Consider the following 72089-nt stretch of genomic DNA (forward strand, 5'->3'; position numbering starts at 1 on the left):
GCTTTCTTATAAGGGGGCAAAGGCACATGCCCAGACTCAATCTGCTTGATGTCTTCGACGAGATTCTCGTAATGCAACTTCACCTCCTCCACGGTCTTCCCTCCGACAGCCCTCGCCAGCTTGTGCCACCGGTCCGCTGTGTCCTTGTCGTAGATGGCCAAAGCGTTCTCAAACAACTTGTTTTGCTTTGGCGTCCAGCTCGAACCTGACGCCATTGCAGAGACAGTAATGAGCGAGATTAAGGGTCTGAGAGAACCTCAAAACAGAGAAAGAAAAAAAATAAAAGATTGTATGATCCAAGTACTGTGAATTCAGGCCTTTATATAGAAGAAGGAGAGAGAGAGAAAGAAGAAAGAAAGAAAGGAAGGGTTTTGAATGGTGGGCCGGTGAGCTTGTGTCCATTATGTTGCTGTTGCTTTCCATTGCAAAAACAGTTGACTTCGTAAAAATTTTTACATATAAAACACATTGCTTTACACTAGAATTTTGCAAAATCTGCTTTGAATTTGTTTAAACATTTAGGTAAAAGGGTATCTACATTAAGAAAAAAAATATCTTCCAAGTGGAGCTATCGAAAGTACATTCGGCGATAAAAGTTAAAGTAGCAAAGCAGATGAGCAGTACAATGACGATGTATATATATATACAGAAGTATAAACACCAAGCTTCATCAGGTGGGTCCATAGTTTAAGCATTCACGGATTCACCATTGCCGACCAGTGAAAAGCTTCAAAGTCGAATAGTGCTGTCAAGCTGTAATCAGAGTAAAATCTCACTCATTTTAGTCTTTTGCCTTATGTTTTGTTGTTACTCTATTTCTGGACAACATTCCAAAACCTTTTTAGCTGGCTTGATCGATCTTTTTCCGTACAACTTTCAGTACCTTGTTCTTTTTTCCCCCTACTGAATAAATCGATAGCTTATCTCTCTTTTACAATGTATAACTTCGGAACCATCCTAAACATAAATTTATAAGAGATTGGGCAATGAAAAAATCAGCCGCTAATATGATGAGACAAGAGTGGTAGCCATGTGGTGATTATACCAGGCAAGCCATGGATATTGTACTTGGTTTACAGTGTGAAACCAAACATATGTCTGACATATTTTGCACCTAAACTCCATGGAAACCTCATCGATGATGTCCCATAATTAAATCATTGATCTGCCTAAACTAATTATAGATTTGGTCTTAAGCAAGTTCAGTAATTGCAGCTGGAGGTGGACCAGCCAGATGTGTCACTTTTGAATAACATAATCCAAGTGCAAAGCGAGGGCAATCGAAAGTAGCCGGAAAGTAGCCGCTTGATCATATGTAGAATTCATCAAAATGAGGGTGTATTGGTACCTCTTATAAGCTTACTGTCAAACATGACAGGCTGCAACACATTATACTATTTTCATGGGGGATAAAAGATTCTTTAAAAACAATTTTACTGAAAATGAATCGGTTTAAGTACATTAGTACTTATCAATCTACTTTGTATTGAAATGGCTTCTCAGTTTAAATGCGAATTAGCTATATAAATTATCAAATGACTTACCTGCAGCTGATATCATGGGTCTGAATTATTAACGTGGTAGTTTCATTGTTAACTTTGAAAAAGATAATATGGGTACTTTGTTTGGTAGTAAAAGCCTGAAAGATGCCATTTACAACTTGGTTTGGACATCAACAGGAGCAAGAGAAGAGATTGTTCCAACTTTTTTGGGGAAAATGTAGAAAGAAGGTCCATTTCAGGCACCTGTGTGTCTTGTTGATGGTTATATAGAATATTCCTTATCATAACCACGTCCACCTGGATGCATGCGTCTTCTTTGCCTTTCAATATCTTTTTGAGGCCACAATTTCCCTTTTCCCTGGGTAGCCTAGCACTAATTGGTCTGCAAGTTGGTGGCTCGGGTCATGAAATCCACAACTTTTTTTTGCAGAAGACAAAGGGTCGCCATTTTTGCACTATGGCTATCAGTATTTAGCATCCTAAGCTTTAATGGTGGTCCTTTGCATTGCTGAATCAAGGGAACCTCAGAGATCACTAAAAAATAACTGGTTTTAAACAGGGAATTATTTAAACCTATATATTACTATTGGAATGCTAATTAAAATTCATCCGGAAACAAAACTGTCTTTCCATCCATGTTATACTTGTCGATAATGTGATGTCTACTGGTTACCATTTTCCTGTTGTCATTATAGCTTTGAACAATGTATATCATATATATAAAAACTTATTGTTTTTAGTGAAACAAAACCGTGAAGCTCATTGCACCATGCTTCAAAAGAGGAGCTAGATTTCGGTGAAGCTCAAATATCGAATATATATATATGTAAGATTTATCCATACCTTGGAAATGGATTTCAAGCAAGTATGCTTCAAAAGTTGATCGATGGACATGGATTCAAATGCGAATGATGAAGTTGGATTTCTTAAGATGAAGATAACGTGAGGAGGAGTGATAAGATGAGTGGCAAATTCATCCAGGCCGTAAAGAGGATGAGCGGAATCTTGAGATTCAATCAGTGATGAGATACAATAATCAATTGGACCTCGTATGTGACCTGAAGATTCTTCTTGCTTTATGTTGTTTTCCGGTAAATGTCACCCAATTATAACAGCAAACACATTGGATGTCTTGTGTTCAGATCATGCAAGAAACCTGGTGTCAGTATTTAGAAAATTAATGTACAATATCTTTTTCTTAAAGTGATGTCAGTACTTGTTCAATTTGTGCTGTTTTTTAATTTTAACATTATATATTTTATAATAAAAAAAAGCGAAGCGTCATCTGACATCAGACATCCCTATCTTCAATGTGGCTCAGCCACCGGCTATACGAGTCTACAGGGTACCCGTTTGTTTGATAGGGCTTTTGTCTTATAATGAAAGCCCATTTTATAATTCCTGCAATCGTCTCCAGATTGGCCTACTCCAGACCCATACATTGCCGGACTTGAACTTTATAGTACCAACTGTTATTGGCACCTAGGATAGCGAGTTGCATTGTATTTCTCATCTTTATTTCTCAATTTTAAACATATTTGCTTCTTATGAAACCAAACCAATTTGAATTTGTGATGAAAGTCGCATGAAATTGGATTGACGATAAAAAAAATTTCACTTCATTTCTCTTCTAATATTTTTATATATTTTATTTATCATCGATATTAATTTTAAAATGATTGTCAATCGATTATTTATTAATTTTACCTTTTTTTTTCCTTTCTAACTCGCCAATATTTAGGTCGAGTCCCAAATGATCCGTGACATTCGATTATAAAAGGAAATAGAAAGGAAGAGCTGTGGTTATGGTTTCGACTGCATCACAAACCTAACCTTGTTTCGTTTTTTTTCCTAACTATTTTACACTTACTCTTGCTGACGACAAAAGGAAAAAAATAACTCAGATTCATGTTCATGACTTGACCATGAAATTGCAAGTGGCTTTGTCTTGACAAGATCAATTAAGTGATTTTGAGGCGTGGCTTATATAACAATTAAAATTTCGAGTGATTTTAAATTTCAACGGAAACCCGGTCATTTCTGTTGGTTCAGGGCCGCGTGGGGTGAAAGTCCACGCAGGCGTTTTGATTGAAATTTCAACACAAATATAATGGTCACATGCCAACTAAGGTTGTGACCACAAGTGAGTAAAATTCAAGAATTTGAGTTTATAAGATCAAGTTACTCTAATCTTGGATTGAAGGAGTCCCTAAACTTTTTTTGTATAATATATATATATATATATTATACTGGTCACATGGGATTTTCAACACACTTGTGGGTAGGTCCGCATGCTTTTTTGGAAGCAAAAATTAAAGTCGTCTCCATTCAAATATCGCATTTTCTTCCTCCTTTTTCAGACTTTGCTTCTACCCTTATGGGCACGGGGCAGCCATTTGGATAAGGTCCAACTTCAATGCATGTATCTATTTTGTTTAGGTGAATCATTGATATATTAACAACGAACAATTTTACAAAAGATAAACCAAATGATAATATATTATAATAATAAATTTAATTTATATATTTTATATCGACTACAACTTTTTAATTCTATTTAACCGAACTTGGAAATTGCTTTAGTTTTATCATCGTAAACTTATAACCTGATTTTCTTTCTTACACAAATCTACGGTATACCTAAGTTTTCTGATACCCAGTTTAAAGTTATATCGTTAAGTTTTCATTCACTTATATGCATTGACATTCGTCTTTTGATTGTTTATTATTTCCATGCGAAAAATCATTTGTTACATAAAACACGGCTTGAAAAATCAAGGTTTGGTGTCTAATATTTCCCAATATCAGAAATAATCTTCAGTCATTGTCGGACAGTAATATTTCATATATTCAACCAACCTTAACATGGTTTAATAAAAAAAGTTTTTCCCCTAATAATTACCTAAAAAAATTACTTCAACTAACTAAATTTCAGGAAAATTAAAATAATAAGAGTAAAATATATAAATAGTCTCTTAAGTAAGACATTTGTTTTTTTAAGTCTTTGATTATAAGAATTTATAAAATGATCACCCAAATTAAAACCTTAAATAATCTGTCAATTAATAAAATTGATATTATAACAAATTTAACGCTTAATTTTTATATTTTATTTTAATTTAGTCATAATTCTTAAAAAAATAGCCATCAATATTCTGTCGATTTAATTTATGATCTTTTATATTTTATTCTCATGGTTCCAATTTCCTTTCAGTGAAAATTCTCCATTCCCTTATTCTGTTGATAGCCGTAGAGTCACCGTGATTATCAGCTCGTTGATATCTTAGCGATGAACGGCTTCAATATTTTAGTGTCCGACGGTGATTATGAAAATGAGCTTTTCAACTCTATTAGGAATCTGTTATTCCGTTTGCTTGCTTTTGTTGGGGTCATTGTTTCGGTAGCAACGACAACTCATTTGTCGATAGTGATCATTCGATGCTGCGGTTCCAATAACTCTTCGTCGTCTAAATTGCATTCATTACTCAAAATTTAAGTTGTTCATCGTCAAATTTTCGTTTTGTGCTATTGGTTATAATCCTAAATTAGTACTAGTTTCGATATGTGATTTACTAGTGCCGTCTTCTATGAATTAATGATGTTTTATTATGGTTGATTTTAGTCTACGAGAAAATGAGTCATGTGGTAAAAGACTCTCATAGTATATCAACGGAAGTTACTACCACAAGGACGTGGGCTGTAAATGAATTGAATGAACACGAATGAGGATATGTTCATGTTCATTCGTTTAATTTTAATCGAATAAACTAACGAACACGAACAACTAAACGAACGAAATTTCTAGTTCGTGTTCGTTCATTAAGAAATTCAACTTGTTCGTTTTCGTTCATATTTATTTAAATAATAAACAAACACAAACAAATGAACGTAAATGAACACAAACAAACAAAAGTAAACGAAAGTACATAAAATTAATTGGTTTATATTTGAGAAGAGCTTTTTCTTTTCAAATAATTTTAGGATTTATATATTTTTTAATTGATTTAATTACTTTTTATTTGAGTTTAAAATTAATTGAGTTTAAAAATATTAATGGACTTAAAATTAATTGAGTTTAAATATATTAATCGGTTTAAGGTAAAAATTTATTAAGTATTTATATTTTAAACAAATATGGAGAACATAAACACATATAAACAAACGAACACAAATCTTCGAACATAAACGAATGAATTATCGAACGTTCACAAACATAAATTAACGAATGAGTCTTTTGTTCGAGTTCGTTCATTTAATTAAACAAACATAAAATCTTGTTAATATTCATTCATTTAATAAACAAACAAACATAAATAAATTTCTCACCGAACAGTTCACATACCGTTTGCTAAACGTTTGGTTCGTTTAGATGGCGAAGGATGTTAATAATATATTTTGGTGTGAAGGTTGAATGGTACGAAAGTTGATGGAAAGAAAAAAATATTATTATAAAAATTAAATTGAAATAAAGTTTTAAATATTAAATCTTATTTTTTTAGAATTAATATAATATTAAAAAAAAATAAAACTGTAAGGTTAAAATCATTATCATGTCATATTTATTAATTATCACACTAACTTCAAAACTTTTAAAGAAAAAGGACTAATATTGTATTATTTTTTAAACTTAGATGACCTTTCTAATTTTTCAGGGTTGGGATGTAAAAAATGACATATAACTGAGGACTATTTACGATTGTACCCATTAAATACATATGAGTTGTCTTTGATCGTCTGTTTTGACCGACGCCATGAAAGCTTGCTTCCTGTAGGTTTCTCATTTCCCTTACTGCTGTTAGCTATAAATATATATCTTCCATGCAATTTAAAAACAAAAACATTGAAGAGATGAAATGGTTGTCTGAAAACCTTTAGATAAGTCTTCATATCTTTCTTACAGACAAACGTTTTGTTTCAATTTTTTTATTAGTTAATTCACATTAAAGGAACCAGTTTTCAATCCTTATTTTACAAAGTCAAAGTTGTTTTCTAAATCGTAACGAATAAGAAGAAGGGGGAAAATGAGGAGCGATGATGGGAGAGGAGCTTTTTCAGAGAACAATTCCGACACGGAAAGCATAGCAAGTGACAGGGCGGCGTTTAGTGGACCTTTGGTTTTAGGCGGCGGCGGCAGCGCTGTATCTAAAAAAAGAGCTTCGAAAAAGAGTGCTAGATTCAACCTTCAACCGGAAATAGCCATGGCCAAGACTAACTCAGAGGGAAGCGCTGCTGGTTTCGCCGGCGCAGCTGACAATGACGACGGTTACGTCGAAATCACCCTTGATATCCGAGACGATTCCGTGGCGGTTCACAGTGTTCAAGGCGCCGGGGGTGCAAGCGAAGACCCAGAGTTGGCTTTGTTAGCTAAGAAAACACTGGAGAACAAGTCGGCTTCGTTCCGTTCATATTTGTTGAGGAACACGTCGAATCAAATTAAACAAGTTTCTCAGGAACTGAAACAAGTCCTTTCGAGAAGACCATCTAACGCCGGGCGGAGATTCGATAGGAACAAATCGGCGGCAGCTCATGCCTTGAAAGGACTCAAGTTTATCACCACCAAAACAGGGGCCTCCGGAAATGGATGGTCTGCCGTCGAGAAGCGATTCAATGATTTGACCGCCTCTACAAATGGCATTCTTCACCAGTCCCAATTCGCCGAATGCATCGGTATGTACTTTATGATCAAAAGAACAAAAAAAATAGAAACATTTATGCAAAAATATCACAAAATTTCATCTTCTTTTTCAAATTCAACTACAGGAATGAACCAGTCTAAAGAATTCGCCATTGAGCTGTTTCAAGCGCTTGCTCGGAGACATAATGTAAGCGGTGACTCAGTCAACAAAACACAACTCAAACAATTTTGGGATCAGATGTCTGATGAAAGCTTTGACTCTAGACTCCAAACTTTCTTTGACATGTAAATTTTTCTCACTGTTCCACAAATTTCTCCCTCAAAATCTGATGAACTGAAAGAAAAATCTGGTTTATTTACTAAGTCTAAGCTCTAATTATGCAGGGTTGACAAAGATTCTGATGGAAGAATCACTGAAGAAGAAGTCAGGGAGGTAGGAATCAACATTTAACTAACTTGAAATGACAACATTTTTTTTACATTTACGTAACTTTTAACATGTTTTTATGAACTTTTTCCATTATATTCTAAGTTCTAACAATATGAATTATTTTACACTGCAGATTATCAGTCTCAGTGCTTCTGCAAATAAACTTTCAACAATTCAGAAACAAGCTGAAGAATATGCAGCTTTGATCATGGAAGAACTTGATCCAGATAATGCTGGGTACATCATGGTAAATCGACACTCCCAAAAGTCAAATCTTTTTCCTGTTCCATTCTGCCTTAGTTGCCTAATTTTACTTTTTCTTAACAGATTTACAACCTGGAAACTCTCTTATTACAAGCTCCGAATCAATCAGTTAGGATCGGGGATAGTCGGATTCTGAGTCAAATGTTGAGTCAGAAACTGAAGCCAACTCAAGAGAACAACCCTTTAAAAAGGTTGTATCAGCGAGCTAAGTACTTCATATTGGATAACTGGCAAAGGATCTGGGTTATGATGTTGTGGCTCGGCATTTGTGGGGGCTTATTTGCATATAAGTTCGTGCAGTATCGGAACAAGGCCGCTTTCGATGTCATGGGATACTGTGTTTGCGTTGCTAAAGGAGGTGCAGAGACTCTTAAATTCAATATGGCCTTGATTTTATTACCAGTGTGTCGAAACACCATAACTTGGCTTCGAAACAAGACTAAATTGGGCGTTGTTGTTCCTTTTGATGACAACTTGAACTTCCACAAGGTAAGCCATACTACTAACAATCAAAACTCTCGTAGAACTCAACATTAGTAAAGTTTTGTGATGTAATATATACATACTCGTAGGTTATTGCGGTTGGGATCACGGTTGGGGTGATCCTACATGGAGGCGCGCATTTGACCTGCGATTTCCCACGGTTACTTCATGCCACCGAAGAAGAATATGAGCCAATGGAACCTTACTTTGGGGATCAACCTACAAGCTACTGGTGGTTTGTGAGGGGAGTGGAAGGTGTAACAGGCATTATAATGGTGGTTCTAATGGCCATTGCCTTCACACTAGCTACTCCTTGGTTCAGGCGCAACAAACTGAACCTTCCCAAGTTTCTTAAGAAGCTCACCGGATTTAATGCTTTCTGGTATTCCCATCACCTTTTCGTTATCGTCTACGCTCTCCTCATCGTTCATGGTTATTATCTCTACCTCACTAAGACATGGCATCAAAAAACAGTAAGCACCGTCCTTGGTTTTATTTTTGTTCGATCTCTTCATTCATCACAAATATCATAGTTCAATTTCATTAACTCGATTTCCATACCTTAAATTACAGACGTGGATGTATGTAGCAGTTCCTGTTGTTCTTTACGCCTGCGAAAGGTTAACTCGAGCATTTAGATCTAGTATCAAGGCAGTTAAAATTCTCAAGGTATATCATGTGCATAGCTTACATTTCACTCAATATTGCAGTTGGAGCATTGATATTTCTTTTAAACAAATTCTGACATGTTTTCTTCTTTCTTTACCAATTATTGTAGGTTGCTGTATATCCTGGAAATGTATTGTCATTGCACATGTCAAAGCCCCAAGGATTCAAATATAAAAGTGGGCAATACATGTTTGTGAATTGCTCTGCTGTCTCCCAATTTGAATGGTTAGTACATTTTGATCTTAGGTTACTCGGACAAAGAGCATAGGTAGCTTCAATTCTGCATCATTTGATATTATTTAAGCTGATCCAACCATTGGCAATTGCAGGCATCCATTCTCCATAACTTCAGCACCCGGAGACGACTACATCAGTGTTCACATTCGAACTCTGGGTGATTGGACAAGGCAGCTCAAAACCGTTTTCTCTGAGGTTTGTCAGCCTCCACCTGCTGGAAAGAGTGGACTGCTCCGGGCAGAAGGAGCCAACACTAGGTAAAATCTCCACATCTTAAAAGGTTTCAATTGGGTGCAAGCTAGTTAGGTGAATGATTAATGTTAAACCGAAAAATAACGTGTATGAATCGGTGTACAGCTTTCCGAAGATTTTGATAGATGGTCCATACGGAGCTCCGGCACAGGACTACAAGAAATATGATGTGGTCCTCCTGGTGGGGCTCGGAATCGGAGCCACCCCAATGATCAGCATTGTCAAGGACATCATCAACAACATGCAGATGGAAGAGGGTTCATATCCAGGATCTAGTTTAGAGAATGGGAATTACAATCCTAAAAACAAGAACATCAACAGCAAAGGGTTCAAAACACAGAAAGCCTACTTTTACTGGGTCACAAGGGAGCAGGGCTCGTTCGAGTGGTTCAGAGGGATAATGAACGAAGTAGCCGAAATGGATGAGAAACGGGTGATAGAGCTCCACAACTATTGCACCAGCGTATACGAAGAAGGAGACGCTCGATCGGCCCTCATAACCATGCTTCAGTCGCTTCACCACGCCAAGAATGGCGTCGACGTCGTGTCGGGGACTCGAGTCAAATCACACTTCGCCAAGCCAAACTGGCGTCAAGTTTACAAAAAGATTGCCTTACACCATCCTGGCGCAAGAATTGGTCGGTATTTCTCACCCTTTTCACAAACCTTGTTTTTCGTCCATCAGCCATTGTTGATTAACTAATATTATCACGGTCGTACTCAATGAATGCAGGAGTTTTCTACTGTGGGGCACCCGCACTGACCAAGGAGTTGAGGCAATTAGCGTCGGATTTTTCACACAAAACCTCAACAAAGTTCGAATTCCATAAAGAGAACTTTTAACAATTATTCCATTACATTTTTCAGATACATCTCTAATTCATTAGTTTCAACTGGATATATCTTTCCATTTCAAAAATTCTTCCGAATACGTACATGCGTATTGATTTAGTTTAATAGACTTGTTTAGTACTATGAAAACTGTAATAAATTTTTCTGTATTATTGTTTCATGTAATGCAAGTCTTTTTCCAATACTTAATTTAATTGCAAGAAAATTAAAAATATATTGAGGCCTATACAAATACCAAATGATCAATTATACTATCAATCTAAAATTTAAGATAAGATATTTTATAATAAGGATTTCTCATTAAATACAAAAAATAAATGTTTGACTTAGTTGTGTGCGAACTAATAATTCATCAACGGCATTTTCCGTTGTCTGCCACCTAAAAGGACGGGACAATCCATATTTGCTTCCAGCTCAGAATCATTTCAGACATTTATTTTTATTCAATTGAATAAAATATATTTTTTCTGTTCCAAGGGAGGCTTGAGACTATGCTATGTATAATAAATTGAGAAAATATAAATTTGATGGGAAGATAGAAATGCAGGTGGCATAATTCCACGGCATTATATAGGTGGCGACACATTCTTTTGTTTCTTCTTCACGTGCACCAAAGTCAAAAGCTAGTCCCCACAAACCCATTATAACTTTAATAATAATCATAGATATAATATGATTAAAAGATAATGTATGATATAACTATCAACATGTTACAAAATGTTAAATCCCGAGTTTTGCCAAATATTAAACGTGAAATGCTGTTTATACGAAAAATAGCACGTGCCTGTGTATGGCCCCTTTAAGAGTGGCCTGCATTTCCAGTTTCACTCATTTTTCGTTCATCACATTTCCACTATTTTGTGCAGTACAAATGTAGAATATTAAACCTTGTCCCTAGTGAGTTTCTAGAATCATATAAAAAAATAACACATATTGTTGAGCGTATAACATTGAAAAGAAAAAAAAAACAAAAACCAAACTCCCAACTAATTTGTTATTTGTTAATTGAAACAGTTTACATTAGAAATTATGAACATTCTGACTGTTTTCAGAGTGCATGTCAATTCGTAGGTAAAACGCGTTTCAGATATCGCCATCAATCTAGAACGAGCTGTTTCAATATTTTGACCATCCGTTTCTTATACACATTAGAATTATTCTCTTCTTGCATTTGTCAACGCCGTGATGCCTTTGCATGTTGCATGCATGCAATTGGGTAGGTGATAATGACCCGCCTGTATTTTGGTCTGAGGTTAAAAATATTATCATATATCATTTATTTATTTTATATTTTTAAAACATCATATATGTCGTGAACCTTAGGCAGAGATGAATCGAAGGGACGGGTGGGACCAATATGATCATCCTGCATATGAAAGACACTTGAGGAGGTCACAGCAGCTGTAAACTTAAACATTATTTACAAGCTGATCTTGACAACGTAAATCTCTAGAACGCGGAAGTTAAATATCAGGAGTCTTTTGCAACTCTTCCTGTCCATATGCTGATCTTGACAACGTAAATCTCTTCCGAAAATGGTCACATTTCTAATATTACTCCGTATACTATTCCATACATTATGTATTTAACTCTATATTCTAATTTGATCAAATTTAATCATTATACTTTTCAAATCTTAAAATATTAAGTCTTGATGCAAATAATCAATGACGATGTAACTAAATTACAAATACCTAAAATAATCAAATACATAATATAAATTATGTCTATAACTTCCTCATAGTATAGAGACTAATAATAAATTTTGAATAAACATATTCAAGTAGCATTAGTTTATTACACTTTCAATTCAAGGTCAAATTGTTAAATTCAAAAAGTAATAAAAATACTAAATCAAAGCACAAACATGAAATCTACAAGTTAAGTATAATGCAAAAACATGAAATCTACAAGTTAAGCATAATGCAAAAACTAATTGACCATTAATTTATATAACCTTTTTTTACGCTAATTCTACTTTATTTATATAAACTTAAAACATACGAAACTTTACAATTCTTCTGCATGCTTTTCTTTCTTTCTTTGAAATATATTAACTAAAGTATTGAAATTGTTCAAAAGATATAATTTTAAAAAGATATTAATTTAAGCATTAAAATTCATCTGAAGGATATACAATTGAGTCTCCTTTGACAACTTTTAATAAAGTTTTACCGACTCCAGTTATGAATCTAAAAAGTTTATATCCATTAAAGGTTAAGGATAGGCACGTATACATCTTAAAATTTGAATTTTATTCGATTAATCATTTATATTATTGATAGTACTCACCCTAAAATCTGAATTTTTTCGATTAGTGATCTATTTCATTAATGGTTCCCATCTTAAAAACTTTATTTATGCTTACTTCATTCAAAAATTTTATATCGTTAACGATATCTGCTCACCCTAAAAAATATTTCTGGATTTTCACTGAATGTCTCATGTTACTAAATTAATGTTATTTAATGTTATAATGATTAAAAACATCATAAATCAATAATATAAGTGATTAAAATATTATTTTTTTTAAATTAATTACAAAAGGTGAACGCTTATAAAATAAAAACAATCATTTAATTTTCCCAAAAAAATACATATTATAAAAAAACTTTATTATAAAACACCCTTGAAGAATATTATCTATTCACTTTAGGTACCTATTTTTTAAAGGGTAAACTACACATTTAGTACATAAATTATCACTTTTATTCTATTTTAGTACCTAAACTTTCAATTTTTTCAAAACCGTACCTAAAGTTTACTTTTTGTTTCATTTTAGTACCCGTCGTTAAAAATTTAGATACTAAAATGAAAAAAAGTTAACAAAGGGTACTAAAATGAAATAAAAACTAAACTTTAGGTATGATTTTGTAAAAATTAAAAGTTCATGTACTAAAACATATCAAAAGTGAAACATTAGGTACTAAATGAGTAGTTTACCCTTTTTCCACTGTTATGACTTCTACTCCCATCCATTTTTTTCCATCAAAGTTGATGAAATGGCACTTGGAGGAAAGATCACGTGACAAACACTAATATTATCGCATGATAGTTAAAAAAAAGCTAAATATTTTTAAAACCAATAAGAATTTCATTTGATAATTTTTAAAATTATATATTCAATTTTTTTATTTTAAATAAAAATATAAAAAATTAAAAAAAATATTTTTGTAAAAAATATAAATTCTAATGTTTTTATTTATATCATTTAATTTTTTTTATATATATCAATTTCCCTATTCGATAACATTACGTGATCAAAGATAAAAAGAGGAGCAAGCGGCGCCAACCTCGTTGTTGGACGCCAAATGTATGTATTCCTTATTTTTCCTTTATTTTCTCATTTGGTATGTTAGTTTTTCGTTTGTTTTTAATAACTACATATTTATGGCATGTTTTTCTCTATTTATTTTACATGTTTTTGCACTTATAGTTCGTTTGGTCGTCCTGTTAATTTTTTTTTTAGATTTGATCTTGACACGACTGATCAAAATGTCGTTTATTTGTTATCATGTTGATATTTTCTACTTTGGACCCCTAGATTAGATTTGAATGTGATTTGTGTTCGTAGATAATTTTCTCACGACGTTTAGCTTTGATTTGCATTTTTCGGTATTTTTTCAATTGTTTGATCCCCTATTGTGGTTTATTTGGTGATACAGTAATATTTGTTCGTATATATCTTTTGTTCAAGTTGCTTTAGATGAGTTTTTTATCTTTTTTTTGTATGATCTCAGATAGTAATTTTCTTGGGTTGATAGTTAATAATGTTTTTAATTTATGATTATGGTTAGGATAAACTATGCGTTTAGTGCCTAAAGTTTCACTTTGGTACGTTTTAGTAGCCAAACTTTCAATTTTTACAAAAACATATCTAACGTTTAGTTTTTTGTTTCATTTTAGTATCTCGCTGTTAAAAACTTAACGAAAGAGCTGACATGTAACACTCGTAGCCCGTATACGTCTAGAAATATGAGCTAAAGATGTCACATTAACTTAACAAACGTTCATTGAATATAAATGCTTAAAATTTTATTTCTATTTAAAACAATTATTTTCCAACTTTAAAATCCTTTACTTAATCGTATAAAATCATAAAATCATATTTAATCATTGAAAGTGAATCCAATTTTTAGGCTTGTTTCCTAAACTATATAAAACTGCCTAAACTCTATTTCGTTTTAAAAACCATTTAAAACATAATATATATATATATATATATAGTTCATTCATAAATATGTGTTGAACTATGTTTTGATATAACAATTTATGGCAAAATGTTTTTGGACTTGAATTAAATTTTTTTTCAAAGTTTTCAAAAATAATTCAAAGTCCATTTAACTTGGAATTGAGCACAAAATGTTTTTATGTACAAGAAGTACCGATATTGTTCTTACAGTATCGATACCTCATGAACAATACCGATATTGTTTATATGATACCGATACCATAGGTAAGGGAAGTATCGATACTCACTAGGTAGTATCGATACTACCAGCATTGCTCAAATTCCAGAATGAAAAATGGTACTAATACCCAAAGGGGTACCGATACTACTTTACATAGTAGTATTGATACAGTCAGGCCCAACAACTAGTAACGACTAGTTTATTTAAAAATAACAAAGGTAGTACAAATACTCCCTATAGGAGTATCGATACCCTCTGTACTGAGCAGTTTTATTTTGTAGAGAAAAACATTCCCAACGGCTCCAAATCACTCCCAACGGCTAGAAACGGCAACAAACTCATTCCAACATATAAATACAAGCTCAAGACACTTGAACAAGGGTTAGAACACCTATCCAAGCAATCAAACACAAGAGAAGAGTTTTTCATTCCTATTTTACTTTCTCTTGTAAATATTTTGTTCTTATGAGCTTTATTTTGTAAACACCCTACCTTTTAGAGGTTTTATTTGTTTACATCTTTTTCCTTGTAAAAGGGGTTTTGGTTCTAGTTGAGCCTTTGAAAATCTAGGTAGTCTTGTAAAAGTTATCTCTTTATCCTTGAAAAAAAATAACAAATTAGTGAATTTGTTAGAAAATCATTAGTGAGGAGCTAAAGTAGTGGAGGTAGCTTAGTTGAGAAGTCGAACCACTATAAATCATTATGCCAAAATTGTATATCTTTTCTTTCTCCTTACTCCCTAAACAATTTTTTCCAATTCACCCATTGTGCAATTTTCGGTTGATCAAATTGAGCTTTGAAAATCCCAACAATATGTTATTAACTAACTAGTCAAAATAAAACAATCATAATTTACTATTACATACCATTTAATTCAAATCCAACTAAACAAATTGATAACATAAATATACATGCCACTACTAATCAAAAGTAACATTAAAGATGTCTTACTGATACTGATAATGTAGACAATCTCCAAAAAGATGCTCGGGAGGCTCCTCACTGCTCGTCCTTATCTCTAACATAACCTACGTATGAAAATCATCACGCATGAAAATCATCACGCACTAAGTATAACTTAGTGAGGCAGTAATAAGCTAAGGTGATATAAAACATAAAAATATTATAAATATGATAAAACGTTAAAATAATTTAAATGAAACGTTAAACTTTCAAATCGACTTATTCAAACCAATTTCTTCATTTTAACCTGAAAATCAACTTGTTTCATATTTATATAAAAATCATGATAAATAATAACAGATAACGTAAATATATCAAATTGTTGCTAACTTAATATGTTCATAACTTTCGTATTTCGTTTTCATAGCCCAAAGTATATTTAAGAGAATACAAGTTACGTGATTAAAACATAAGGTGCACAATAGGCACATCATGGTGCCAATCATAACATATCATAAGATGCACTCCAAGTGCAAATCGTAACATATGCACCAACAGTGTTAATCATGATGTACACGAATGTATCATAACTTGACTTGAAAGTACTTAACTTAATAGCATGTCAAATGTACCAACGACTCTCAATGCAACATACAGTGGTATTTAGATCATATTATAGTTATTTTTAATTCATCATCGTAAAAGCATAAATTTGGACAGTTCATACCCTAAATCATTCTTAAAACATTTATATAAACATTATGGAAATAATCCATAATTAAAGTGAAAAATATACTTTAAAAATAATATGAAGTTGACTAATCACAAGTCATCCTTGTTCAAAATAATGAAATAAATAAACTACACTCACCTTAGTCTCACTATCGAATCTTTATATACGACACTCCTAATCACTTGTTGTGTTATTTCCTTTTGGATCGTTTGAATCGCTAGATTTTTCGTGATCTAACAACACCACATATTAACACAAGGTATTCAAACTATATGTTAGTATCGTACTAACATAAGCTAACTTTAAGAACATAAAGATCGGTAAAATAAAATCGATAATAACTATAATAACTAAATCATTTTTCTACCATACTTCAAACTTCCCAAAATGATTATTTATTTCCATCAATATTTACTTTTTGTCACTAATCCTTCAACTTTTATTAACTTCATAATCAAATCATTAATTACGAATTGTTCTAGAATTCACCTTAACTTTTTCATTAAATTCATATTGATCCTTCACCGTTATGATCATTGCTTATTAATAACTGAATTTTCCAGCACCTTAATAAAATATCCAAATCAATACTCCAACATTCAAAAACTTGAAATTTCATCCTAAACTTTCGAATTCAACCTCCTAACTTGATAAACTTGGAATTTGATCCCAACTCAATATTTAAACTAAAAAAATTCAGCTTACTAATAAAATTTCCACCATTGCAATAATCTACCCAAATGATACTTCTACATTTAACAACTTGTAATCATGTCCCTATAATATTGAGACCTTTCGAAATCCACCCTCAACTTTACTAAAATTTGCAATTTGGTTGCAATCAACTTTTTAGCTTAAAATTCCAACATTTCAATGTTAAAAATTAACATTAAACACCCCAAATATCAAATTATTTCAATAATGTTCTACAATTCTCAAAACTTGTAAACTGGGCCTTTTCTATATCAAGCTTCCAAATTGATCTCCAAATCAAATGAAACGCTTCTAATATCAATTTTAGATCATAGGAAAATTTTCAACATTTTCCCCTATTTTTCCTTGTATGGGCAAATGCTTCATATTACCTAGGGTAGACTTTTTGTTCAATTTCAAGCATGAATTCATTTTCCTTACATTAAATACATGCTATTCATCATAACAACAAATTAAATCCAAATCCATCAATTCTTCATAAACCCTAAATTGGTCAAACCTAAATAAACAATTATAAATAATTTCAATTGTCATACATGCCTTAGAATTAATATCCAACTTCAAAAACATAATAAAGTTTCATCAAATCTTCAAAATCCATAAACCCTTCATAAATCCTAATCACCAAATCTCAACATTCAAGCATGTTTAACATGTATTTCTTATACCAAAGGTTAGAGAATTTGATGGAGAACATTTTTCTATAACAACTTGCTACAAAATCTTTCTAAAATAGCTCAAAAATGAAAAAGAATTTTTTTTCTTACCTTGTATGGGTTTGCGGCGGCAGCTGATGAAAGAAGATGTCTTGATTTTTCTAGTAATTTTCTTAATACACATGGCATTTAAGCTAATTAAATTGAATATAAAATTCAATTTATGAGAAATCCCTAATTTGCCATTAATGAATCTTGAAAATTACCAAATGTCATTGCATTATCTTCCATTAAAATATTCCTTAGTCAAAGATGAATCAACTTGGCTTTACTTTCTATTTTGGCCATGAAATTTTTGAAAATTTCATTTTAGTCACTAAAATTCCATTGTTCGGCCAAAACTAAAAAATTATACTAATATGTACTAAATTTATCTGATCTAAAATATGAATCTAAAATTCCATTGTTCGGTCAAAGATATTGAATTTTATCGCTTTTAACACAAATCACGTACCAAAAATCTGATTACCACGAAAATCATTGTTTTAGGCCAAATTGTTCATTTACGGGATAAAATATATAAATTTTCAAAATTATATATTTGGTTCCTAATTTTTTTCAAAGTTTATACTTTAGCCACCAAACTTTCAAAACTTATATTTTAGTCACTAGATAAAATTTGGAATATTACATGACGTGGCATGCTGTGATAATTTTTTAATAATTTTAAAATTTTCACGTCGACAATCAAATTTTATTTTTATTCAACCAATAGGTGTATCCACTCTATGAAATAAAATTGATACAATTATTGCTTAGTGTGGGAATTGAACCCGCGCCCTCCTAGAGAAAAGGAAAATGTTTAGCCACAGGCAAAAGATGGTAAGTATTACTTATTCACCACAAAAGATATTTAATTTTACTATATTACCATCACAAAACAAGATATTTTAATTAAAACTAGGACTCAAACTTAGGACTTCTCCCTAAGAAAAATCAGTGTTCAACCATTAAGCTAGTATATGAAATTGGTCATATATATCATTAGTTTTATATTTAATTTATATAATTGTTTAATTAAAGAATAAATAATTTAAAAAATATAAAACATTTTTAGTATAAACTAGATAAAATATTAAATCATTAAAATAAACACTATTTTTGAACTTTATAAATCCTTTATTAATTTAATATTAATTAAATAAAAATAATTTAATTGGAGGAAAAAACATATATGAAAGGATAATTTTATGATAAATACAAAAAGGAAGTTGAAAAAAGTGTGCAGGGAAATTTAATAAACGCAAAGAAGTTTCTTTATTAAATTACTTACTTTAGAAATTGGATTGTATAATGTCAACCATTGAACTGGTCAACCACGTCATAACTAAATCGTTCCAGGTCAACTCAGATAAATTTGGGTCAAAGTTGATAAGATTTTCCAAGGCCATAATCAATTCTGAAAACTCCTCGATTTATAATGTCAATTGAAATATGAAAATTAAAGGTACAAGCACGAATAAAGTGATTTCCGTGGTAAATGAATTATTGTTATTCTTGAAGATTCGAGTTTGAGCACTATAGATGTTATGTATGTGAGCATTCAATGCTGAAAGGTTAAGAGTTATCTTTGAACAAATAATGTCTTCTACTTACCTTAGATTATTAAAAAAATTAAGATACAAACCATCACCGCTTCCAAAAATATCTAATCTAGTTGTTTTTCATTCTTTCCTCATCATGTCCTACGTTTGATATCTATTTTAATTTTTTTCACTTTTTAAATATATGATACATCCGTAAAAATATGAAAACATATTTCCAAAACATAAGAAATATTATGTTGAAAAGGTTTATAATTGAAGTTACTGGACTGGACAACCGCAAGCGTAGTGAATGATTTACATAGGCCCAGCAAATTATTGTGAAATGGAATTTTGTTGAATCTATCCAATAACAATATTTGTATTAGAATTGAGCCTTATTTGCCTCATGAGCTCATCACTGTGTTCTATTTGCTTTTCTCTTTCTAATTTCGGCTCCTTGTTCTTCCATGGTGTGCAGAGACTAAATGCATGATTTTATGTTAGGAGATGAACTTAAACTTAAAGAGGATTAACTAAAATTTCAAGAGGAACGAACTAAAATACTGAGACAAAACAGATTTTCAATAAGAAATACATAAAAAAATTAAAATATATAGAATTTTAAATTTTCAGAAGATCATTACCCCCACCGTCTCCCTCGATCCATCCTGATGGTGTATATCCATGCAAATCATTATCATCTCAAGAAAGCTCCAATTATCGAAAGATAAACCATATTAATAGGTTATTAACTGAATTCCTCTTAATATTTCATTTGAGTAAATTGGAATCAATCATGATATTGGTGCTTTCAAACAAGACCTTCGTATAATATTCTGTCACAAAATCATGTTTTCTGAGTTGAACGAAAACACTTCATGCAAACATGTTTTGATCATTGTCTGGTTCTGTATGGATAAACATACGTGTTTCACTAACAACAACCTCAAAATTTATCCTATTATGCCTAGTTGATATATATATATATATATATATATATATATATATATATATATATTTGTTCCTTTGAGGATCCTTTGACATGTGATAATCGCATAGGGGTTTTAATCTATACAAAAATGAAATTCTTTAAACACTGTATTTTTTATATATAAGATTCAACCTTCAAATCTTACTTAAAAGATATCAATAATGATAACCACATGAACTCAATTGAATCGCTTATACAACAATAATTTATTCCAAGGTAATATATGTTCATAATTTTTTTTAATCATTAACAACATGCGTACCTTTACAGAAATAGTTGCTCAAACTTAAGACCTTAAGGGATAATAAAATATTTTATTTGTAACTACATGAAATCTTATTATTGGTTGATATTCTAGAGGAACTTTAAGAATAAAATAAAATAATTATAAAATAATTTATTTGTAAGTTATTCATTTAAGTTATAGTTGTATCTATTTTGAGGATAACATATTATCTAGTAATCTTAACCACCTGGGTCCAATAGTTTGATGAAAGATAGAGGCAAAGAAGGAAGGAGGGAAAAGGGCCAAAAAGGAAGAGAATGGGAACGAGAGAGAGGGAGAGGGAGAGGGAGAGGGAGAGGGAGAGGGAGAGGGAGAGGGAGAGAGAGGGAGATCTGGAGCTGCTAATCCCTGTAGCATCAATCTGTGAAGATGAAGCCTCCGAATCCTCCACCCCTCCCGCTATTCCCACCGCCTCCCACGGCCGGGAGGTGCCTAATTTCTTCTTTCTTTTTGCGTTTTCATTCTCATTTTGGGTTTCTATAGGGACATGCATGGGCAATGACTCGAGATGAAAATTTATTTTATATTATCCATTATGGAAGGTTACATGAGAGGATGCCACGGGTTAGGAGCTTTAGGGTCTCAATCCTATCATTTTACGAAAAATACAGACAGCGTTGTTTGAACCGTCGGTTAGGTTTGAAATTTGAAAAGAAAATATTGACAACGTTTTATCCTCTGGTGATTTATCACGTTTAAGATGAGAGTAAAAAATTCATACAGCTTCTTGTTTGTGACTATAGTTTTGGTTTTGTTTTGCATTTTGTCATAGGCCTTTTTAAAAGTCATCCGCAGCTGGGTTTGGAAAAAGTTTATGACAGGATGGTAAGTCCCTTTCATCTTCAAGCTTTTCTTCAACCTGAATATTTAACCTGAAAATGATCAGAATCGTCAAGAGTAAAACTAACCGAGATAGTTCGGATTGTCATTGTGATGAAATGATATATATATTACTTCTTTGCAGTGTCATACTTTTTCCACTAGGCATTACATTCTATGTTTCTTGGGGTTTAATTCACCTCGTTGATGGTTTCTTCTCCCCAGTATTCGATCATCTAGGAATCAATATTTTTGGTAAGCTGAATTTACATTCCTTTAATTTCTAGGATCATGCTTTAGCTTTTTCTAAAACATAACCTACAATCAATATTCATCATCTAAATGAATCCGGAGAAGCATTTCCATTCAAATTATACACGTACTGCTTCGAATGATTTGACAAAACACGATGCAGGTCTGGGATTTGCTACATCCATCGCATTCATCGTTTTAGTAGGCATTTTCATGTCGTCATGGTTAGGAGCTTCAGTTCTTACTCTCAGCGAATTGTTCATTAAGAAGATGCCTCTCGTGAGTTATATTTACAGTGCCTCAAAGCAAATAAGTACGGCGATTTCACCAGGTAAGTCTTCAGTCTTCCCGTACATTGAACGTTTATTGTCTGCGGTCCCCAAACTAACTCCAAAACCGATTTCACAGATCAGAATTCTAATGCTTTCAAAGAAGTGGCGATCATTCGGCATCCTGGTAAGGGGCAATACATGTTCGGTTTCATTACTTCTACAGTTGTTCTTCAGAAGGGTGTATGTGCAGAAGAACTCTGCTGTGTTTATGTCCCTACAAACCATCTGTATCTCGGTGATATCTTTCTCATTAGTTCAAGGGATATTTTGAGGCCTAATTTATCCGTTCGAGAAGGGATCGGTACGAAACTCAAACTCGAAACTTGAACACAAAACGAAGACCGAGTCTTCCCATTATCATTCAACTTTTTTTTGTTGCAGAAATTGTGATCTCCGGGGGTATGTCTGTGCCTAAACTATTCACCACAGTTGATGCGTCAGGCATTTCAACAAGAACAATCAACTTTGAAGGATCGATAAGAGAATGGAAGAATAATAATTAAAGCTCAATTCCTGTCCGTTATTTTATACATGCTGGATGAACCCTAGACAGTTCATTTAAGAAATCAATCTTTTGAGAACGAAAGGAAAGGAATTCTGATCTCTTGCAGGCAACGGAAATCCGAAGCGATTACGAAACCATATACCACGAAGACATTATATTCTTTATATACATATAAGGGTGAATAAAACTCGAGTCGAGTAGAAAAATCGAAAAAAAAATCAATTTTGAGTTATTCGAGTCAACTCGAATTATAAATTCGGTTTTTTAGTTCGAGTCGAGTTGAAATTTTGAAATTTTGAGTTACTCGAAAATTAAAAAAATTTGAATAAATATTTTGATAGTTTTACGATTTAGTCCTTAATTTCATTATTCCTTCGATTTCTCCATCATTTTAAGTTCACTTTTACCAAATTTTAACTACATGCTCATAAACCATCATAGAATAAATATGTATTTTTAATTCCACTTTTTGATGATAAATTATTTATTTTTCAATTTAGTCCTTAATTTTTCATAAGTTCCTTATTTCTTCAATTTATCCTTTATTTTAAGTCATTTTTACCAAATTTGAACTACATACTCATATACCACAATAAAATACCTATGTAACTTCATTTCCTCTTTTTGATAATATTTTTTATTTTTCAATTGAATCCCTCAATTTTTCATAATTTTCTTATTTCTTCAATTCATCCTTTATTTTATGTCCATTTTTACCAAATTTGAACCACATGCTCATATACCAAAATAGAATACCTATGAAACTTCAATTCCTCTTTTTGACAATTTTTTTTATTTTTTAATTAAGTCCCTCAATTTTTCATAATTTCCTTATTTCTTCAATTCATCCTTTATTTTAAGTATGTTTTCACCAAATTTGAACCACATGCTCATATACTACAATATAATATTATGTAACTTCAATTTCTACCTTTTTTTTTACTAAAAATGCACTCTCTTTTTTACTTAGTCCCTTAACTTTGCATTTTACTCAATTTTATCTTTTAACTACAATTCTTTTATACTCTCATCAATATTTTCCACTCAAAATATTTTCTTTGAAATATAATATTATGATTATATTTATATATTAAATAATATTATAATGTGAAAAGAATATATATATAGTCGAAAGATTGAAACAAATCCTTGACATCATACTATAAATAATTATAATAAAATTGGTATAGAAACTCGAATAACTCGACTCAAATTTCTTAAACTCGACTCGAGAAAATTTCAAGTTCAAATTATAAAATATAACTCGAATAACTCGTAATGTTTTTACTCGATTCGACCAAATGCTCACCCCTAGATATATATATATATATAAATGGAATAATGGATGGTGGGTCTTAATACTGTTCAAATTAGAGTTTCTTTCCTTTTTGTTCTTGGGTTATAACTTAACTCTGTTGATAAAACTTCATTAGTTGTATTCGTTAAATTATATAAGATGTTGTGAATAAAAAATAAGAACTCTTATCAAACAAAATATAACATGTATTTTTAATATTTTTATTATTAATAAATATTAAATAATAGTGTTCTTCAAAAATACTTTTATTAGAAAATATTTGAATTTAACGAGGAAGCACGAATCAAGTAATCTCGGAAACAAAGCACGGAACTAGTTTTACTATATCCTTATTGAGCCATGTCAAGCCAAAAACAGTTGATTTTGCTTTTGGGTAAAATACCCAAACTCACTGTCCCTATGTTCTTAATGCTAACTGTTTATTTATTTCTTTTAAAAAATATATGTTTATTTATTCTACTTATAATTAGAAAGTAGAATACGTACTGTAAGAAACTATTATGTTTATGGAGGTGGAGTTTGGGATTGATCGTGAGCACCGTTTTGTATTGGTGTTGAAGATGAATTGGGAGTTAGGGTTCGATCGTGAGGGTATTTGGGATTAGGGATTAGTTGTGATTAGGGGGTAATCTGATTATATTGAATTGTATGTGTCTAAACTACGCTGGGTCACTTAGTAGGCTTAGTTGGGTCGGACTATTATGATGGAATGGGCTCAAGTTGCAGTAAGCCCAGTATGATATGTTTGATGGCTGTTGTTATTTGTGCCTGCATTGTGAGTATATAAAATGAGAAGTGTGTAACCAAGAATGTATAGGACAACTTGAAAAGATATAGAACTCTCGAATCTTACCTTCATTCTCTTCTGTAATCTCTCTTCTCTGCAAGTCATTACAATTGGTATCAAGAGCCAGTCACAGATCCAACAAATCTGGGAAAGTTAAAGAAAATGAAACAAAAAGATGGTGACAATAACTAATCAAGCACTACTTCCATCCAAGATCAGTCTTCTAAAAAACATGAAAAGGAAGAAGAGCTACCTTCTTGGTGTAAGAAAGAAAAGAATTCGTTGGACCAAAGATTCTCGATCTTAGAAGAAAGAACCGAGGAAGCAAATGGGCACGTACAGAGGGTTTTGAAGCTGTTAACTAAGGCAGCGGAGGGAACTGAAGTTATGCCTGCTAGCAGCCAACAAAAACATAAGAGTAAGATTGATGGAAAATAAGCCAACAGGTAACAATCTTGAACAAAAATGAAAGGTATTCCTTCAACCCTCAAGAACCTGGTATATTAGCTTCAAGATCACAATCAGTAAGTACTTCTGTTTTACATGAAACTTCTTTGCACCCACCCACCACACCCCAAAAAATGCCAAAATGTACCATAAAGAATACTTGAGGTAATAAAGAAGGATCTTCAATGGAATATGAGCACCAGAATATGCATGTTCCTAAGCCTAGGATTGAATTGCCTATGTTTGATGGGACTAATCCTAGAAGTTGGGTTAGGAAATGTCAAAGATATTTCTCTATATTAGTTGTTCCTGAATATCAAAAACTTGAGATTGCTTCTATGTATCTAATTGGACAAGCTGAAGTTTGGTTTGATGGATATTTGATGCAAAAAACTAGAATTACATGGCAAGAATTTGTGGCAGATTTATGTCATCGGTTCTGTGATATGAACTACACTGATATAATTTATGAATTTAACAAGTTAGTCCAGAAATATACAGTGGCAGAGTATCAAGCACAATTTGAGCAATTAAAACCATTTATGTTACAACATCTCATTTGGGAGAAAGTTATTTTGACTCCAGTTTCATTAGTGGACTAAAAGAGGAACTTAAACACAAGGTGAGGGTTCATGAACCACAACAATTACAGGAAGCTGTTAGAAAGACAAAACTTTATGAGTTGGCATTGGAGGTTGACAGCAGGAGTCCAGCAGCATACAATCCCATGACACAAAAATCATCTAATCTGCCAGTTCAAGCATTGCAAAGAACTCCAACAACAGTGAACACTGCTAGACAAAATTTGATGGATTATAGGAGATCAAACAATTTATGTTTCAAATGCAGGGGGAAATTTGGACCAGCTCACCATTGTAAACAGCAACAGTTAATTATGATGGAGGAAACAGAGGCATTTCAAAATGTACAGCAGTCAGAATTGATGCAAGATGAAGACCAAGAAGAAGACAACTTGGAAATCTCAATTAATACGCTGAATGGAAACACAGGCCATAATGCTCTCAGAATTAATGGCACAATACGATGCAGACCTTTGAGCATACTAGTAGATAGTGGAAGCACTCACAGTTTTATTACACCAAATTGAGCTAAAGATGGAGTGGAACTAGTTAATACTCAACCATTGGTTATTACTGTAGCTAGTGGAGAAAAATTACACAGCACAGCTAAGAGCAAAAATTTGGAGTGGAAGATGCAAGGGCACAATTTTCAACATGATTTCCGGGTTTTGAAGATGGGAGGCAGTGATATGGTATTATGAGTGGATTGGCTAAAGTGATATAGCCCATTATGCATGGATTTCAACGCAATGAAACTGACATTTACAAAAGATGACAAAGAAATTACATTGCAAGGAAGACACATGAATTCTGCTGTCAGAACGATTTCGAGGGCAAAATTACAGAAATTAGCAGCTAAAGACTCAGAGTTAATGGGAGAAATGTATTATTTAAGTGTTGAAGAGGAACACAACTGTGAATTACCTACTGTCATACAGCACTTGCTACAGCAATACTCTAAAATTTTTAAAAAGCCTAATGGTTTTCCTCCAATTCGAAATCATGACCATACTATCACATTACATCCTAATACCCAGCCTGTTAATATGCGGCCATACAGATTCCTTTATCAACAAAAATAGAAGTGATAGAACACGTGAGTCTATTAAAGAAACGAATCGATCCAAATGACATTACCTCTTTGCATCCTTCCGACATTGGAGACAACGGCCACCTGCGAGTGTACCCAGCGGGTGTCTCACTGTTTTGGATAAGCGGATTATAAAACGGAACAACCAGGCGGTGACCAAACTTTGATACAGTGGGCGAGCCTTGGAGACAAGGCTCGAGTGCAGCGGGGGGGGGGGGTTATGGAGGTGGAGTTTGGGATTGATCGTGAGCAGCGTTTTGGATTGGTATTGAAGATGAATTGGGAGTTAGGGTTCGATCGTGAGGGTATATGGGATTAGTTGTGATTTGGGGTTAGTATGATATATTGAATTGTATAATATTGTTTGTTTTTCATATGTAAAAGGTCTGTAGTCTACGTATCATATCTGCAGTCATCTGCAACAATAAAAGAGGTGAATTAAAAATCTACAGTCTGCAAGAAGAAGACTGTTTATTTTTTAACATCTGCAGACTACTAAAATAAACTGAAATATAAATAAACTGATTTTTTAAACTTAAAAGAGTTTTGTAATACTGAAATTTAAATAATTTTAGTTTTATAATACTAAAATTTAAATAATTCATACAACTACAATAATAATTTTTTTTTTAGAAAAACAAACATCCCCTTATTAATTCTATTATAAGTCTCACATAATCACATGTATTATTAGTTTTATAAGCTTTATAGAATAAAATTTATAAATGATCATTAAATTATATGATTTTTTTAAATATGTAATTATGTAATACTTTTAATTTTTTTTAAATATATATTCATAATTTATTTTTATAATTATATGGTATTTTTAGAAAATGTTTTTTAATTTATCAAATTATTTTATGATTATTTTTTATTTAATTGTGATTATATTTTAAAATTTTAAAAACATAATTTATAATTTTTTATATTTTAAAATCTTAATTATCAAACAATGAAATCATTTTTTATTAAGCAATGTGGTTTAAATACTTACATTTTGTATAAAAAGTTTAAATATAATTTAAAAATAACAAATCCAAAAAAAAATATTATATTTAAACTTAAATAAAAATAATTAAAATAAATATAAAATTTTAATAATATATGAAATAATTTATATGATATAAAATTAAATATCTATAATATAATATTAAAAAATTAATATTTAATTTATTTAAAAAATTAATATTAAAATTAATATCTATAATATAATATTAAAAAATTAATATTTAATTTATTTAAAAAATTAATATTAAAATTAAAATTAAATATAATATAAAATTAAATATAAAACCTCTTTGAAGAGGTTAGAAGACGTCTGCAGACATAAGACTACGTCTGCGCCGCGCAGGCTACGTGCAGACGTTAAATGAGTTTCTGTCTTCTAAAAAATAAATGGTCTGCGAAGCTCAATGTCTGCTCGTGGTCTGCGCGGCGCAGACATAAGAGCTTTGTAGACCTTACACAGTAAAAACAAACACTACCTATGTGTCTAAACGACTTTGAGTCACTTAGTAGGGTTAGTTGGGTCGGACTATTATGATGGAATGGGCTCAAGTTGCAGTAAGCCCAGTATGCTATATTTGATGGGCTGCTGTTATTTATGCCTGCATTGTGAGTGTATAAAATGAGAAGTGTGTAACCAAGAATGCATCCGACAACTTGAAAAGAAATAAAACTCTGGAATCTTACCTTCATTCTATTCTGTAATCTCTCTCTTCTCTGCAAGTCATTACAGAAACCTCAAAACCCCCATGCTATTACCAATATTTATGCTTCCCTCAGACCACTGCCTTTTCAAACAAAGCCTAAAAAGAAACCCAAAACTCTCAAGTGAAAACATAAACTCATTTATTAATTGAAGTATGTTATTTTTATCTAAATGTTAACTCAAGACCTAATGTGGACAAAAGAAATTCAGGCACTAATATAAAAAACTAAAGGATTAATATGAGAAAGTAAACAAATTCAGGGACTAAATAAAGCTTTATCTCATTTTTCTATTTAACCTGCCTGGTCCCCCTCCCCCGGGGGGGCCCCGGGCTTCACTTTTGTGTACAGAAACTGTGCCGACCTGTAAGTTGGCTAATGGGAGGTGGAAAAAAAGATGTGTTTGCATGACGGGCTTTTGGCCCATGCGTCCATGAGCATTCAATATTCCTTCATCGGCGACGAAGCCCACCGGAAAACCCAAGAAAGACTGGATCTGCTTTGCGGTATAATTCCCGGTGAAAATAAATAACTAAATAAATAAATAAGTGAAGATCTCGATTTTTCCGCCAACCTCGTCCTGTTGTGTCCGATCCTTGCTAGTTGCATCTTCCGAGGAAATGAATGCATCTTTGGAAAGAAGCTACACAAATTGCAAGACCACTGCCGCCGATTCTCCCGCCGTCAACGCCGGCGAAATCAAAGTACGCCCCTCCATGACTGACGCCAGGATCGTCAACGGTCCCAGCTTGGCTGGTTTGACTTTTGCAGTTAAAAAACCCGGCTTCTACCGTTACGTCCCCAAAAAGGCAAGCTTTACTTGAAAAGATCTCTTCCTTTAACAACTCTTTTGAATAAATCATTGACTTAGTTAACTAATCGAACTTTCTCGCATTCTTTCATTGCGGTGGGATTGTGGGTTTCAGTTAAGGAACACATTTAGGCTTGCGAAGAAACCATTTGAGCTAAGTTACGGTCGCAAGAGAGGGGACAAACGGACAGTATACGACGGGGCAGTGGTGTTCGATTCCGGTAGCAAGGTGTCGGCTTCTTACGTGCTCGGTACGAGGAACTGTAAGCTCAAGTATAGTTACTTGCATGGAGGTGTTACAACATTGGAGCCTTGCTATGATTTGGGGAGGAATGCGTGGGATTTTGCAATTTCCAGGAGATTATACGACAATGTCTTTAAGGCGACTTATCAGATATGGAGCAAGAATTTGGCTTTGGAGTGGTTGAGAAATCGTGTGTTTAATGGGACTTTTAAGGTAACTAAAACTAACTTAAATCACTATTTCTTTCATCTTTTTTATTGAATTTTTTGGGCACTATGGTCTTCAAGTCTACAATTTAAGTCTAGATCGTAGGAAATACTGCGTTTTCCCCCATTTTATTACAATGTAGCGAGAGGTTCTTTTTCAGTAAAGAATATGGTGGAAGTGAACTATTCATGTCACATGAGGATGAACTGTATGCTATTCAGACTTAGGTCTGTGTTAAACCCTGTCTGGTTCGGATATGTTTGATTTTCCTTTCCAACATTTCTATGTATACTTGGAATCTTAGAGGATCACATGGTGATATCCATCTTCTGATGTGTGCTGGACATGTATACTTAAAGAAAAATGAAGTCAGAGCAACATAGGTTCTAGATGAGAGCAACAATGAAAACTGAAGTAATGTGAAGACTAGGAAGTGTGACATTTTATGTAAGAGACAACACGGCTGCCTGTTTTGGTTCCAAGGAAGACAATTAGATGGCTGATGTTTCATTACATCCCGCGATCTCTAGAAACTTGATCAGTTTTCTAGTGTTTGAGAAGGATGTAGAGTGTTGTCCCTGCAACAACTCACTGCTGGAATGCTGCTTCAGATGTTAAGAGCTTGAAGCAAAGCTAGGCAGCCTATGCTTTCAATGGCTTGATCGTTTTGCTCACGTCTTTTTGGAATTCACTTTTCGTTTCTATGTGCTTAAGGCAAGGATTCTACTTAACGACCGAGTCATTTCGAGTACTTAAAAATGACACTCCCTCTCATTACTTCCAACTGATTAACAATTATATCAAAGGTGAAGCTAGGTCATGTTGCTTTTATGTAAGCGGAACTAGTGATTTGTTGAGAGGCCTGCCAGTGCGGATGCAATCTTTATACGGAATCACTTCAATAACTAAGTTTCTCGGACCAAGGAGATAGCAACGACCCTGTGCACTCTGCTGTAAAGACTGGATGTATTGTAGAGAGGAACATCATTTTTTTGTGATTTATGAGAAGATCCCTTGTGGTTTCTTTCTTGAAATGATGACGACTTAGTTAGCGATATAACAACTTATCATAAATTACTTTTAATACTCGTCTGAGATTATTTCTAACCATGATCGTATTTGCATTCCAGATTTCAGCATCCGTCAACCTGGCAGAAAAATCTAAGGACCCGAAATTTATCGCCGAGACTACTTGGGAGCTGGAAACATGATTTGTTGTAATCTTGTGTACTTGCATGTTTGAATCGTATAAAATTTGGAGAAACGGCTTACCATCCTTAAGCTGCTCCAATATTACAATCTCAATGGACAGTGACTGTAACAAACTTGTACCACTAGTTTATCAGATTTCAGGTCCCAATTTCAGCAAGTTGTCAGTATTTGTTAAACTCTGTTTGCCCATTTGTGATCAGAAAAAGCTGTCATCAAACCAGGAGAGAGATGCAAAGAAAGATTCTTTATCTATAGAAGCAATTTGGTTTTGTCTAGTGAAACTGAAGCTTGAAGCAGGTTAGTTGCTTAGGGTATGTCAAGTGATAAATATATTTACGATACATTCATCATATATTTACTCTCTAAGGAGGGGTGCTCATCGGCTATAATATATGTCCATGTTCAAAATAAATTACCGTTTGATCCCATTGCTGGAGTTCTTCGCATGCCAAGGAGGATGCTCATTAGCCAGTTCTACTAGGGGATCATTTATAAGAACATAATCGTGAGGCATTCACGTGGCAAGGAAATTGAAACCTGGTCGACTGATCACCTCATTGTATCATCATTCTTGATGTTATCTCCATTAACTACAAAATATGAAGAGCGAAACGATCACAAAATCAAACAAGCAGCTTGGATGCCTGCGACAGAGACAAGGAACCTTCTGTAATAATATTGGATAACCCTTCAGCCATATCTCGAACATGCAAGAGTTGTCAATCGAAACAAAACAATACATCATGATGTAGCCATCATTAGAAAAACAAACCACAATTTTACTATCACACCCTGCATAGAATTTTTTTATCTCTCACTCTAAACCCATTTTATTAATAGATTTAATTGATTATCGTCAACTATAACGATACAAGGGTCTATCACCAGTCCTTTCTAATTCTCTCTATTCCTTCTTTCACCTTCTCTTCTCCCCCCCCCCTGTTTTTCTCTTTGTTGATCAGATCTGAAACTTTGTGTTTTCTTTTGTTTAATACTTATTCTCTTCTTTTCTTATGAAAATTGTGGTTATTTTTGTCTTTTACAAATTTTAATTTTATTTTTACAATTACTTTGTCAATATCAATTCTCTCATCTTGATAAATACTTGGTCACTTTCTATAAAAGAGAATACAGAGTCGCTTCAAATGTATTATGTACTTAAATTGTAATAAAATTAGTTGTTAACAAAATGTTAGGGTTGACCATATCTGTTCTTTCTCCTCCAACGTTTCTATTTTTTGTTTTTCTGAGTTATTTGATGGTTCTATTTTATAAAATAAATAAATTAAACTTTCATATTGAGAAAATATATCTGAACCATTAAGGCTATTTATATAATTTACATCTTAATTTTTTTTATTTGAAATTGGACATAACCCCTCATTTAAAAAAAAATATATCCACCTTAAATAACCCATTTATTTACTATACAACTTTATTTTTTTAACCATCTACTTCTAATATTTTTTTTACTTCAATAAAAACTACTAAATGTTTACATTTGAGCTCGAAATTCGGATTCTGCTGATATCAGACTATATAAATGCATTAATCCCTCTTTCACTTGCATTTTCTTTACTTCAATCCACAAGTGAGAAAAGTCAATACTTAAAATAAGCTTGGAAACAAGGTCACAAATTCACTTTAACAATAGAAACCAGTAAAATAAATTTCATTCTGTGAGATTTTCCCCAAGCCTATATAACGCCTAAAAGAAGGACGAAACAATTCTGTCAGCCAGAAAAAGGGCCGACAAAATCTACGACGTGTTGATTTTGATTGTAAAAATAACCCAATTTCCCTAACAATCCAACCGGGGAATGTGAGCACCAACCTACTAAAAGAAAGAACAATTGCAGATGAGAATGTAACTCTTCCAACCTTTGATTTAAGATATTCTCCTATATGTTCTGACTGCAATAATCTGGAAGTGCAACACAGTTTTCTTTTTCCTTTTAGCATACATTCACAATGGCATCTTTAGCATGTTAGCCTCGGTCTATCATCGAGTCTTCCCGCTTCCAAGTGTGAGCTTTAGATCATCCAATCCTACTTCATGGATCCTCTCTCCTTCGAATGGCTTCACTTGTCCACTCTCAAACTGAAACTCCGAACCATGCCCTTTCTCTTTGATCAAATCATTGGGCAATCTTCGTGGAGCAAAGGGTTGCATGGGATTAAACGTTGGAGACGTTGGCATTTGAGATGTAGAAGGTGCAAAGTTTTGAAAGCTTATCCATTGACCCGATTCAACCGTTGGTGTATCAGACTCGTCGCATTCAAGTATAGTAGCCGGGGCATGAAAATGACAGTGAGTTGGACTAGGCGGAGCAGAGACTGCAAACAAAGGGTAGTTAAAGGAGGCCATGGACTCTTTGTCAATGGCTTCCCAGTTTGGAATTAGCTTAGGATTTCTTGAAGTTGGAGATGAAAGTGGTGGTGTCACTGGGGTAATGTTTGAGATTCGGAGAGGTGGCAGAGATGAAGGGATGGCACTTCGAAGAAACGGGAGGAAACTAGATGGGCCATTAGCATCTAGCCTGGTGGGACTAGGGAAAGAAGAGGAGGAAGGACTGACTTGACATGAAGGAATCGGGCTTGGAAATGCAGACGACAATGGGCTCGGATTTTGGGATGAAAATGGGGTAATTTTAGCTGAACTGCCATGTCTATCAATTGTAGCCAGTGGTGGCTTACATCCCTAGCAACAAATGCAATTAAAAACCAAAATTGATCAACACTACTTACATTTATCAATCAAGAGCCATGAGAATTTTACAGGAAAAAATGGACCAAAAAAAAAGAGAGAAGAATGAGGCAATTAATACCAAGCTAATCACGAAAAATTGTTCAATGTTCATCAATGCTTCATTTCAGCTATTTAATGAAGTTCAAGTTCTAATACAGATCAATGAATGATTGTCTATTTAACAACTGCTAGTTTCAAAAACAACGAAGCCATTTTTTACCCAATATTTAACGTTTCTTCAATGTTTCATTTCAGCTATTTAATGAAGTTCCAGTTCCAGAACAGATCAATGAATGGTTACCTCTAATTAACAAATGCAAGTTCAAGAACAATAACTTCCAATTTTCTACCCAACATTTCAAGCAAGTAAATAAACTCAAAACCAAAATCAAAATAAAAATTGAAAAGATCAAAAGTCCCAGAGAGCGAAATCAACCTAAAAACAAGTTGAAACTAGATCCAAGTAAATTAGAACAAAAACTGAATAGATCTACAAATGGGTAACTAGAGGGGAAAAAGAGAGAGGAAGCAAATGGTAAATTAGATACCTTTCTATAGGTGGTGCCATCTTCTTCAACAACCCTACCAGCCTCGGCACAAAGAACTTTGAGAACTTCATTGTTATCACAATGTTTGGGTAGATTGTAATTCCCTTGAACTCTAACCCAGTATAAATCTTAGCAGCAATGGCTCTTCTCCTCCTCTCTCTCCTCCTGTTACTCTCTCTCTCCCTCAAAGACGGTTTCCTCCTAGGCGACGCCGGCGTCGACGTCGCCCCATATGACGTCATCTCTCCGGTTTTACAAACCCAGGTGAAGAGGATCCGTTGGACCACAAGGAAAACGCTTTTGCTTTGCTGGAAGAAGTAAACACAATGTTAAACGAAAGAATCTCCCTCTACGTCAAGCTATTACAGTCTATTAGTATAAATTTATATTGAAAAATAATGGACAAATGAATTGCATCTCAATTTTCTCGCTTTATTTAAGACCCGAAAGATGAAAAGGGAAGTAAGAAGAAAAAAGAATACACTTGGCCATGTCCGGGAGATTCGAGCAAGCCGTCTGGTGTAATAAATTCCATTTATCATAAATGATTTGCAATGGGCTTAAATTAAATTGCAATTCATTTATAAATATTTAAAATAGTAATTATTTTAATTTATGGATATATTTAAATTCAACTACACTTTTTTAATAATTACTTTATGATATTTGAATACATTCTAGATAATTTTTTTTAAAAATAATTAATTTTTCTCCAGTCTTGAAGCTCTCTTAAAAGGTATAGTCTGTTAAAGGAGATTAAAAAAAGAGTAAACTATACATTTGGTCATTAATATTTGAGGTATTTTTATTTTTTTCACTGAAGTTTTAAAAGTTACAAATCAATCACTAATATTATCAATTAATTATAAAATGATTACTCAACGTTAACAACCGTTACAAAAACACACTCGACACATTAGCTGCTAAAATTGATGGGGTTGACTGGATTGACCACCATAATGGATACCAACATCTTCTCCTTTAAAAAAGTAGAGATAGAAGAAAATGTTCTCCTCTAACCCGTTATCTCGCAGCGTTCCCGACCCTACCTTCGAACCGTAGCTATGTGATTTCAGCTAGCTAGATGTCATCAACGACCATCAATCCGCCGGCACCTCCGTCGCCTACACCACCACCACCACCACTCCCACAATCAACGACTCTACAATAATCATGCCAGTAAGCAGCTTCCTTTTCGGATATTTGGTCTCTTTTCTCTCTCATTTTTGGACGAAACTCCTTCGTGGACTAAAGGGTTCTTCGCGGAATTTGGGTCCTATTCGTTTCCAGCTTCGGTTTCCCAAGCTAGCCTCAGGGTTCAAGAGAATGTTAAACGTTATGAGCAAAATTATGCCTCACTTTTTATTCTCTTCTTTGCTTGTTCTCTGTAAGCTCAAAACCCTCATTTTTCATATGCATTTATTTCTTGTTAATTGTGAGGATTGTTTTGGTTCTTTCGAAGGATAAGTAAATTGGATTTTCTCTTTTTTTCCTGACAAAATTATGGGGAAAAGAGAGAAAGAAAAGTTTTAGAATTAAGATAGTTTATACTGTATACATCCAACTTGGTTAATTGCTTGCTTTTATTCTCTTCTTTACTTGTTGGGTTGATATCAAGTTTGGCACTTTGGGATTCATTCAGGTTCTTCAGTGATAAATGGGATGAAGATATCTCTTCGATTACATTCCATGATAAAAGAAGCCGCTTGTCTATTTATAGGGGTTTTGGTTTTTCAATTGAGATTGACAAATCGTTGCCCGATCTTGTTTATGGTGATGATATGAGAGTTTTTCAGGTGATACTGTTTAAAATAATTAAAAAGAACAGAAAATGGGAGTGGGAGTGAGAGTGAGAGTGGAACGACCATTTCTTCAAATTTTCCAAGCTCTTTAATTCTCCATTTTGTTGACACGTGATAAGATGACATATATATTTTAGTTTTTTATATGTTAATTTTTTTTACTCTCAAATTTTAGACGTGATTTGGGGCAATCATCAACCGCTTTTATACTATAATCTTTCTTCTTTCACTTTTCTTTATTCATTCTTTTTTTTTTTTGTATTTTCTATTTGATCTATTATTTCTATATTTTTCTTCTTATATTTATAGCTCACTTTTTTTCTTCTTTTTTGCATCATCATTCCTGCTTTCTTGACTCTTGATCTAAAGAGTTTTTTCCTAATTCTTCTAAACTTATATCTAGTGATTTTTTACCTTGATAAATGGAAGCCAAAGCTCGTTCGTTCTTGCCCTGCTCAACTTCTTCTCGGCTTATTCCCTTCCCGGTTTGATCTTTGCCTTGGTGAATGGTGAGTCTTGCTCTCTGTTTTTTTTTTAGTTTACAGAGTTTTTTTGTAATGGTTGTTTGGAACTTTGGATTTCTTTCTTTTATACTAGTTTTGCATTTGTTTTTATTTTCAATTAGTTTTTGCTGCCATTTTTTTTTCTTTTGCATAGTGTAGACTGCAGGGAATATATTCCTTGTGTTTTTGGATGAAAATTTCAGTTTTTGCTTGTTCTATTTTTTTTAAATCACGGTTGAATAACGGGAATATCGTCCCGTTATCGATGTTGTTTATTGTTAAACATTAAATTGTGGCCGCGATGGACCGTTATTGTTGTGATTCCGCTACCCACAACAGTTTTCCCAAATATCAGTTTCGGACAACGGCGCTACCACGAAATAGTAGCTACTATTACGGTTGTGTTTCACTATTTGAATCCCTGTTCAGGAACAGAATGAGCAGAGATGAGCTGCATGGAAGAGAAACTCTTTGGATGGAGATGTACATATCAGGTTCAAGATGTACATACTAGTAAGTCGTTGTCTTCCCATTACCAGCTCTGCAAACAAGGTCTAGGGACGGTCGCTGAAGCGATAACTGTGGGAGCTTTCCTTTTGGCTTTATTTGCGACGACTCTAATATGGGTTTACTCTAAAATGTGGCGGTCAACCTAGTCAATCTCATTCATGTCACCAGTTAATGTGTGTTGAAAACATTTTGATATTTCGATATAACAAATTAAGTTAAATGAATTTTAAGATTTTCCAAAAAGGTTTTCTAAGTATATTCGATATAATTATTCGAATATCAAAATATTAAACCAAATCTTTTAAATGTCATTTTTAATCCTTACTCAAGTGTAAAATTAAGTTTTAATCTTAAAATAATTTCAAAACGATTTTACAAAATATTTCGAACCATCTCAAAGCCAAAAATTCCAGATTGCTCAGAGGGAAACGATTCCCCTCCAAGAGGGTACCGATTCCCCCCCTGAATGGTTTGGCTCCGAGAATTCCAGTATGCTCGGAGGGAACCGATTCCCCCCCAGGGGGTACCGATTCCCCCCCTGTGTAACGGTCGAAATATTTGAATTTTACACTTAGGGAACCGATTCCCTATAGGGGTATCAATTCCCCCCACGCTCCAAGCTGTTTTATTAATTGTTTTTATACTAAAACTGCTATATTATCTTCTCTAATCATCCCCAACGTTCAAAAGTGATTCAAGGTGTATTTAAGTAAACTTAGAAGCCATTGATCAAGAATAAGAAACATCAAGCAACTAGAATCAATAGAGAATCAAAGAGAAAGCATCAAACCTCAAGTTTGAGCATTTCAAGCCTATTTTTCATTCAATATTCATTTTGCTTTCAAGAACACTTATTGTGCTCAATTGTATTCATTCTTGAGTGTTCTTTTCTTTGTTCTAGAATTGTGCAAACAATCTACCTTGTGAGGATTTCCTTGTAAGTTTGCAAATTTGTATTGTTCTCTTTGGGAGAGAGTGTTATCAAGAATTTGGGGTATAATTCTTGAGGGTTTGTAAGGTTACTCTTTGTCCTCAAAAGAAAGACTAATTAGTGAATTTATGGAAAATCCTTAGTGTGGATAGCTAAGGTAGTGGACGTAGACTTTGGTTGATAAAATCGAACCACTCTAAATCACTGTGCAATTTCTTTCGATTTTCTGCAAAAGCTTCTACCAAAATTTTTATTGCCAATTCACCCCCCTCTTGGCCGATTCCGTCAATCGATTAACTCAACAATTGGCATCAGAGCCTAACTCATTTGAAGGTTTAATCGCCTCTTGAGTCGATTCGGGAAGAGTTATATCGATAATCAAAGTCATCAATGGCCTCCGCTTCAAACTTCGACTCCGATCTCGATTCGATGCCCGTCAACAAGCCTCCTTTCTTCAATGGGGCTAACTATGTATATTGGAAGAATAGAATGATGTACTTCATTCAAGCAAGTGATATGGGAGCATGGAATTTCATAGAAGAATGATACTTCAAGCCTCTCACTCATCCAAGATTATGGAGTGAATGAGAGACAAAAATGTTCCAGCTCAACTCCAAAGCCATCCATATCATATTTTGTACTCTTGGACCAGATGAATACAGAAGAGTTTCATCTTGTACAACTGCCAAAGAAATATGGGACAAACTTCAAGTCACTCATGAAGGTACCGATGAGGTAAAGAAATCTAAAATTAGTATTCTAACGCATAGCTATGAAAATTTCAGGATGAAACCAAATGAAGATATCAAAGCTATGACGGATAGATTTTCAACGATTGTCAATGGTCTCAAATCATATGAAGAGATCATTTCAAATGAAAAGCTTGTGAGGAAGTTAGTCTACTCCCTCCCAAAATCGTGGCAATCAAAGAAGACGGCAATCATTGAGTCTAAGGATCTAACATCCTTAACTCTTGAAGAGCTTATCGGTTCACTCGTCACTCATGAAATGATGCTTGAAGATGAGGTGGACCTTGATAAGATTGAAGAGACACCAAAGGAGAAGGAGAAGAAGAAAAACATTGGAGTTGCTCTCAAATCCATAAAAAATGAGAGTGATTCGGATGAAGATGACGCTAACGAGGAAATGGCATTGTTTGCCAAACGGTTCAGAAAAATAATGAGACCTTACCGAGGAAGAAAATTCAACCGAAATGAAGGCCTAAAAAATGAACCAAAAGAAAAGGACTCGATCATTTGCTATGAATGCAAAAAGCCAGGGCATGTCAAATATGATTGCCCACAATTAAAGAGGAATGGTCAATCAATGAATAAGCACAAGGCTTATGTGGCTACATGGAGCGATGAAGAAGGTTCCGATGAAGAGGAACAAGAAGTAGCAAACTTATGCTTGATGGCATTTGGGGAAGATTCTAAGGTAACCTCTAACTCATCTGATTTTGATGATTTATCCTATGATGAGCTATTAGAGGAATATAATGGGTTGGCTTTGGATTATGAGAAATTGTTTTTAAAATATAAAATGATGTTTCAAAATTGAAAAATGAAAATAAACTCATATCCAAAACCAACAATGATCTTGAAAGTAAAATCAAAGATTTGCAAATCAAACTAGAAGAGATTGAAAATAAAAATTTAGATTTGCAAAATTTACTTTCAAAGGTCAATGATGATCATCAAAAGAAAATTGATGATCTTAAAGTTTCTTTTGATAAAGTTGGAACAAAATGTTTTGAAAATGGAGAAAATTCAAAATCCAACTTTGTTAGAAAAAGTTTTAAAAACTACAATCATAGAGGTCCCCAAAGAACCTCTAATGGAAAAATCGTTAGAAGTATATGGGTTCCTAAGGAGCTCATTACTACTAAAGATAAGGATATCCTACACAAATGGATACCTAAGGGGACTAGGATTTTGGAAACTAATGAATATGGACCCAAAAGAATTTGGGTACCAAAAATTAGAAATTAATCTATGTTTGTAGGAAAAGGAGCATTGCTACAAGGCACGAGAAACAAATCCAAATTCATGGTACCTTGATAGTGGATGCTCAAGACACATGACTGGAGACAAAAACTGGTTCATTGAGCTTAATGCCAAAAATGGAGGATAAGTGACTTTTGGTGATGATTCAAAAGGCCACATTGAAGGTATTGGTACTATTGGTAATACCTCTTCCATACAAATTAATAATGTTTTATATGCGAATGGATTAAAGCATAATCTATTGAGTATTAGTCAATTTTGTGATAAGGGATTCAATGTCATGTTTGATATTAATGGTTGTAAAGTCATTGACATTGCATCTAATCGGATTATGCTTGTTGGTCATAGAATAGGAAACATATACATGGTGCATTTAGATTCTATTGATATGACTAATTTGTGCCTAGTTGCTAAGGATGAACATGATAGTTGGTTATGGCATAGGAGACTAGGACATGCTAGTATGAGTGTTTTGCAACGGCTAATTCAAGGTGATTTAGTTCGAGGGTTGCCTAAGCTTAAATTTGATAATGATAAAATCTGTGATGCTTGTGCTAAAGGAAAACAAAAAGCGAATTTCTTTTAAATCCATTAATGATGTATCAACTAGTAGAGTATTACAATTGATCCATATAGATCTTTTTGGGCCAACTAGGACTACTAGCTTGGGTGGAAAACAATATGCATTTGTCTTGGTAGATGACTATTCTAGATATACTTGGGTTCTATTTTTAAGTACTAAAGATGAAGCATTAGAACATTTCATCATATTTTCAAAAATAATCCAAAATGAAAAAGGTTACTCTATAACTAGTGTTAGGAGTGATCATGGCACTGAATTTGAAAATCTTGGATTTATTTAATTTTGTAATTCTAATGGTATTAGCCATAATTTTTCACCACCTAGAACCCCTCAACAAAATGGAGTTGTTGAGAGGAAAAATCGAACTTTAGAAGAAATGGCTAGAACCATGCTTTGTGAAAATAATTTGCCAAAATATTTTTGGGTGGAAGCCACAAATACTGCTTGTTATGTTATAAATCGAGTAATGATTAGGCCAATTTTAAAGAAAACTCCATATGAAATTTTTAAAAATAAAAAGCCTAACATTAGCTATTTTCATCCTTTTGGATGTAAATGTTTTGTTTTAAACAACGGTAAAGAGAACCTTGGCAAGTTTGATGCTAAAAGTGATGAAGGAATTTTTCTGGGTTATTCCTTATATTCTAAAGCTTATCGAGTATTTAATAAAAGAACTTTAGTTGTAGAAGAGTCTATACATGTTTTCGATGATAATCCCCTTCCGAGGAAGGATTCTTGTGTGAATAATGATGTAGGTGTTATAAATACAAATGACGTTAGACATGACGTTGGAGAACCATCATCAAATGAAGAAACGAAAAATGAGGAAACTCATGATCCTCTTGAGAATCCAATCATTGAAGAAAGGGAAGTATCTTATCCAAGAGAGTACAACTATGTCAAGGATGGTGAAATTATAGGTGATCCATCCAAAGGGGTAACAACTCGATCTTCTCTTAGAAATATTTGTAATTATGTTGCATTTATTTCATGCATAGAGCCTAAGAATATTAAAGAAACATTAAAATATGAACATTGGATTATGGCTATGCAAGAAGAATTAAATCAATTTGAGAGAAGTAAAGTATGGACATTAGTTGAAAGGCCTAGTAATAAATCTACTGTAGGTACTAGATGGGCATTTAGGAATAAGCTTGATGAGAGTGGTAATATAGTGAGAAACAAGGCTAGACTTGTTGCTCAAGGGTATACTCAAGAAGAGGGCATAGACTATGATGAAACATATGCTCCCGTAGCTAGGATGGAAGCAATTAGAATATTACTAGTATTTGCATGTTTTCATGAATTTAAATTATATCAAATGGATGTTAAAAGTGCATTCTTAAATGGTTTTATAAAAGAAGAAGTGTATGTAGAACAACCTCCAGGTTTTGAAGATTCAAAATTTCTGGATCATGTTCTTAAATTGACAAAAGCACTTTATGGTTTAAAACAAGCTCCAAGAGCTTGGTATGAAAGATTGTCAAATTTTTTAATTAAAAAAGGTTTTTCAAAATGGAAGGTTGACACTACATTGTTTTTAAAGCATAAAGGTAAAGATTTATTAGTAGTTCAAATTTATGTTGATGATATAATATTTGGTTCTACTAATGATGTTCTTTGCCAAGAATTTTCCAATCTAATACAAAGTGAATTCGAAATGAGCATGATGGGGGAGCTCTCATTTTTCTTGGGACTCCAAATCAAGCAAAGAAAAGATGGCATCTTCATCAATCAAGCTAAATACGTCAAAGATATGCTCAAGAAGTTTGGACTGGAAAATGGCAAACCTCGTGACACTCCAATGAGCACTTCAACAAAGCTTGACTTAGATGAAGGAGGTAAATGTGTAGATGTTAAATTATATAGGTCAATGATTGGATCTCTACTTTATCTAACTGCAAGTAGGCCCTAGAGACTCTAGATTTAGCTTGCATGCTTTTTCTGATGCGGATTATGGAGGATGCAAATTAGATAGGAAAAGCACCTCCGGTACTTGCCAATTCCTTGGAAATATGCTGATTTCTTGGTTTTCAAAGAAACAAAATTGTGTTGCATTATCTACCACTGAAGCCGAATACATTTCAGCTGGTAGTTGTTGTGCACAAGTTTTATGGATGAAACAGTAACTTTTTGATTATGGAATTGAATTTGGTACCATTCCTATCAAGTGTGACAATACTATTTCTATTTGTCTCACTAAAAATCCCATCCAACACTCTAGAACTAAGCACATTGAAATAAGACATCACTTCATTAGAGACCATGTCACTAAGGAAGATGTAGTTCTAGAATTTGTTGATACTTTGCACCAATTAGCGGATATCTTTACAAAACCTTTAGACAAGGAAAGATTTTGGACACTTAGGAGATAATTAGGTTTAACCAACCTATCTTCACTTAGTGTTTAAAATAATTTTAGCACTTTTAAGACTAAATGAAAAATGCTAATTTTTAATTGCATTCATTGCTATTAGTTAGGTGGAGTTTATGATTCTTGATGAAAAATTAATTTTATGTTCAAATATCGTTTAAAGAATAATTTGATTGTTTGAACATGATTAATTTTCAATATATGAGTTGTCAATACCACTAGAGAAAATTAATTTAGCATTTTGTGTGTTTAAAATCGGATTTTAGCATTTTGGTGCAGAGGGAATCGATACCCCCATGAGGGAACCGATTCCCCCTTTGAAGGGGAATCAATACCCCCTGGGGTTCTGGATTTTAACACAGGCAGAACCCTTAAATCCTCAAAACCTTCTCCTCTTCTTCCTTCCGCCGTTTCTCCTCTCTAACCTCTCAAATCTCCATCTTTGTCTCAAATCATTGGTTTTAATCGGAATTCACTTCAAATATCATCTTCTAAACTTGCTATCATCATTAAAATCGTGCAAACAACATCAAAATCCACTCAATCTCATCCTTCAAGGTAAAATTTTCTAAACTCTCTATTTCATCAATTTATGAACATAGAACTAGTTTTAATTAGTTCTAGGTTGAACTTTAGATTGGGCATTGATTATGTAGTGATTAGAAACTAGATATTACAACTAATTTCATCAAAAACACAAGAATTTTCTAAAAATTATTGACATTTTCGAAATTAAAAAAAAATTGTTTTTCAAATTATTGTGTTTGATTGAATTATGCTGTTGTTATGAAAACTATACATATATTATTTCTCAAAATCGTATTTTTCAAAAGTTTTCAAAAAATTTGCCCATTAGGATTGATTTAGAGAACCTTGAAATATTGAGGACTCAATTGAGTTTTGGGATTGATTGAATTGCATACATGTGTTTTCTAAATTGCAGGTTATTCATTCTATTTCGATTTTCTAAACCATGTCCAATCCCAAACGTGCTAGGTCATCATCCAGTAGCTCACACCGTCAACCAAATCCACCTCCTATTCCTGAAATTCCAATTCCTAATCCTAATCCTATTGATCCTAATTTAACTATCCAAAAATCGTGCTTCAATCATCCTGGTCCTAGAAATCATCGTTTTTGGTATTATCAATATTTCGACTCTTACAAAATTAGAGAAGAACGTATCCCTTCTCGTCAAGCTATGTTAGATATTAATTTTAAATATCTTCCTCTTTTACAAGAGTGGAAATTTGATAAACTTTTTTATCTTGAACCCATTATCTACCATCAACTTGTTCGTATCTTTTATTCTAATGCTGTTTGTATTAAAAACCAAGTTGAAACCGAAACCGTAGAAGTTCGTTCCTACCTCCTAGAGCAATTCTTACATATTAACTCGGCTTACATAGCCAAGGCATTAGGATTAGATAACGATGGTATTTCAAATGAAAAACAAATTTTAGGATCTCGTTATAAAAGAAGGGATAGTGCAAGCGTCTTAGACCTTCATGAACGTTTTCTTCATCTAATGATTTCTTGGTGGTTTCGACCATCCGGAGGTCGTTATTCTACTCTTAGAGCCTTGGATCTTTGGTGGTTATATTGTTTTGAAAACAATATTAAAATAAACTTACCTAGATCATTTTTGCTGAAATTGTTGAAACCGTAAACCTTGTTCCTAACAAAAAACTTTGTTCATCTCTAGTTTACGGTTGTATTTTGAGTAACCTATTTTCTAAAGCCGGGCTTAGAGTTGGTCTAGATGCATATTTTCCTCTAAAGAAACAAATTAATCTTCTTTCCTTAACGAGAGCGGGATGGATTAAGGATAAGGAAATCGGTGAATGGATTCGATCGTCTGAAAGTACTCCAGGAGCTAGTTCTTAACGAGCTCCACCAGAAGCTGATGACGATCCCGAGCTTGAGCAATTAATGTGAGACATCGATGAAGCTGAAGATGAGCCTGAGCAGCCCGAGGAGCAAGCACAACAAACGCATCAAATGCCTCCATATTTTCAATCCTTTATGGAGACATTCGATTTCCGATATGCTACCATGGATTCACGCTTTACTTCTATAGAGTACCATTTATCCACAATGGGAGCTCAACAATTAGAAATTCTTTGGGAGATGCGTGCAAACAATGAAGCAACCAACGCGCGTATTAATGAACTCTCTCACGAAATGGCCGCTATGTGAGCTCGTTTTCCTCCTCCCGATCCGGATGTTTGATTATGTGCTTAGCTTTAGAACTTTGAACTAAAAGATTATTGTTTCAACATTTTGAATATTTTGGAATGTTTAATTTTGTGGATTGTTAGACTTTGGATTTGTTTGGATGTTTGAATTTATATATTTGGTTTAGTTAAATTTGTTCCATCATTTACATCATGTTAGATATATGACCAATTTTGCCATATCACATTGTTTATGAATATTGATTATGAAACTAATGGCTAACGTTTCTCTTGATTGTGATCTTAGCAGCTTAAGCTATGTATATTTATCATCAATTGGCTACATGATTTCAAAACCTTGTTTTAAAAGTATTTTTGATTTAACAAAAAGGGGGGAGAAATATTAAAGAGTTTTAAAGGGGAGAAGTGTTAGAGTAAGGGGGAGTAATTTCAAAACTTGATTTCAAAATCTTAAAATCACTAAAATGTTTTGTTATATCAAAAAGGGGGAGATTGTTGAAAACATTTTGATATTTCAATATAACAAATTAAGTTAAATGACTTTTAAGATTTTCCTAAAAGGTTTTCTAAGTATATTCGATATAATTATTCGAATATCAAAATATTACTCCAAATCTTTCAAATTTCATTTTTAATCCTTACTCAAGTGTAAAATTAAGTTTTAATCTTAAAATAATTTCAAAACGATTTTACAAAATATTTCGAACCATCTCAAAGCCAAAAATTCCAGATTGCTCAGAGGGAACTGATTCCCCCCCAAGGGGGTACTGATTCTCTCCTGAATGGTTTGGCTCCGAGAATTCCAGTATGCTCGGAGGGAACCGATTCCCCCCCAGGGGGTACCGATTCCCCCCTGTGTAACGGTCGAAATATTTGAATTTTACACTTAGGGAACCGATTCCCTATAGGGGGTACCGATTCCCCCCACTCTCCAAGCTGTTTTATTAATTGTTTTCACACTAAAACAGCTATATTATCTTCTCTAATCATCCCCAACGTTCAGAAGTGATTCAAGGTGTATTTAAGCAAGCTTAGAAGCCATTAATCAAGAATAAGAAACATCAAGCAACTAGAATCAAGAGAGAATCAAAGAGAAAGCATCAAACCTCAAGTTTGAGCATTTCAAGCCTATTTTTCATTCAATATTCATTTTTCTTTCAAGAACACTTATTGTGCTCAATTGTATTGATTCTTGAGTGTTCTTTTCTTTGTTCTAGAATTGTGCAAACAATCTACCTTGTGAGGATTTCCTTGTAAGTTTGCAAATTTGTATTGTTCTCTTTGGGAGAGAGTGTTCTCAAGAATTTGGGGTATAATTCTTGAGGGTTTGTAAGGTTACTCTTTGTCCTCAAAAGAAAGACAAATTAGTGAATTTGTGGAAAATCCTTAGTGTGGATAGCTAAGGTAGTGGACGTAGACTTTGGTTGATAAAGTCGAACCACTCTAAATCACTGTGCAATTTCTTTCAATTTTCTGCAAAAGCTTCCACCAAAATTTTTATTGCCAATTTACACCCCTCTTGGCCGATTCCGTCAATCGATTAACTCAACAATGTGCTAACTGTATTTTCCGTCACTCATGTTAACGTCTGTTAACGTTGAGTGACCAGTTTGTAACCAATTGATAACGTTAGATACCGTCGATTTGTAACTTTTGAAACATCAGTGGAGAAAACAAAAATTATCTTAAACATTAGTGACCAACTGCGTAGTTTACCCTTAGAAAAACCTGATCATAATCGGGGAGAAGGATGACGACAAAATTAACATAATAATGAGTGTTAAAAATAATTTGAAATATATTATTAATATAAATTTATTTTGGGATTTATAATATTTATAATAGTATTTCGGAATCAATCATGCGAGAGTGACGAGTTATAATAAAATATATATTTTTATTAGAATTCATTACGAGAGCATTATAAATTTTATTAAAATATATATTTTTATTAGGACTTATCATGTATCCAAGATAAATTTCAATAAAAAATATATTTTATTAAAATTTATCATATCTACGTGATTAATTCTAAAGTATTACCATAAATCTCAAAATATATTTAAAGATGTCCTATTTTATTAATTAATTACTTCATCTGCGTTATTTGCCTAAGTTCACTGATTGATGACATTCTCTATTCTTTTTTGTTTGTCATTTGAACCTGTCTTGATGGGTCTGGTATAGAATTGCTTCCGTTACGTGGAGTGTCTGTTCTACAAAAAAAAAATTAATGAAATGAATTTCCTTTGATAAAAAATAAAATATATCAAATTCAAATTATCATTGTATAAAATATTTATATTAAATACAAATATTTCAAATATAATTATAATAGAAGAGATAGAACGTGGATGAGTAGTTAAAGAGAACGAATAAAACATTGGATTAAAAAATGCAAACGGGACGTCGAAAGACAAGAAAAGTAGAGAGACGGAAATATGAAGAAGGGGCGGCAGGTGAATGTTTCAAAGTACACACATTTATGATCCCATCGTACAGAAGGGGATGGAACCCACCAGATATAAGAATAATCAGATAGATTATTTGATCTCTCCATTCCTGGAGAATGTCGTCCAAATCATTGATAATGTCATTATTTTGCAAGAAGGGATATATTCATTTAGAAGGAATAAGTGAAAGATGATCAATATGGTCTTACAAATGGATGAAATTCATTGTGTTTCTTGTGTGTGGAGTATCCGAGCTTATAAATCTAAAAATCGTGCTCAATAAAGAAGTGGCGAGCTGTGAAAAATTCTAGAGGCACTCCAAGAGTTTTCTGTTTAATTTTCGTCGATGATATCCTTCTATAACGCAACTTCATTAACTGATCTCTCTTTTCTCCATCGATAACTATCGTTCGATAGTCCCCAACCGTTGTGTCGGAGTTTCAACATGGTATCAGAGTAGAAGAATATAGTAATTTGGTTTGTTAGGTTGCTGGGAATTAATTGGGCTGTCCTGTTTGTATTAGTTTTTGGTTAGTTAGATATGGGCCATATGTTCCCATTAATGTAATAGGTTTGATTACTTTGAATACAATATATTGTAACCCATATTTTGATATTGAATTGGAGATTTTATTTGTTCTGTTAAAACATTCTCTAGCTCCAGCCGGATTTTATTTCCATCACACAATTCGACCACCCACTGTCAATTCCGGCCACCACGACTACGTTTTACCATCTGGTAATTATTCAATAAGTTACGAAAATTATACATGTACTACAAATATTTCTGAATAAACTCGTAATATTAAAAAAATCTCTCAAATATTTAAATTTATTTTTTATACTTTTTAAAATTATCATTTAAAAATGTACAAAATTACTCAAATTTTATATTCTCGTATAAATATTTTTATATTTACTTAAAAGATTACGATAATTACATGTTTTATTGCGAATATTATGATCAAATAAAATTGCAATACTCCTGATAAAATGTGTAATTCTTGTAACTTTTTAGTGATTAATAAAAAAATGTCATATATTCATAAAATATGAATAATAATATAGTATTTTAAATGATTTTTTCACGTTTTAAATAAAATTATAAATTCTTAACATTCTTTTGAATGTTTCTCCTACAACTTTCCTTTTTCGTAATTTTTCTGTATCATCAAAACATGTATGAACATAATTTTGTAAGGGAAATAAACTAATAAAGTCACAAAAAATTTCGAGCTGAATGAACAATGGTTTTTTCCTGCTTTTTACAGCTATGACATCAGGCTTGCGTTTGCTGGTTGCTTGGCCGTACTTTTCTGTGACTGTGATTGTCCAACCTAATGTAAAGAGTTTATTTCTAACAACGAGGAACCAATCAATTTTATTTGAATAATATTTTCTGTCACACTTCTCTCATTTTAATTATTTAATAATAAAAGTATCTTTTAATCTTTTCCATTTATAATTTATGTGTTTTATATATTTGAGATATATAATTCATATTCAAAATTTGTATTATTATTTTGGCTTAATACCAAAATAAGTGTCCAAACTATACTATTTTTTCTAAATAGGTGTCTAAACTATTTTTTTACTCATCCAAGTGTCTAACGTATAAACGTTATCCATTTAGGTGTATGGGATGTTAACGGCGTTAATTTCTTCCGTTAAATGACACATGTCATAATTTGATGATTTTGAAATTTATTTTTAAAAATATTATGATATTTATTAAAAAAACACTAACTTCTCTTATATTATAAAAATAACCCAAAAAAATCTCGAATCCTAACCTTAATCCGCCACCGCCTTCTTTCCGGCCATGATCACCACTACCGACATAGTCACTGTCATCCTCCTAGTCATACGTTGTCGTAGTTTTCGTCGATTGGCCGTCGGAATCGCGATTTTCATCATAGGATTCGCGGAGTATAAAACATTGATTCGTCGTCGATCGGTCTCATGGGGGTTTTGGTCACCGGGAGAAGGGAGGTCGGGTGGAGCTTCATCGACGGCAAAAGGCGGTAGCCGACGTGAGTTTAGGGGTTGAAATGAAGGTTTTCAAATTTTTGGGTTTATTTCAAAATTTTTGTTTTCTTTTTAAAAATATATATAGTTTGAATTTTTTAATTTTAAATATATTTTTTAAAATTACCAGGTTGTGACATGTGTCACTTAACGGAGGAATTAACACCGTTGAAGACCCGGACACCTAAATGGATAATGTTTGTAACGTTAGGCACCGGGATGAGTCAAAAAATAGTTTAGACACCTATTTAGGAAAAGAGATATAGTTGGGGCACTTATTTTAGTATTAAGCCTATTATTTTTCAACAAACCCGACTTGAATACATGAATCAAAATATAATGTCCAAAGATACTCGTTCTCGTTATTCCACCTTTCAGTATTAAGTGCAAATATGCTCTTTCTTTTCGTACCAGTATTAATCAAAATATAATGTCCAATTTGTTTTGATTAGTACCAGAGAAATACCTCACTGTCTTACAAATAAATCGGATCGCATTTTTTAATTTGAAATCAAAGTTAAAATTTTCAATAAATAAAGAAAAGATGAATAATTATGGTATTTGGCGGACCTCATGATATTGAACAAACAGTGAAGCTCACCAACGAACCATATTAGAATAATTAGAAAAACAGAAATAAAAATAACGTTGTATTATTTAGGTTTGTTTAAAAATATTTTGGAACTAAAGATTCTCTTACTTGATGCCCAAGTTTGCCATTGGAGAGCAACTTTATTCTTTAAGAAAATGCTAGCCATTCCCAATTGAGTAAAATGGAGAAAAACATTCAAGGAGTTGAGGGAAAATGATGCAGCACCATACTCTTTAATTAAATATGCATATATAATTTTTATTATAATTAATATTTTAATTAGCTTAAAAAGTTATTTTAAATATAGTGACAAAATCTTATATATAATATAATTAATCTGAACTCAAAATCTCTCCCTTATTTTCTAAACTTCATATTAGAAAGATTAATAGTCTACATTATTAATGAATAAAATTATTAAATAAATTAATATGAATTTTTGGTAGTAACAATTGTTTATATTTAAAATTTGAACAAAAAAAATATTGATAAGTAAACATGTATTTTATAAAAGACATTTTGAGTGGCATCATTTAATATTTTTACCCATGTGGATGATTTAATAGGATGTCCTGTTCCAAATTCTTGATCACAAATCAAAAGCGGCCCCTTGCATTAAAAGTTTAAAACCCCAACCACCTTTAGCTTGGCCTTTGAACTAGATCTTTCCGATGCCTAAATCACCACCACTCTTCGGTTTTCACCTTCTATTGCTCTTCACTGTCATTTACGCAGCCAATGCCGCCGGCGGTGCGTGGCCGATAACCCAACAATTCAAAGAAGCACCACGGTTCTATAACTCTCTAAATTGCCCGAAGATAGTTGGCGAAGATAAAGATGGATTTTTCTGTTCGGATGAAGCTGTTCATGTGGCAATGACCCTTGATTCAGCTTATATCCGGGGTTCAGTGGCGGCTATTCTTTCAGTGCTTCAACACTCCTCTTGTCCCCAGAATATGGCCTTCCACTTTGTCGCTTCCGCCACCGCCAACGCATCGCTTTTACGCGCCACCATCTCTTCCTCCTACCCTTACCTCAACTTCCAAATCTATGCTTTCGATGACTATTCCGTTTCCCGTCTCATTTCGACCTCAATCCGCTCGGCACTAGACTGCCCTTTGAACTATGCTCGAAGCTACTTAGCCAATCTCCTTCCTTCATGCGTCCGCCGGGTCGTCTACCTCGACTCAGACCTTGTCCTCGTTGACGACATAGCTAAACTCTCTGCAACTCAACTCGGAGACAACTCGGTCTTGGCTGCACCAGAATATTGCAATGCAAACTTCACCTATTACTTCACTCTAACGTTTTGGTCAAACCCTAACTTATCCTTAACTTTTGCGAACCGTAAAGCTTGTTATTTCAACACGGGTGTAATGGTCATTGACCTCGATCGATGGAGGCAAGGAGATTACACGAAAAAGATTGAAGAATGGATGGAGATTCAGAAAAGAATGAGAATTTACGAGTTGGGTTCATTGCCGCCATTTTTATTAGTTTTTGCAGGGAACATAGTTCCAGTTGACCATAGATGGAATCAACATGGACTGGGAGGCGATAATTTTAGAGGTTTATGCAGGGATTTGCATCCTGGGCCGGTCAGTCTTTTGCATTGGAGTGGGAAAGGGAAGCCATGGGCGAGGCTTGATGCTAATATGCCTTGCCCTTTGGATGCTTTATGGGCACCTTATGATCTCCTGCAAACGCCATTTGCATTGGATTCTTGATGGGAAACATTTGAAAATGCTTGTTACTTCGCTGCTGAATTCAATCGGTTTTTTCTTCCTTTTTGCCAAGATTAATCGTTAAAGATGAAGAAACTGAAAACCCAGACGGAAAATAGTTTTGGGCTCATCAGTTTTCATCTCGGACGTATAATAATCGATAACTGTAATAAAAAACCTGCAAGGCAAATTGAAGATTCATCTGCTACTGTTGTATGCCCCTTTATATATGCCCCGCCCACAAATGATATAATGCGACCTGTACTAATAAATTTTATTTGGGGTAAGTTAAACGTTTAATACTTAAATTATCAGTTTTATTTCATTTTAATGTCTAAATTTTTATTTTTTTTAAATTATACATAAAGTTTAGTTTTTGTTTCATTTTTATATTGTTAAAACTTTAGGTTTTGTTTCATTTTAGTATCACGTTAAAAAATTAACATTAAGTTTTGAAAATAATGAAATTTTAGTACTAAAATAGACAAAAAATGATTAGTTTAGGTACTAAACGTGTTAACTTTTTAATGACATATATTAAAATAAAATGAAAACTAAACATTAAGGTATGATTTTGAAAAAATTGAAAGGTTAAGTTTTGAAACAGACTAAAATTGATAGTTTAGGTATTAAATACTTAGTTTACCCATTTTATTTGAACTAATATAGTAAATCACCTTCAATTTTACTATATTCCCAATTTTCCCTCTTTCTATTTTTACTGCCGGTTTATCATTCCCAAAATCATCTACCGTCATATCACCAATACAAAACAAAAGAATATTTTGAAGCTTAAATGTCAGTGAACAAACCCTTTGGCGTGAACGAAACTTAGCCCTTTCGTATATACTAACATCGGATTCCATAAAGTTCTCGCCATTTTTCTTCACCTGATCGGCCAAGTTTTCTTTGTTAGCGTACTCCAAAAACAATTTATAGAACTTGTCGTCATTATCGAGAGTATAATCGTCGTGGAAACAACGGATGACTTACGGGTAAAGATCGAGTTTATCAAGCACTTCTTTCTTGCTCTTGAGATAAACATAACATATTGTTTCAGAGGACTTACGTCCATTAATGGAGAATTTGGGAAACCTTTCCCGGGTACAACCAAATTGTCAGTGCCAAAACTTCCACATCCAATCGTATTCCCGCGAACCCACTCCATTTGAATCCCCAAATTTTAACCCGTTTTCTCCGTTTGGTTTGGAAGAAAGCAATGGTTTAACTAATCTTCAGAAGAATTGAATCCAATACTTGTGTTTAGAACAAGGGGATGATAAGTAGTGATAAGATAGCACTTAAGCTATCTAGAATAATAGAAGAATGAACAAATGAGAGCTAGGACTCTCTGCATTTCTATTAACAAGAAGTTGATCTCTCTTGAACTAGAGAGTAGCTATTTATTCATGAAGGGTGTGCATAACAAACTTAACAGCTTGTAATTATACTATAACAGAAACCCTCATCCATGCAACACACGCATACACGTGATCATAACACTAACATTCATCCTACATCATCAATCTTCATCATTTGCTTCAGCCTTTTACTTCAAAATTCCCCCTGTAACGCCACCTTTGTAAGCCTCTAGATAGTTGAGTTACCAAGAGTTTATGCCTATGCTTAAGGAATGAAGATGAAGAGAGTGGTTTTGTCAAGACATCTGCAACCTGCTCATAAGTAGGAACCTCATTGACTTACAGTCGACCACCAACAACCATTTCCGTACAAAAAATAAGTCAAGCTCAACATGCTTGAACTTTGAAGGCAAAACATGATTGGCACAAATCGCAACAATGCTAGAATTATCACACCACAAGGCAGCCTTGCCATGTGGAACAACAAACAATTCCTGAAGTAATGATTCAATCCAGATGATATCCGCAGCTGCAGAAGCAACACTCATTTATTCAGCTTCAGCTGTGGATCAAGCAACAACTTGTTGCTTGCGTGAACTCTAGGAAATGAGATTTCCACCAAAGAAAATGCAATAGCCAGATGTGGAGCGCATATCATCAGGGTCAGAACCCCAGTCTGCATCCACAAAATCAGTCAAAGACATACGAGAAGATACAATAAACCATAAACCAAAATCAGTCATTCCTTAAAGATAGCGTAGAATCCTCTTAACAACCTAAAAATGACTATTGTGAGGTGATTGCATGAACTAACATACCTTATTCACCGCAAAAGCAATGTACGGCCTAGTAACCACAATATACTGGAGACCACCAACAATACTTTTGTATTGAGCTGCATCTTCAATGAGTTCCCCAGTATCAGCAGACAACTTGCAATTAGAAATCATAGGAGTATGAAGACTCTTTACCTCACCAAACTTGTGTTTATGCAATAGCTCATGAATGTACTTTTGTTGAGTCAAGACAACACCATCAATATCAGAACACACCTCGATACCAAGGAAAAAACTGAGGGAACCAAGATCCTTCAATGAAAACTGGGTATTCAGCTTTTTAATAACACATTGAACCTCACAAGTATCACTTCCTGTCAAAATGATATCATCTACATACACGAGCATGTAGGCAACACTACTAGCTGATTTTCGAACAAACAAAGACGAGTCAGATTTAGACAAAACAAATCGTTCAGAAACCAGGTACTCTCAAAGGCTCTCAAACCAGGCCCGAGGAGCCTGTTTAAAACCATAAATTGCTTTATGCAATTTGCAAACTAAACCATCACCAATTTGCACAAATCCAGGGGGTTGAGTCATGTAAATCTCTTCCATCAACGCCCCATTTAAAAAGGCATTGTTAATATCTACTTGACGCAGCAACCAACCTCTCGTCAATGCAAGAGAAAGAATCACCCGTACAGTTACAGGTTTCACAACTAGACTAAAAACCTCATGAAAATCAATCCATAGTTGTTGAAGAAAACCCTTCGCTACAAGACGAGCCTTGTACCGAGACACCGAACCATCAATATTACGTTTCACCTTAAAAATCCACTTACAGCTTACAAGTACACGATCTTTAGGAAAAGGGACTAGAGACCAAGTCTTATTGGCAATCAAAGCATCAAACTCTTCTTAAGCAACCTGCTTCCAATGAGGAATCTTCATAGCTTCTTTAATATATCGAGGCTCTTCCCGAAAATATTCAACATGTAGAACATGAGGTTTTTTAATGCCATCTTCGGCCCTGGTAACCATGGATGCGAGTTGCGAATAACCCGAGATGGATAAGAGCAAACAACAGTCTTAGGTACTATAGAACACATGCAGATAAAACAACTAGTTCACCAGGTGCATGGGAAGATACTTCACATGCATGAAAAGTCTCATCAAGTGCAGGTGGTCCAGTTAAAGGTTCATGAATAGAAATATTACACGGATTAAAAGGAAGAACACGCTCCTCGGCATCAGTAGAGGGACAAGAACTAGAAACATGCTCTTCAACAATAGGAGACTATTCAAAACTTGTAGTAAGAGGAGAATTACCTGTATTTATAGGGACAACAAGTGTTTGTATAGGAGAAACCAGAGGTAGCACACCTATGGAAACACCACTGCTTAAGGAAGAAGCACTTGAAAAATCACACACCTCATAAGGAAAAACTCGTTCATCAAAAACAACATGCCTTGAAATAAGTACCTTGCCACAATCATCTAAGCATTTATACCCTTTTATGAGCATTGTTGTAACCCAGAAAAATGCATTTATTTGGCTTAAAATCTAGCTTATGTCGATTAAAAGAGCGCAGGCAAGGATAACATGAACAACCAAATACTTGAAGAAATGAAATATCTAGAGAGTTATGATGTAGAACTTCAAATGGAGACTTGCCATGCAAAACAAATGTAGGTAATTGATTAATAAGGTATACTGCAGAAGTGAAAGAATAACTCCAAAATTTCTGAGGTAAAGAAACTGAGCTAACATAGTCAACCCAGTTTCAACAATATGCATGTGTTTTCTCTCAACCTTACCATTCTGCTCTAACGTACCAGGATATGAGAGACGATGTTGAACACCATTCATGCAAAACTATGTCCGAAGCGGTTGATACTCCCCACCACCATCAATTTGAAAAGCCTTAATTTTATATCCAAACTGAACTTCGACAAGTTTTGCAAACTCAAGAAAACATTGAGCCACATCGAATTTTCGTTTTAAAAGATACATCCAAGTAAAATGACTAAAAACATCAATAAAAGAAACATAATATAGGAAACCATCAGTAGAACAAATAGGAGCTGGACCCCAAATATCATAAACAACAAGTTGAAATGGTGCATTATATTCAGTCAACGATTTACAAAATGGCAACTTATGAGATTTCCCTTGCATACAAGCAGAACATATATTCAATGCTTCAGTTTTATTGAAAACAAGACTACACGACTTCAAAACACGCTGAACTATATCAAGAGAGGAATGACCAAGACGTTGATGCCATAACTTCAAAGACACGGGTGACTTTGAGACATTATTCACCAAACAATGAGACCCTTGAACCCCACAAGACAGCAACTGATACAGTCCGTCATCCGTGAGCCTCCCTCGAAGTATAACCACTTGAGTCTGAGCATCCTTCACAAGACATTCAGAGGGATGAAATTTCATGAAGACACCATTATTACGAGTGAATTGGGAAACAAATAATAACTTTTTCTTTATGTTAGGCACATGTAGCATATTCTGTAAAAGCAAAGGCTTCTTACTAGAACTCAAAAAACCCTTGACCTATATGCATTATTGGAATACCATCACCATTACCCATAAGCAAGGAACTATCACCAGTATAAATGGTACCTGATTGAAAAACTGACAAGTCATTTTTCACATGATGGGTGGCGTCGGTGTCAGGGTACCACAAAGAATCCGCAAGTACTGGATAGTTAGAACCCGAGGTAGTTGGAATAGTTGAAACATAGGCTGCTGAACCAGGAGCAGTGTTTTGAAAACCGGGCCAGTTCAACCGGGAACCGCTGCCTGGTCCAATTCATTGTAATACGGTTAAACTGTTACTACTGAACTGGATGGAACCGCTGAACCGTTTGAACCGGACCGGACCGTGAACCGGTTGAACTGCTAATTTTTTTTTTATAAAAAATTAAACCAAACGACGTCGTTTGTTAAACGAGCCGAGTCGAACTCGAGTATTGCTAAGCTCGACTCGAACTTGAAAACTTTAAAAGTAAGCTCAACTCGACTCAAACTCACGAGCTAAAAATTATCAAGTTCAACTCGAACTCGAAATATAATATTGAAACTTGAACTCGAAAAGGCTCGAACTCAAAAAAAAATTAGAAGCTCGATTGAAGCCTAAAATTCGAGCTTGATTGAAGTGAAAGAATAGTTCACTCTATGCTCACCAAAAGGCTCCATGATTTTGAATGCCAAATTACCTCTATTATTTATAGAAGTTAGTTGGGATGCTCTTCTATGTTTCTTAGCCATGTGGGATTGTTTTTTTTTAAATTAAACCAAACAATATCATTTTGTTATGATTTTTTTAGCCCCAAATTTATTTTTTTATTATAGTTATATAATTATATTTATTATTTAATATGTTTTACCTTAAATATGATGTTGTAGTTAATTTGAATCATTTTGTTTCACTTGATTTTATGGTTTTTAACTTATATATGTTATGACTTGCTTTGAATATGACTTGTGATATAAAAAATTATTTTTTATTAAATATTTTTGGTATTTTTATTTAATTTTTTTAAATAATTATGACGTCGTCCGATTCTTCCGACCGGTTCAACCAGTTGAACCAGTGAACCGGTAGCATGGCCGGTTCGCTAACCGGTCCGGTTCTAAAAACCATGACCAGGAGCCAAGAAAGAATGTGATGCACCATGAGAAAAACGAGGAGCATCTAAAGGGAACCCAAGAGAAACAACAAGAAAAGGATAATACCCAGGAGCATATGGTGAGGGAAAATAAACCGGGGTGGGAATAAAAGCTGAATGATAAGGCATAGAGATTATGGTATGGGCATAAGGTTGTCTACCAGACTGCACATGTTTGGTAGAATTCCCAGCAGATGACTTTGAAACATTTTCAGTCAACGAATCAGATTCAGACACCCCAGTGTACTCCCTATCAAACCGATGATAACATTTTTGAACCACATGCCCAAAACGACCACACAACTAAAATTGAGGCCGATTTGAACTTTGATGGCGCCCTCGACCATGATAGCCACTTGACTGACCACAAGATACGTGTCCCTGTGATGACTCAGTGGCAGAATCCTGAGGCCCACGAGTATTAGTTTTAGTAGCATTGCCTTCTCGAGAAGAACAAAAAGTTAGCAGAAATACCCTCGCTCAAGAACACCTTCTGTCGAGCTTCACAATCTAACAACATTTCAGTAAGAACATCAAGAGACAATACTTCACATGACACAATTGCAATAATGGATTCAAACTCCATTGATAACCCAACTAAGACAACACTAACATGTTCTCGTTCAGTAACCACACTGCCCGCATCATTCAACAAGTCACAAATAGACTTAACCTTAGCAATATATTCTCTGATCATCAAGCCAGACTTGCGTTGGGAATGAAGGTTATGCCAGAGAGAAGAAGTTTTTGCACTGGAACGAGCACCAAAAAGTCAATCTATAGTGTTCCAAATTGATATCGCCGTTGTAAGACCAGTCAAGTAAGGCAGAACCTCAGTGTTCACAGTGGTTAAAATCCAAGAAGCAAGAAGCTTATCTTGTTAACGATAAGCTGCAAATCCTGGATTATCTTTAATTTGACCAGAAGCATTAGTAATAAACTCATCAGGTACAACAGAACCAGCAGAAATAAATTTCAGCAACCCATAACCATCAATTATCAAAGCTATCTGATGCTTCCAAAGAAGATAGGTAGATTCAATAAGTTTAACCATATCATGCTTCGGTATGTGTTGAATGCCAATCATACTTCGCGAAGCTCCCGGACTCAAAGAGGAAGTATTTGGAGACACATCCTCATAATCACGAGTAGGATCAACCATCAAATCAACCATGATAATCACAGAAACAACAACATACTTTCCACAGTGATGAACCACGAAACACAAAAATATCAAGATCACGTGCAAAGAATGCTTGTGCGCAACACATCCACACAATCATCAAGACCTGAGAGATCTGAAATACCTCGCTCTCAACTCGCTCGAGCAATCACCACAAGTCAACAGGAAAGAAAAAAAGTCAGCAGCGGAAGAAACACAACCACCAGGATTGGAAAATGATACCATGATAAGATAGCACTTAAGCTATCTAGAAGAATAGAAGAATGAACAAATAAGAGCTATGACTCTTTGCAATTCTATTAACCAGAAGATGATCTCTCTTGAACTAGAGAGTGGTTATTTATACATGAAGGGTGTGCATAACAAACTCATAACAAACTTAACATCTTGTAACTATACTATAACAAAAACCCTCATCCATGCAACACACGCATGCACGTGATCATAACACTAACTTTCATCCTACATCATCAATCTTCAGCATTTGATTCATAACACTAACAAGCAGAACATGAATCTGGTTGAGAAAACTGCAAAACTGGGATTGTGTTAAGTTCGACATTGGTGGAAACGTGATTAATAAGATTCTCTATGAAGGCTATTGTTGCTGAAAAAACTTTGACGCTCAAGAATCATCATCAACGGAGATCATTAACTCGAAAAAGGATAAAGGAGATGAATATCAGTCGGTGGTAAAAAGTTCGAGGATAAAAGTTAGAAGTAAAAACTGACGTAAACTATTAATTTAAATAAATTCATTAATACAATTGGAATCATATGGTTGGTGGGGTATATAATGGGCATACAAAAGTGTAGATGATTCTTGTTCATTTTATGGTAGATATAATTTGGGATGTTAAAAAAAATCCCAAATCGTTAATCGGTATAATTGTTGTATTTAATAGGTTAATTAATTGAACTGTTAATTCTAAACGGTTTAAATTAATCGAACCGTTAAAAATAATGATTAACAGTTAATGTTACAGTTACAAATTTTGATAGACAATTAACCGTTAATAAATTAAATTTATAATTATATTTCTAATTTATTATATTTTTACAAAATAACTTATTATAAGTTTATATTATTTATAATTTATATATATATATTTAATAAAATTTGTATACAAATAACTTAATGCATATTTTTTTATTTTTTTTATTACTTTACAAATATAGAAATGTACTTACATCAATATACTTATATATTTATTGTTAGGTACTAAGATATTGGGAGATGTATATACTTACAACAGTGTAAGTATGTGTTAAGTGCTACACTTTTTTATTTTATTCACTTACACCGGTATAATATGTGTTAAGTGCTACACTTTTTTGTTTTATTCACTTACACCGGTGTAAGTATGTGTTAAGTGCTACATTTGTTTATTTTATTCACTTACATCGGTGTAAGTATGTGTTAAGTGCTACATTTTTTTGTAGTATGAATTATGAAAAAAAAATTGACAAATAATTGTAATAGGTTAAATGTAGGTTAATCTGTAACCGAACCGTTAATAATGGTTAACCATTAGTCGTTAACCATTTTTTAATGGTTAGGTTACGGTTAAAAAAATCTCATAATCGTTATAATGGTTAACCAACCGTTTAGGATAAACATTACGATTAACTGTCCATGGACAATCCTAGATATAATTTCCATGTTTTTTCTAATAAAACATATTTGCCTTGTAGTAATTTTTTTTGCCTTTTATTATATAATTTTAAATTAAATTTTATTTTAAATTAATATATTTTGACAAGTATTTTTTTTAATAAATTTTAAATTTATTCTTAATCTTATTTGGAGGAAGAGAAAAATAGAACTTAAAAGACAGAAATGAGGTGCTTCTAATATATTTATAATTCATGACCTAAATTATATTGGACACATTTAATTAATCAAATATTATCATATTACTAAAAATGAAATAAATTAATCTTTAAATGACGTATCACTATTTTTTTACTATTAATATAAAATTTTATTTTATAATGAAAGTTAATATTTTTATATTAAACTTAGGATCTAATGCCACTAAAATAATATTCTTCGTAAATAGACCAAAAACTCATTCAATACGATATAAAAAATTACATACACTATTTGCGTTGAATATAAAATTTTCTATTTTTAAAATTATTTATAATTTGAACATAAATTTTAAAAATTAATCATTTATATTTAATAATAGTTTAGTTTAATCTATTTTATAGATGAAATTGTTCTAATAATATGTTGAAGAAAAAAAAAACTGTTGAGGGAGCGTGCAAAGAACATTATTTTTTCAAGTAGGGCATTTGTTACAATACTCGTTGAAAATCGTTTGGATCACAAAACGATTTCTGAAAAACATTTGAATTACTTGACTGATTTTGGAGCGCCACCTACTATCCATGTTATCGTGATTACATAAAGTTTAAAGAAGATGTCATAAATTTCAAACTACTTTTAAAAGTCGTTGTATGTTCCAACAAATACTATATTAAACACCCAACCGGAAAATAATATTCATACACTCCGTACAACCATTTTCAATACATTATTTGAAGAAATTTATCTTATTTCATAATTTAATTGCCTGTACAATTCAGTTGGTAGAGCGCAAGGCTCTTAACCTATTGGTCGTGGGATCAAAGACCACGGTGGGCAATTCATAATTCTGACTGCCGGAGGTCTTCCACGGAAGCTGATCTCAACCTGACGTTGAGGGCAGCCTACTACCTTACCTCCCCCTCACCCCATTACATATGGGAATAGAGTCAGCTAATTTTTTTTTAATCTTATTTCATAATTTATTTTTTTCTCCTACCATCATTCAAAATTCATATTATTCTTTGTCGTCGTCATTTAAATCAGTGCTTCCTTACCTTTTCTTTCTTTTGATTTTATTTTTGAAAGTAGACTATGATATCTTCATTAGTAAAAAAAAAATTCACCCACAACGTCTTGTCGTATACATATTGAACAAATATGTCTATGATTATCATAAGTAAAATATAACGATAAGCGACTAGTGATAGCCTAATGGGTAAGACCGTGAACATTGAGGCAATGACATACGAAAATGAATCAATTTGACGTTCTCGAACACCAAACATAGAAAAATAAAACTTATAGAATATTCAAAACGGACGAAATGAAAAATCAAAGTCCCTTAAATACAGTCTCATCTAACACAGATATCTGACAATTAATGGAATATCATATACAAATGAATTTAATAAACCAGACATCGGGAAACCAAGAGATCATATAAAACCAGGAACCAAGAAGAAAAATCAATGGAAGAAACATGCAGTAAAAGTCCAAAAACATAAATAGTTATAATAGCCTTTACCGAAGAAAAGACCAATAAAAATATTATTATAAGTATATTAAAATACAATTAAAAACTAATAAAACCAGACAATAATCAACTGAAAAAGAAAAGAAAGGATAAAAACGATAGAAAAATGATCTGTGAAAACCACCGACAGTTTCTTTAATGTAAGAGAATTATGATAACTGCTCAATGAATTTATTATTATTTTTCATTTATTTTCTTTCTAATTCTTCATCAAAACTAAAATTCCAAAAAAAAAAAAAATTCATCTACTATCGTTTATTTGATTGTTAAAAAATACGGATTATTATAAGACAAATATAAAATTGATAAAATTTATTTGATTTTCATTTATTAAAATGATATTATTTGATATTGTGTATCATACTATAGGTAACAATGAAGTAATCAAAATATGAATAATTTAAAATTTTAATAGTCTAAATTTAGATTTTTTAAGATGATATTATTCTGGTGATCATAAGTAATGACAGAATGATCAAAATATGTATAATTTAAGAGTTCAATAATAAAATTGAATATATTTAAACCTTAGGGATTATTACCAAAATACTAAGAAAGTTCAGTGATAAAATTTGTATTTTAACCTTCAATTGAATTTGCTCAAAACCATCCCAAATAAAGTTGGGCGTATCGAATTGTTATAGTTCAGAGAGCAGCTCGCATAGATCTGAGGAGATTCAAGGTTCTTTCCTTCTCGCTGCGCGCGCGAGAGTAGTTAACGCCGCACACTCCACTGCCACTGGTTTTTCGTCGACTTTCGAGGCTTCGACTTGGAGCTTCTTCCCCAAATACTGACGTCCCTGGCCCTTCTTCGGGTAAATAACTTTTCTTTCTTCTTCCATTCTTATTTATCCCCTCTCTAATCTTCCCCTTTGCGCCCCCCCCCTTTTATTACGACGACTAAATCTCAACATTTGTTTCAATGCAAGCTCTGATGAAATCATTTCTCCCACATTGGGTTTCCCATTATCCATTTCTTTTCCAGATTCTATTAACAAAAGTATCCCTTTTTTCCTACTTCAATGTACTTCAACTTTTAAATGATTTTTCTCTTGATTTCATTGACATTTCATAGTAGAAGGGTTATTTACTTTTGGAAACACTTGTTTGAAGTCTAAAGTTATTTAAAGTCGTGAACTTTTATTTTTATTGTTATGAATATCTATTTGAACAATATCAGTCAAATTTCTTTGTTTAACTATCTCAGATTTCGGCTGGTATATTTGTTGAAAGCAAGGCCTTGATGGTTTAACGTTGTTTTTGGGCAATTGAAAACCATTACTTGAAATCACCCAAACAATTAAACAGAATGAGCAGTGTAATTGTAAGTATATGTTAGTCACTTTTTCATTTCATTAATTGGGTGAAAATGCTTGAAAATTTTCAAGTGGATTTCTCTTCCTGTCTTAAAAAGTAAACGAAATAAAACAACAACAGTGTTGTTGGAGTGGGTTTGTACCAGAGAAATCATGTAGGTGGCATTACCTGTTTGAAACGTCCAACAATCTTGCTTGTAGCATATATATATCTAAGCTTAAAACAATGGAAATAAAGTGGGTATTAGGACTAATTTTACCTTGTTCAAAGATTGGCAATGGCTATCTGTTATGATGTATGTTCTGTTATTCCAGACAATGGGCTTCAAAATGCTGGCCTTTTCATATTTGCCATATTTGAAATATCGAGATTCTGAGGTTTAACTTGATCCAATGACTAACTACATAACTTGAAAAAGGTCCAATTTTGTATTCATCAATGAGATTGATAGGAAACTAGTCTGTTCTATAAGAACTAATGGAGATAAGAGAGAGTATTTGGAAAATTTCTACCATGTTTTAAAGATTTGCAAGGACTATCTTTTATAATGTTATTTACTATTATTTCAGACAATGTGCTTCCTAAATGCTTGCCTTTTCATACTTGCCATCTTTAAAATATTGAGATTCGTCGTTTAGTTTGTTCCAACGGCTAACTACATAACTTGAAAAGGTGCAATTTTTCCAGAGGAAACTGATCTGTTTTCTTGGCCACTTCTTTTGCAATATATTTGCTTATGATTGTATAACTTATGTGTGCGTGTTGAACTCCAATGCTTTATTGGTGTTAATTGATATGTATTATTTCATTCACTTGCTTGTTTTGTGCATTATGAGTATTTAAGAAGCAAAGAGAGCCATCAAGGTTGCCCAGCAAAACAGATGCAGAGCTAGATTGGATCAGCAACTTACCGGGACATGTTATCGATCAAATTTTGTCACGTTTGCCAATAAGGGATGCGGTAAGGAGCAGTGTTCTGTCGAGGAAGTGGAGATACAAATGGGCTACAATACCATGTATTGTGTTCGATAATCAGTGTTTTAATGTTTCTTCACAAGACCAAACTTTCATAAAAGACAAGCTTGTAAACATCATTGACCATGTACTCTTACTACACAACGGTCCAATACACAAGTTCAAGCTTTCTCATCGAGATCTTTTAGGCGTCAGTGACATTGATCGATGGATACTTTGTATATCAAGGAGCTCTATCAAGGAATTTGTGCTTGAAATATGGAAGGGCCAGCGATACAAGCCACCTTCTTGTTTATTTAGTTGCCAGAATTTAATTCATTTGGAGCTGTTTAATTGTTTGCTAAAACCACCATTAACATTCAAAGGTTTCAAGAATTTGAGGAGTCTTGATCTGCAGCACGTTACAGTTACCCAAGATGTGTTCGAAAAGCTTATTTCGAGCTGCCCTTCTCTTGAGAGATTAACATTGATGAACTTTACTGGTGTCACTCATCTAATCATTGATGCACCAAATCTGCAATTCTTTGACATCGGTGGTATTTTTGATGATGTTAGCTTTCTGAATACATTCCATTTAGCTTTGGTTTCCATTGGTTTGTATGTAAACATTGACAATGATGAGAACAATGCTCGAGATAATTCCAGTAAACTGCTCAGATTCTTTGTTCATCTGCCTCATATTCGAAGGCTGGAGATTCAGAGTTACTTTTTGAAGGTAATGACTTATCTAACATCATTGTATAGCACTAGTATCTTCTTGTTTTCTTTATCATTTGGAAGCTTAGATGCATTTTTACAGCCTTTTATAGGAGTCCGCAAACATAAAGTTTAAAGAAACAGCTTTACATGTTTCTCTTTTCTGTAAATTGGTTATTGAATCCTGATATACTTGTCGGGGTTCTCTAGAATGTGCTTGTGCCACTTTAGTCTCTAATATATCCATTGGAGATTCTAGTTTATATTGTTTTTCCTTTTTCTGCTCCAGTATTTGGCTATGGGATATGTGCCGAGCAGGTTGCCTAACCCATGTGTTGATCTGAATCATCTATCTATTCGTATAGATTTTGATGATTTGGAGGAAAATACTGCTGCTCTATGTCTCCTAAGAAGTTGTCCGAATCTCCAAGAGCTGGAAATGTTGGTGAGTTCTATATATATATTTTTTAATCTTTTAGGTTCTTATGGTGATGTAAATAGTAATATCTCCGGTTTTTATATCACATTATTGTTTTTACCAACACTGTTAATCTAAAAAGGTTATCCATGTAATGGTTATTGATTTCGGAGGTCAATTAGCAGTTTTAGCAGATTAGAAATGTCTGATGTTTTATGTAGGCTCGACCTGAGGAACAAACTTGCATAGAAAGATCCACCAACTTTTGGGAAGATGATCATTGGAGCTCATTGTTTGCACATCTGAGAATGGTAAAAGTGTCTGGCATCTCAGGTGTTAAATCAGAAATGGATTTCATCAAGTTCCTGCTATCGAATTCACCCGTGCTCGAGCAGTTGACTGTTAAGCCTGCTTCACAAGAAGGCGAATGGGAGTTAATGAAGGAGTTGCTTCGGTTCCGGCGGGCCTCGATATATGCAGAAGTCATTTATTTGGACTCATGATAACCGTGGCTGCCATTGCGGAAAGTTGAGAATTTTAGGAAAATGGCATCCATTAGCAGGTTTGCTTATTCACTTGTTAGGGGAGCGCCCTTAAAAATTTAAATCCATAAACCAGAATTGATATGTGCTTGTTCCATTATAAGGGCTTTGTGTGTGCGTGTGTACACGGTTTGTTTTTTCTTGTACAAATGTTGCGGATATTAGAATTTGAATGCATATCTATATTAATTATTTACCATTTAGGTTGCATGAACCAAGTTTTGAGTTTTATCATCTTAATTTTATCAAAATATATAAATTAAATTTCATTTAAATTTAGAAAGAATCTCCCTAGTACTTGGGCCAGTCTTTGTTTCCAGTCCATTGAAGCCCCAGGGCCAGTCCAATGAATTTTAATGCCCTGGGGGATATAATAATTTTATGTCCTTCCATCGATGATTATGCACCGTCTGCAATGAGAAGACCATCCAACTTTCATTAATTTTTTTTTTGAATTTTCGAAGGAAGAATTGATTAAGCTCCTTACAATTCTGCTCATAAGCATCACCAAACAAGAAAAGAGAATCAATATTTTCATCTAATCACCCAATTTTCCATATGGAATAGCTCTGCCCGATTGAACTAGTATTTGGAGTTCCCTTTTCAGTCAACACTCTTATGGTTGCCCAACAATCGTAAAGGGTGCCTACCTTCAACAAATTCCTGCAAAGAGCCCAAAAATATATTGTCATCTACCTGATGAGGTGTATGTATAGCAATGCTTTATCAATGCCCTAGCAAGTAATAAATATAGGTAAGCCAAACTTGAAGGAACTTAAATATATATATATCAATAAAACCATAATTGACAAGCAAGAGTATAATTGCATACTTTATAGTTGATAGTCGAACAAATCGAATATCCGACAACCGCTCACTGAGTTCTGCAGGATTGACCAATTGCTTCCTATCAAACAGAAGAAAATGTAATAATCAGGACTTTGCTATTTGCCACTTGCCACTTAAGAATTAGTGGAATGTAAGTTGAAGTGTTTGAACTTGGCCTTACCTTATACGCAAACCTGAAAACTTATCAACTTGAATATCATTTGAACTCGATGGCTTCAACTTCGCATGTCTCTCAACTGGTTTGGGTTCATAATCAAGGCAATCTTCGACAAAATTCTTAAAAACAGACAAGTCTGATTTTCCTCTTTGCCTTGGCGATCCATCATCTAATAGGTACCCTAAAAATTTAGCCCGAACAACTTGTAAAACCGAGAGATACCCATTATCAGACTCGAAAGAAATAACAAAAATAACCGAAACCCATACATAAAGAAAGTACAAACAAAAGAAAATAGGGAAAATGCAAAACCAGAAACCCAAATTCCAACTATAGAGAAATAATAGATACACATAACGGGTTTTTAAAGAGCGAATCCAAAATAAAGCCAAAGCAGCTATGAGATTTTACCTGGAGAATAAGGAAACCCATTTGGTGTAATGAGCGAATACAAATAATTACCAATACATGTGCCAGATGCCTTTATTTTGGAAAGCCAAATGGGTTTACCCATTTTCAAGCAATTTCAGAGCTTCCTTCACTCAACACTTCATTCCCTGATTTTCTAATGCAATTAAGTGGTGAGAAAAGAACAAGTGGGGGAATTGAACAAGGGTTTGACTCAGCTGATGTCGAGTTGAACGGTGAACCAAATAATTACCAACAAAACTGTTGTAACCGGTTTTCGCCCGGACACGAAATTTTACTTGGCGGAAAAAGTGATGTGGATAAATAAATGGGTTTTTAAGGAAATGTTTGAAGTCACCATCAGCCTTTTGGGTTAGGTAGGTCGAATACATAAAAATCATCTTTTAAAATAGTTTTTAAGAAAATATCATTTTAAAAGAGAAACTAGTGCGTGTTTAACCAAAAATTTGTTTTTTTAATAATAAAAAGGGATTCGTGGTCGATTACGTTTGGGGAAGGATTAGCACCCTACAACGCCCAAAATTGGTCCCTGTCGATTATAAATTGTATCTAATAATAGAATTTAAGAATTCGAATATAAATTTAATTTATGATCTTTTCATATTCAATTGGATAATAAGGAAAAAATATTAAAATAGTTTTAATAAATTATAAATAAAGTATTTATTTATTTAAAAATATTAGAAAATGACAACTAGTTTCTTTAAGACTGTCTTTTTTTAATATTAATAAATAAATTAATAAGAATATAATAATTTTTCTAAAAATAATGAAGTAAATATATATATTTTTATAAGTTGAATATTTATTTCTTTTTAAAGTACCAGAATAGGACGTCTAGTTACTTTAAGACTGCCCTTTCTTAATATTTAAAAATAAATAAATATTATCATTTAATTAATTTGTGAAATTAGTTAAATAATACTTATTAATCTTTCATATATATATATATATATACATATATTAATATGACTAAAATAAACTAAACACAAAATAAAACGAAATAGTTAAAGAACTAGAATTAAAGTATTGAAAAATGTAAAGAAAAAATAGAAAATTAAAGTAATGAAATTAAAGATATCGAATATAATGCCCAAAAATAAAATAGCTCAGAAGATTAAAAGATAGAATTAAAATGACTAAAATATAATAAAATAAAGCATAGATATCAAAATGAAAGAAAATAAAAATATAGCAACTAATTTCGAAATAAAAAAATCAGGAACTAAAGTGTAAATATGTATCTAAATATTAGGGACTATTTAGGGATTTTTCATATTTTAAGTGACTATAATATAAAGATAAGGTAAAAGTTTAGTGGGCTATATGTAATTTGACCCTGATTTAGTGACCAGGATGTAAATAGATGCTTAAATTTTGAGGGCCTAAGGATAATTAACCCCTAAATTAGTGACTAAAACTAAAAAAAGCGCTGAAATTACGGGTGCCATTTGATGGTTAATCCATAAAATATGTGAACAAAGCAAGAAGCTCCTAGAAACTGGAGACCTGACGCATGGTTTACCCAAAAGTTTTATAAACTTAAAACTCATCTTCTTCCTCCTTATTTCACATGCAGAACACCCAAAGTTTCAAACTCTTCTCTTTTTTGTTTTATTTAGTTAACATGCTGTTTGATTTAAATATATATATATAATAATATGTAAAGCTGAAAAATACAAGAAAAAAATGAAATCAACATTGGTTGTGTTTTTATTTCCAATCCTTTGTATATATTGCTGCTCGATCGGGGATAGATGAGGAGAGCGTTATTCTCCTATTTTGTTGGGTTTTTATAACCCATATTACATGCTTAAAACAAAAATAATGATTATTGTTTGTTTGGTGGTGAGCTGTAGCAGGGACGTGGAGGGACAACTGGTGGAGTTGGGTTGCTGTCAGCTGCTGTGTGGAGCGAGAAACCAGCTGTCGTCGGTGGAAGCTGCTAGAATGTGAAGCTGCTGGAATGTGAAGCTGCTGGTAGGTGCTAATTGGAGCAGGGAACCAATTGGATCAAGGTAAAAATGGTGATTACAAAAACCAAAGTCAACAGCACCTTTCTTTGTCCAAATCAACTTGCAGTAGCACGTACATGATGTTCATCTTTGTCTTCTAAAAAATGATGACCCTACATGCTGATGTCCCTACATGCTGCCTTGGATCGTCGCCCATTTGCCACATGTATAGGGCCGGCCCTGCCCCGCCCTAACCCCTTTGCCTGCAAGCGACTGTTCGTGTCCAAGACACCAGCCAAAAAAAAATCTTTGGGAGCTTCTTAATCTTTATCTTGGTCAGAGTGACTCTCATGGTTGAAATGTCTTGGTTTAACCTGTGATACACCGACCCTAGTTGAATGGTTATCCTAGCTCGTTTAGCAAAACACAAATTCCTCCATGCGGCCATTCCAAACGCCCAGCGAAATTCGCACAACCATTTCTTTAATTAATCCATCTAGATTAAATATCACGAGATTATATAAGTTGGAATGCTTGGGTTACATATTTAATGAAAACCTCTCTACATATTATTTGTCCAACCTCGAATTCATTGCACCACTCAATCATATAATTACCCGAATGCATTTGTATTATTTTTCTCTAGTAATCAGAGGCATGCCCTAGTAGTGACCCGAATTAACTTCTTCGCAGACCACCCCCAATATATATATATATTCACAATCTTTTGTCGGTGCACCTCATTTGTACTTGTAGTAAAATACACCATGGGTTTCTTAAAGTTTATTTTTTGTCCCAGCAAACCTCTCTCGCAACATATCTTTTAGTCTCATATCTCCGGCCTCCGAACTTCAATGAAAATCAAACTATCATATGCATAAAAAAAGTATTCACCCTGTCATCATTTTGGCTTGCACGAACCCTATCCCTTAGCAGTTAAAACAGTGTTACTCTCTCCTTAAGTTTAAGGTTCAAATAATTACGTTTACAGGGTGAATGTCATTGTGGTCAATAAATTTAGAAAAATTATGATTGTAATCACCCATATTATTAAAAATTCTCACTAAAAAATCATCACTCAAACTCGGTCATTATGTTGGGAATGTAGTATTAGCCAACGAGGCAGCTGACTAGGCAAGAGATGGTGAGTCAGCAGTAACTACTCAGAGGGAGCGCCGAGGAATGAGGAAGATGGCACCAAAAAGACCGATTTTCTCCTTTACTAGAAGGAATTTAGCATAAATAAGAGACGGCGTGTTTTGGGAGGGGATCTGAAAACTTTTGAGTGAAATCTACTCTCTCTTCTATTTCTGCTTCTAAATTCTCTACTCCATTCTCTGTTATCTAATTCTCTCACAGGTACACAACATTTGGTGCTTTCGTTGAGAGAAAACCCACTGAACCATGGGGAACAATTCTGAAGCTATCAAAGGTCTACAAGAAACCACTGCTCACCATGAGCAGTTGTTGAACTCCATTAAAGCTCAAGCAGAAGAGCAGAAGCAAGCGAACAAGAAGCAATTTCATGATGTGCTTCGTCAACTGGGGCAGTCGTTGAGGCGTTCCCCAGAGAACGAAGGAAAAGGAGAGGTAATGGCTCTTCGAGGAAAAGCAAGGATCAAAGAAGAGGTCGATGACAGATTTCCCTTTTCCCCGAAACCCATCTATATTGAGCTTCCCATGTTTACTGGTAAGGATCCTGAAGAATGGATAGCGTAGGCGCAAGATTTCTTCGATTTTTATGGGACGAAGGATCATCATCGGGTAACCATGGCATCTTTCCGAATGGACGGGACTGCAAAAAAATGGTTTCGATGGATGCAGGGGCGCCGATAATTAGCTGGGTGGAACCATTTAGTGGATTCTATAAGAAAACGTTTTGCCATCTGTCGTAACCGGCTTTCGTCCGGGCACGAATTTTTACTTTTTGGCGGGGAAATTAATGTTAATAAATAATTTTGAAAATGATTTGTGAGTCGCCATCGGCCTTTTGGATCAGGTAGGTCGAATACCTAAAATTATCTTTTAAAATAGTTTTTAAGAAAACCATATTTAAAAGATGAACTGATCTGCGTTTTTATAACCAAAAATTCGTTCTTTTTAATAATAAAAAGGGATTCGTGGTCGGTTACGTTTAGGGAAGGATTAGCACCCCTACAACGCCCAAAATTGGTACTTTTTAATTATAAATTGTCTCTTTTATTAAAATTTAAAAATTCAAAAATATATTTAATTTATAATCCTATTATTTCAAAATTATATAAAAAATATTTATTTATTTAAAAATATCCGAAAAGAACTTCTAGGTGCCTTAAGACAGCTCTTTTCTTTGATATTGATAAATATTAATTTTAATAATATTGTTTACTTTTTAATTTTAAAATATCAGAATAGGACATCCAGTTGTATTAAGACTGTCCTTTTTCTTCGATATTAAAAATAAATATTTAAAAAAATACTA

General features: G+C 33.5%; 5 protein-coding genes, 1 long non-coding RNA gene and 2 pseudogenes across 8 annotated transcripts; 6 read left to right on the forward strand and 2 right to left on the reverse strand.

Annotated features, from left to right (window-relative positions):
- The first annotated feature begins 6385 nt into the window (after positions 1 to 6385).
- On the forward strand, positions 6386 to 10378 carry LOC120157589 (respiratory burst oxidase homolog protein D-like). The gene is made up of 11 exons (XM_039168679.1): positions 6386 to 7169; positions 7263 to 7422; positions 7522 to 7570; positions 7701 to 7814; positions 7895 to 8320; positions 8404 to 8787; positions 8888 to 8983; positions 9093 to 9208; positions 9313 to 9477; positions 9578 to 10110; positions 10206 to 10378. Exons 1-11 carry the CDS (start codon positions 6524 to 6526, stop codon positions 10313 to 10315), a joined length of 2799 nt encoding a protein of 932 aa, XP_039024610.1. The 5' UTR covers positions 6386 to 6523; the 3' UTR covers positions 10316 to 10378.
- Positions 10379 to 20826: 10448 nt separating this feature from the next.
- On the forward strand, positions 20827 to 22656 carry LOC120157541 (protein LIKE COV 1-like). The gene is made up of 7 exons (XM_039168645.1): positions 20827 to 20879; positions 20910 to 21033; positions 21378 to 21430; positions 21570 to 21679; positions 21840 to 22007; positions 22085 to 22309; positions 22390 to 22656. The coding sequence occupies exons 1-7, from the start codon at positions 20863 to 20865 to the stop codon at positions 22509 to 22511; spliced, it is 819 nt and encodes a 272-aa protein (XP_039024576.1). The 5' UTR covers positions 20827 to 20862; the 3' UTR covers positions 22512 to 22656.
- A 1576-nt stretch (positions 22657 to 24232) lies between these two features.
- On the reverse strand, positions 24233 to 27026 carry LOC120157588. Its single transcript, XR_005519151.1, has 4 exons — positions 26784 to 27026; positions 24872 to 25009; positions 24685 to 24762; positions 24233 to 24599 (listed from the first exon to the last, which is right to left on the reverse strand). It is a non-coding gene; the product is annotated as an uncharacterized LOC120157588 (long non-coding RNA).
- Positions 27027 to 29000: 1974 nt separating this feature from the next.
- On the forward strand, positions 29001 to 31099 carry LOC120157506 (outer envelope pore protein 24B, chloroplastic-like). Its single transcript, XM_039168606.1, has 3 exons — positions 29001 to 29258; positions 29376 to 29717; positions 30842 to 31099. Exons 1-3 carry the CDS (start codon positions 29070 to 29072, stop codon positions 30920 to 30922), a joined length of 612 nt encoding a protein of 203 aa, XP_039024537.1. The 5' UTR covers positions 29001 to 29069; the 3' UTR covers positions 30923 to 31099.
- Positions 31100 to 32874: 1775 nt separating this feature from the next.
- Positions 32875 to 34556, reverse strand: LOC120157550 (annotated as a pseudogene).
- Positions 34557 to 35225: 669 nt separating this feature from the next.
- Positions 35226 to 37039, forward strand: LOC120157611 (annotated as a pseudogene).
- A 13776-nt stretch (positions 37040 to 50815) lies between these two features.
- On the forward strand, positions 50816 to 51978 carry LOC120157595 (probable galacturonosyltransferase-like 1). The gene has a single exon (XM_039168687.1). The coding sequence runs from the start codon at positions 50872 to 50874 to the stop codon at positions 51925 to 51927; it is 1056 nt and encodes a 351-aa protein (XP_039024618.1). The 5' UTR covers positions 50816 to 50871; the 3' UTR covers positions 51928 to 51978.
- Positions 51979 to 63090: 11112 nt separating this feature from the next.
- On the forward strand, positions 63091 to 66415 carry LOC120157592 (F-box/FBD/LRR-repeat protein At1g13570-like). 3 transcript variants are annotated; one of them, XM_039168685.1, is made up of 5 exons: positions 63091 to 63105; positions 63498 to 63614; positions 64455 to 65297; positions 65568 to 65723; positions 65918 to 66415. In XM_039168685.1, the coding sequence occupies exons 2-5, from the start codon at positions 63600 to 63602 to the stop codon at positions 66197 to 66199; spliced, it is 1296 nt and encodes a 431-aa protein (XP_039024616.1). In that variant the 5' UTR covers positions 63091 to 63105; positions 63498 to 63599; the 3' UTR covers positions 66200 to 66415. The 3 variants fall into 3 exon arrangements, with proteins under 3 accessions (XP_039024616.1, XP_039024615.1, XP_039024617.1); XM_039168684.1 differs by lacking the exon at positions 63091 to 63105 and having other exon boundaries at positions 63489 to 63614; positions 64452 to 65297; XM_039168686.1 differs by lacking the exon at positions 63091 to 63105 and having other exon boundaries at positions 63489 to 63614.
- The last annotated feature ends 5674 nt before the right edge of the window (positions 66416 to 72089 follow it).

Source organism: Hibiscus syriacus, unplaced genomic scaffold, assembly GCF_006381635.1.
Source record: "Hibiscus syriacus cultivar Baekdansim isolate YM2019G1 unplaced genomic scaffold, ASM638163v2 tig00111273_pilon, whole genome shotgun sequence".
Classification (NCBI taxonomy): Eukaryota; Viridiplantae; Streptophyta; class Magnoliopsida; order Malvales; family Malvaceae; genus Hibiscus; species Hibiscus syriacus.

Bases quoted from the DNA above. Each gene is read 5' to 3' on its own strand.
- LOC120157589 (XM_039168679.1), top strand. From the start codon at position 6,524: ATGAGGAGCGATGATGGGAGAGGAGCTTTTTCAGAGAACAATTCCGAC. The intron at 7,815-7,894 runs GTAAATCGACAC...TTTTCTTAACAG, and splicing joins ATAATGCTGGGTACATCATG to ATTTACAACCTGGAAACTCT. The intron at 8,321-8,403 runs GTAAGCCATACT...ACATACTCGTAG, and splicing joins ACAACTTGAACTTCCACAAG to GTTATTGCGGTTGGGATCAC.
- LOC120157541 (XM_039168645.1), top strand. The intron at 21,680-21,839 runs GTAAGCTGAATT...AACACGATGCAG, and splicing joins TCTAGGAATCAATATTTTTG to GTCTGGGATTTGCTACATCC. The intron at 22,008-22,084 runs GTAAGTCTTCAG...CCGATTTCACAG, and splicing joins AAGTACGGCGATTTCACCAG to ATCAGAATTCTAATGCTTTC.
- LOC120157506 (XM_039168606.1), top strand. From the start codon at position 29,070: ATGAATGCATCTTTGGAAAGAAGCTACACAAATTGCAAGACCACTGCC. The intron at 29,259-29,375 runs GCAAGCTTTACT...TGTGGGTTTCAG, and splicing joins ACCGTTACGTCCCCAAAAAG to TTAAGGAACACATTTAGGCT. The intron at 29,718-30,841 runs GTAACTAAAACT...TTTGCATTCCAG, and splicing joins TGTTTAATGGGACTTTTAAG to ATTTCAGCATCCGTCAACCT.
- LOC120157595 (XM_039168687.1), top strand. From the start codon at position 50,872: ATGCCTAAATCACCACCACTCTTCGGTTTTCACCTTCTATTGCTCTTC.
- LOC120157592 (XM_039168684.1), top strand. The intron at 65,298-65,567 runs GTAATGACTTAT...TTTCTGCTCCAG, and splicing joins TTCAGAGTTACTTTTTGAAG to TATTTGGCTATGGGATATGT. The intron at 65,724-65,917 runs GTGAGTTCTATA...TGTTTTATGTAG, and splicing joins TCCAAGAGCTGGAAATGTTG to GCTCGACCTGAGGAACAAAC.